The sequence below is a fragment of the Mytilus edulis genome, chromosome 13 (genome assembly GCF_963676685.1).
Source record: "Mytilus edulis chromosome 13, xbMytEdul2.2, whole genome shotgun sequence".
NCBI classification, from domain to species: Eukaryota; Metazoa; Mollusca; class Bivalvia; order Mytilida; family Mytilidae; genus Mytilus; species Mytilus edulis.
The window spans coordinates 28271081-28343169 of record NC_092356.1 but is presented as its reverse complement, the minus strand read 5'-3'; the positions used below and the strand labels follow the sequence as shown (position 1 = coordinate 28343169).

General features: G+C 31.8%; 3 protein-coding genes across 3 annotated transcripts; all 3 read right to left on the bottom strand.

The window, feature by feature from the left end:
- Nucleotides 1–21541: 21541 nt before the first annotated feature.
- On the bottom strand, nt 21542–21877 carry LOC139500227 (ankyrin repeat domain-containing protein 29-like). Its single transcript, XM_071288966.1, has one exon. The coding sequence runs from the start codon at nt 21875–21877 to the stop codon at nt 21542–21544; it is 336 nt and encodes a 111-aa protein (XP_071145067.1).
- A 208-nt stretch (nt 21878–22085) lies between these two features.
- LOC139500226 (ankyrin repeat domain-containing protein 50-like) lies at nt 22086–22580 on the bottom strand. The gene has a single exon (XM_071288965.1). It carries the CDS (start codon nt 22578–22580, stop codon nt 22086–22088), a length of 495 nt encoding a protein of 164 aa, XP_071145066.1.
- Nucleotides 22581–22585: 5 nt separating this feature from the next.
- Nucleotides 22586–22972, bottom strand: LOC139500224 (ankyrin repeat and protein kinase domain-containing protein 1-like). The gene has a single exon (XM_071288964.1). The coding sequence runs from the start codon at nt 22970–22972 to the stop codon at nt 22586–22588; it is 387 nt and encodes a 128-aa protein (XP_071145065.1).
- Between the last annotated feature and the right edge of the window lie 49117 nt (nt 22973–72089).

Here is a 72089-nt window from a genome sequence, read left to right as displayed (position 1 = left end):
CAGTAAAATAAACTTGTCTCATAACTTTCAAGGTACAGTTTTTCTTAAGCAGCAGTTTAGTTTCTGTATATTGCACTTGATATGCAATATAACTTTTTATGCAGTTCATATATAATCGTTCCAGTTTCCAGTTTTAAACGGAGGCAGAATTTTAATAGCGTTCTTGTTTTCTAAAGATTCTAAGTTTTGAGAATAAAGTTTGATAATGAATTTTAACTTTAAATAGGAAAGGTGCGTCAACTCGACAAAAGTTGCCGTTTGTTTCGAATAGTAGGGTGGCTGTTTATATATCTTTTTATAGTATAAAAAGAGAGTTACGAAAATAGGGGTTTATTTATTTGTGTACTGTAGTATTTTACATGTATTTATATGGAGAGTTGCTGATATAATCTGTGTTTCCTGAATGTTGATTTTATGGTATTATCTTATGTTCGTTTAATCTATACGGACTATTGTTAATTGTTGATTGTTGTTTTAAGAGATTTATTGCTGTTAATCCATGTTCCAGTTGTTTTTAATATTATTGTCTGGTGAATAAAAGTTATTATACACTTGAAACTATTTTGTGTTTCCATTCAGAACATCAAACTAAAGTCTGAGCTGATACTTGATTACATTACATGTAAAAATCTATCCGACTTACACACACACATATAAAAGACTGGGCGCCGACCTAGAAACTATATTTTGGTGATATGCCGTTGTGGTAGCAGTACTATAGTAATTAATTTATCTTGAGTGTTTATATTTCCTTTTGGTTCGTTGTTGGTGTCTGTCTGGTCTGGTGGTTAGTTTTGTCGGTTAGCTTGATAGGTTCTCACCGGTTTGCGAACACGTTACAATATTATTTAAAACAAAATGACCTGTTTGGTCGCTCGTATTTCGGTTGTCTATAAATATAGTTCCTGTCATTTTTATGAATGTAAACTATCAGTACTGTGTCTTTTAGGGGAACATCAATGGATTAAAATGATTAGTTATGCTATTTTTTTTATAGGGAAGATTATCATCATGTTTTAAACATTATGTTTTTTTTTTCCTTTTGAAAATAAAAATTCTATATATAATGGTGTCGACCTAAAGTTGTAAGACAAGTTTACTTTAACTTTGAAAAGTTTAATTTAGTATAGACTTATAAACAAAAGGTCACCACACTTAAACTGTGATGGACACAAAGACCTTAAAAAGCAGGTCCTATATATATAATTTTGTCCTCCCAACCCCTTTATACACTTCCGTTCCATGTACTGTTTTTTTTTATTCTTTACATAAAGTTGATTGATGTTTTCATCATACTTCGGGTTTAAAAGTATCTTTTGTTAGAGGTATTGAAGAAATAATTAATTTCCCTGAAACTGCTTCATGACCAGCGGCAAATATTACAGTCATAATGCAAAAGATATAGTAACAAGTTTGTGATGAAAAAGATTGCTCTAGTCAAATAACAATTCCAGTTGATAGATTCTTGTTTACCAAACCAATGATCGGTGCGAACACGTTTGAAATAAAACAATGATGGATTTATCGATTGTTAGTGTTTAATGCCTCTTTTATCAGTATGCAAACAGTGATTTTTATTATCGGAAAATACCAAAACATCGAGAGAAAAAAATAAATAATTGGTAGCATGAGCCAAGTGAATAGTTCATTCATACATATATTTTGTCGCTAGGATGCTGTCTCATTGTGGGAAACTCGCATCTCTTGTTAACGTCAAACTTTCACAAGTCTTTTGGTTATTTTTGTCGGTAGGATGCGGCTCATTGACGTTTACACCACACTTGTTTTTGATGGACATTGTAAATTTTCAAACATGCAGTTAAGGTGTTATTTCATATCTGATAAACGGTGAAGAGGATATAAAAGGACCGAATAGGAAAGAGAAGAAATGATATTATTTAAAACAAAATGACCTGTTTGGTCGCTCGTATTTCGGTTGTCTATAAATATAGTTCCTGTCATTTTTATGAATGTAAACTATCAGTACTGTGTCTTTTAGGGGAACATCAATGGATTAAAATGATTAGTTATGCCATTTTTTATAGGGAAGATTATCATCATGTTTTAAACATTATTTTTTTTTTTTCAGATGTCATTGTGGATTACAGTGTCAGATTTGTATGGATGGCAAATCTGTCTTTTTAACAAATGAAATTGAAATTCGCAGGTTAAAAATGCGACTTTTCCAATGTGTCTATTGACTCCATTTAAATATCTAAGCAGTTCAAATATGTTAACAGTCGAGTATATGTCAAGATGCTCAAGAGATTTTCAACTTTTTCTTCATTTAGTAACTGTATACCTCAAATGTGTGAAACCAAAAAATATGTCTTCACTGGGAACTCCAGAGCTGAAACATGAAGACTTCAGTTTAGCAGGGACTTAACTCTAATGCTAGTTTTTGGTCATTTTTGCCAAAGGAACTTTACAGAAACAGTTAGTGTAAAACTGTTTTGCTTCACGACGACATGTCTTCTTAACTACAGAATGATGCATTGAAATAGAGACTGCGCAATACATTCACAGAATTTTGGAAAATTTTCGACATATAAAACACCCTTTTCTTTTGAAAATAAAAATTCTATATATAATGGTGTCGACCTAAAATTGTAAGACAAGTTTACTTTAACTTTGAAAAGTTTAATTTAGTATAGACTTATAAACAAAAGGTCACCACACTTAAACTGTGATGGACACAAAGACCTTAAAAAGCAGGTCCTACCAATATTTTTTTGTCCTCCCAACCCCTTTATACACTTCCGTTCCATGTACTGTTTTTTTTATTCTTTACATAAAGTTGATTGATGTTTTCATCATACTTCGGGTTTAAAAGTATCTTTTGTTAGAGGTATTGAAGAAATAATTAATTTCCCTGAAACTGCTTCATGACCAGCGGCAAATATTACAGTCATAATGCAAAAGATATAGTAACAAGTTTGTGATGAAAAAGATTGCTCTAGTCAAATAACAATTCCAGTTGATAGATTCTTGTTTACCAAACCAATGATCGGTGACGAACACGTTTGAAATAAAACAATGATGGATTTATCGATTGTTAGTGTTTAATGCCTCTTTTATCAGTATGCAAACAGTGATTTTTATTATCGGAAAATACCAAAACATCGAGAGAAAAAAATAAATAATTGGTAGCATGAGCCAAGTGAATAGTTCATTCATACATATATTTTGTCGCTAGGATGCTGTCTCATTGAAGGAAACTCGCATCTCTTGTTAACGTCAAACTTTCACAAGTCTTTTGGTTATTTTTGTCGGTAGGATGCGGCTCATTGACGTTTACACCACACTTGTTTTTGATGGACATTGTAAATTTTCAAACATGCAGTTAAGGTGTTATTTCATATCTGATAAACGGTGAAGAGGATATAAAAGGACCTAATAGGAAAGAGAAGAAATGATAGTATTTAAAACAAAATGACCTGTTTGGTCGCTCGTATTTCGGTTGTCTATAAATATAGTTCCTGTCATTTTTATGAATGTAAACTATCAGTACTGTGTCTTTTAGGGGAACATCAATCGATTAAAATGATTAGTTATGCTATTTTTTTATAGGGAAGATTATCATCATGTTTTAAACATTATTTTTTTTTTCAGATGTCATTGTGGATTACAGTGTCAGATTTGTATGGATGGCAAATCTGTCCTTTTAACAAATGAAATTGAAATTCGCAGGTTAAAAATGCGACTTTTCCAATGTGTCTATTGACTCCATTTAAATATCTAAGCAGTTCAAATATGTTAACAGTCGAGTATATGTCAAGATGCTCAAGAGATTTTCAACTTTTTCTTCATTTAGTAACTGTATACCTCAAATGTGTGAAACCAAAAAATATGTCTTCACTGGGAACTCCAGAGCTGAAACATGAAGACTTCAGTTTAGGAGGGACTTAACTCTAATGCTAGTTTATGGTCATTTTTGCCAAAGGAACTTTACAGAAACAGTTAGTGTAAAACTGTTGAGCTTCACGACGACATGTCTTCTTAACTACAGAATGATGCATTGAAATAAAGACTGCGCAATACATTCACAGAATTTTGGAAAATTTTCGACATATAAAACACCCTTTCCTTTTGAAAATAAAAATTCTATATATAATGGTGTCGACCTAAAGTTGTAAGGCAAGTTTACTTTAACTTTGAAAAGTTTTATTTAGTGTAGACTTATAAACAAAAGGTCACCACACTTAAACTGTGGTGGACACAAAGACCTTAAAAAGCAGGTCCTACCTATATTTTTTTGTCCTCCCAACCCCTTTATACACTTCCGTTCAATGTACTGTTTTTTTTTCTTTACATAAAGTTGATTGATGTTTTCATCATGCTTCGGGTTTAAAAGTATCTTTTGTTAGAGGTATTGAAGAAATAATTAATTTCCCTGAAACTGCTTCATGACCAGCGGCAAATATTACAGTCATAATGCAAAAGATATAGTAACAAGTTTGTGATGAAAAAGATTGCTCTAGTCAAATAACAATTCCAGTTGATAGATTCTTGTTTACCAAACCAATGATCGGTGACGAACACGTTTGAAATAAAACAATGATGGATTTATCGATTGTTAGTGTTTAATGCCTCTTTTATCAGTATGCAAACAGTGATTTTTATTATCGGAAAATACCAAAACATCGAGAGAAAAAAATAAATAATTGGTAGCATGAGCCAAGTGAATAGTTCATTCATACATATATTTTGTCGCTAGGATGCTGTCTCATTGAAGGAAACTCGCATCTCTTGTTAACGTCAAACTTTCACAAGTCTTTTGGTTATTTTTGTCGGTAGGATGCGGCTCATTGACGTTTACACCACACTTGTTTTTGATGGACAGTGTATATTTTCTAACATGCAGTTAAGGTGTTATTTCATATCTGATAAACGATGAAGAGGATATAAAAGGACCTAATAGGAAAGAGAAGAAATGATAGTATTTAAAACAAAATGACCGGTTTGGTCGCTCGTATTTCGGTTGTCTATAAATATAGTTCCTGTCATTTTTATGAATGTAAACTATCAGTACTGTGTCTTTTAGGGGAACATCAATGGATTAAAATGATTAGTTATGCTAATTTTTTATAGGGAAGATTATCATCATGTTTTAAACATTATTTTTTTTTTAGATGTCATTGTGGATAACAGTGTCAGATTTGTATGGATGGCAAATCTGTCTTTTTAACAAATGAAATTGAAATTCGCAGGTTAAAAATGCGACTTTTCCAATGTGTCTATTGACTCCATTTAAATATCTAAGCAGTTCAAATATGTTAACAATCAAGTATATGTCAAGATGCTCAAGAGATTTTCAACTTTTTCTTCATCTAATAACTATATACCTCAAATGTGTGAAACCAAAAAATATGTCTTCACTGGGAACTCCAGAGCTGAAACATGAAGACTTCAGTTTAGCAGGGACTTAACTCTAATGCTAGTTTTTGGTCATTTTTGCCAAAGGAACTTTACAGAAACAGTTAGTGTAAAACTGTTGTGCTTCACGACGACATGTCTTCTTAACTACAGAATGATGCATTGAAATAGAGACCGCGCAATACATTCACAGAATTTTGGAAAAATTTCGACATATAAAACACCCTTTCCTTTTGAAAATAAAAATTCTATATATAATGGTGTCGACCTAAAGTTGTAAGACAAGTTTACTTTAACTTTTAATTTAGTATAGACTTATAAACAAAAGGTCACCACACTTAAACTGTGATGGACACAAAGACCTTAAAAAGCAGGTCTTACCTATATTTTTTTGTACTCCCAACCCCTTTATACACTTCCGTTCCATGTACTTTGTTTTTTTTCTTTACATAAAGCTGATTGATGTTTTCATCATACTTCGGGTTTAAAAGTATCTTTTGTTAGAGGTATTGAAGAAATAATTAATTTCCCTGAAACTGCTTCATGACCAGCGGCAAATATTACAGTCATAATGCAAAAGATATAGTAACAAGTTTGTGATGAAAAAGATTGCTCTAGTCAAATAACAATTCCAGTTGATAGATTCTTGTTTACCAAACCAATGATCGGTGACGAACACGTTTGAAATAAAACAATGATGGATTTATCGATTGTTAGTGTTTAATGCCTCTTTTATCAGTATGCAAACAGTGATTTTTATTATCGGAAAATACCAAAACATCGAGAGAAAAAAATAAATAATTGGTAGCATGAGCCAAGTGAATAGTTCATTCATACATATATTTTGTCGCTAGGATGCTGTCTCATTGAAGGAAACTCGCATCTCTTGTTAACGTCAAACTTTCACAAGTCTTTTGGTTATTTTTGTCGGTAGGATGCGGCTCATTGACGTTTACACCACACTTGTTTTTGATGGACAGTGTATATTTTCTAACATGCAGTTAAGGTGTTATTTCATATCTGATAAACGATGAAGAGGATATAAAAGGACCTAATAGGAAAGAGAAGAAATGATAGTATTTAAAACAAAATGACCGGTTTGGTCGCTCGTATTTCGGTTGTCTATAAATATAGTTCCTGTCATTTTTATGAATGTAAACTATCAGTACTGTGTCTTTTAGGGGAACATCAATGGATTAAAATGATTAGTTATGCTAATTTTTTATAGGGAAGATTATCATCATGTTTTAAACATTATTTTTTTTTTAGATGTCATTGTGGATAACAGTGTCAGATTTGTATGGATGGCAAATCTGTCTTTTTAACAAATGAAATTGAAATTCGCAGGTTAAAAATGCGATTTTTCCAATGTGTCTATTGACTCCATTTAAATATCTAAGCAGTTCAAATATGTTAACAGTCGAGTATATGTCAAGATGCTCAAGAGATTTTCAACTTTTTCTTCATTTAGTAACTGTATACCTCAAATGTGTGAAACCAAAAAATATGTCTTCACTGGGAACTCCAGAGCTGAAACATGAAGACTTCAGTTTAGCAGGGACTTAACTCTAATGCTAGTTTTTGGTCATTTTTGCACACAGAAACTTTACAGAAACAGTTAGTGTAAAACTGTTGTGCTTCACGACGACATGTTTTCTTAACTACAGAATGATGCATTGAAATAGAGACTGCGCAATACAATCACAGAATTTTGGAATATTTTCGACATATAAAACACCCTTTCCTTTTGAAAATAAAAATTCTATATATAATGGTGTCGACCTAAAGATGTTAGACAAGTTTACTTTAACTTTGAAAAGTTTAACTTAGTATAGACTTATAAACAAAAGGTCACCACACTTAAACTGTGATGGACACAAAGACCTTAAAAAGCAGGTCCTACCTATATTTTTTTGTCCTCCCAACCCTTCATACACTTCCTTTCCATGTACTGTTTTTTTTTCTTTACATAAAGTTGATTGATGTTTTCATCATACTTCGGATTTGCAAACGTTTTGTTGTGTATATATTTTAAAATGAACAAGTAAGTTATGTCTGTCCTACGTATAGAATACACAAGGAGCTGACATGTTTATTAAATGTCTAAAAACTGAATTTAGTTATTACTTAAAATAGCCCATGAAGTATATTTTTTTATTTCATATTTGACTAAGTAAAAAAATACCAGAACACAAGGTCAGGTTTGTGTATAATTTCTTACCATAATCAATTCTTCTAACGAAAATATTCAAATGATCTTGCAAACATTTTGTTGAGTATATATTTTATAATGAACAAGTAAGTTATGTCTGTCCTACGTATAGAATACACAAGGAGCTGACATGTTTATTAGATGTCTAAAAACTGAATCTAGTTATAATTACTTAAAATAGCACATGAAGTATATTTTTCTATTTCATATTTGACTAAGTAAAAAAATACTTGAACACAAGGTCAGGTTTGTATCTTATATCTTATCATTATCAATTCTTACATAAAACACCATTGTTCAGACTAGTGTCCAAATAAACCTTTATCTGTTATGCTATCAATTCTTTCTACTGCAGTGGTCTATTGTGGTTTTTTAAAGCATTTGAAAAAAGAAATTAAATGTTCACGGTATTGTCTTACCGTAAACGCATAGATCAATGGATCAAACAAAGGGTTAAGCAACACAAAGACATGATTGGCTATCCAAACAAAGTTAAGTGCAGACTCTGATCCTCCAACACTATATGAATAGAATACAGCAATACTTCGAGGTAAAGTTGCAATTAATGTGAGCCCGATAATTGCTCCAAGTGTAATAACGTTTTTATACATTCTAATGTTATTTTTACTTCTAATGTCTACCGATATTGAAACATTCTGAACTGGTTGGACTCCTATTGTTTTACGTTGTTTCATCATTCGGTACATGATAACTCCATAACATAAGACAACTAAAATAAGGATTGTTAATGCTGGAATATCATGTGAATATAAGAATGATGGAGTTGCAGTATACCTCTGATCACACGGAAATGTTCCATTCAATGTGTCTAATCCAAAACGCAATAAGGCAAAGCCATTTATCAAAACAAAGCAAAGTACAACGGACACATTGCTTGTCACAATATGTAAAATTGTTGGTTTATTGATAAATGTGGAACCTAATCTTTCCAAACATATCATTAAAGTATGAAATTGTGATGCAAGAACTGTTCCAGCTACAATATGGTTGACTGCCATACATTGATAGAGGTGTGCATTGCCATGTGAATTCAGCAACAATAAGATTGAGCCATATATAATTTCAATTCCCATTGCAAAATCGCACAGACTTAAAAAGAGTGATAAAACGGAGAACCGATTTTTTTGCAATTGTTTGTTTGACTTGATAGCCACATATATCGAGGATCCATGAAACGAAAGTAGCAGCGTTGCTATAAAAAGTCCTGTTATTCCGGCTGGTTTGCTCATTTTGAATGAGTTTATGATCATGCTTCAATAACAGTCTTGTTACTAAGCTGCTATACTTATTTATTATGATAGTTTGAATTTATTACCATGACAACAGTTAATTATATTTTATTGCAACCTTACTTACTTTATTATTTATTTTATGAGAATAACGTCAATCTATAGTCAACATTTTTCTTTTGTTAACGTTTCTCATTTTCCTGTGTTTTGTGATAAGTTGAATTTGATTACATACTAGTTACATGAAATAAGTCAGTTATTAATTGCTATAACTTTATTGAAAACTCGTTCGCAGTTTTATGTGATACAGCAGAAACATGACACTCTAACGGACAATGGGATGCCTGCGATGAATAAACACAAATGAATAGTATATTTAATAGTATACATCAAAAATAAGCTTTTAACAATGTGATGCAAAGTATATTTGAGAATTAGGCGAGGATGTAAGATTTTCCCCCGCAAATATAAACAAAGAATGAGATACCAGCATGCGAACACGTGGCTATTGAGAAATTTTCTAAATTGCAATGTAGTAACATTGATGAATGATCTATAAAATATATAACATAACATACTAATGATTATATTTTCATGCTCAATAAATTGAGGTTTTTTTTTATTATTTAAATAAAACAACCTTATCATGGATACCAGGATTGAAATATTACAGAGCGACAATCACATATGCAATGTAGGACTTGATAGCAAAGCAGTATAGTACGAAAGTATGACCTTTAAAATAGTCTTAAAACATTGAATTGACCTTAAAACAAATACTGATTAAAGCAAGAAATTGTATAGTCATATATCATGAAGAGATTTTGCCTAAGGCACATTGTAATATTTTAAGCTGTAAAGATTACTATTTTTTACAAAGCCTAGGTTAAGCGATTTCAAAAAAGAAAACTCTTATGCATTTTTATTCATCTCCCCTGTTTTTCGTCAACTTACATGTACAAAAGAGGGACGAAAGATACAAAGGGGCAGTCAAACTCATAAATCTAAAACAAACTGACAACGCCATGGCTAAAAGTGAAAAAGACAAACAAACAACAGCACACATGACACAACATAGAAAACTAAAGAATAAACAACACGACCCCCACCAAAAAACTAGGGGTGATTGCAGGTGCATCGGAAGGGTAAGCAGATCCTGCTCCACATGTGGCACCCGTCGTGTTGCTTATGTGATAACAAATCCGATTAATAGTCTAATTCATTAGGTCACATTCACGAAAAGGAAGGGGATTGTAGTTACGACGTAAGGAACATATCCGATATCATTTGTGAAACGGTTATTCCATAATGGTCAACCAAACATATTGGATTCAAACCATAGTGAATGGGACCATCCCTTGGTACAGTCATGTTATCAATTGACTGAGTCAATTCAGGTCAACGTTCATTTGTTACGTTTACAAAATACATTGTTCTTATGAAGATAAACGTTAAAACATACGGGGTCGCCAGAGCTTTCGAAACGCATTAAAGCAATTAATAAAATAAAATACAACCGTAGTACATTTTTGATAAACATTGAACACTTTGGCATTCTTTGATATATATAACAACTAGCTTTAAAAAAGTAATGCATTTAAGAATTGGTTGCTTCTTTTTGTAACTTCATCGGGGTATAAAAGCGTTGACCGAAGTACATTTTTCTAAAAATGTGCGCACGGTCAACGCTCTTACATTTTTTAGTTATGATCATGAACATGATGAAAACACGAATTTTATAATTGTTTTATTTAATTCATCTGTGCACTTTATTGTGGGACCACGTGTTATCATGAATGAAAAGTTTTATTGAGAAATGCAATTGCTTATGAAATAACACGTGATGTGCAGTTAGCCAATCAGAATAAATTATTATGATGAAACATACATCTAATGTAATTATTTGCTAGTAATTTCCTTTTCGAGCTTCCAGTAGGGATTAATGACATCCTCCCTGGAAAACATCTGACAGAGTGAATTTGCATAAAATTCTTGTGATTGATAGCCGATGATAAACAAGTTAAAAATTAATAAATTGGTATATTAATAAAGGAAGGCCAGTTTGTTTACAAGTCTTTCTTGTCGTTTGTAAAATTAACATAGCAACAGTACTAGTACTTCAACCAATCAGGGAATGTTTATTTGGGGCATTCGACCTATTTCAACTTAGATTTTGGCACATTTTAATCGAAATTATAGAAAAATGGAATATTGTCATTACATATAAAATAGAAAATGATCAATTCTTTTAGCTAAAGATGAATTGGATAGGGGTTCTGTGTATTCATATTATTTCTACAACTCTCCTTACTGATGCCATATTTTGGAATTTCCGTAACCTAAATGGACCCGTAACCTATTAATATATTTATATATATGATAGTAACACATACGGGTTACGATCATCCACACTGTTATGGTTTTGCCTCTTTTTTAGATTCGTTAGAACTAACTTCAAAATTATATTTGGCAAAATTTTATGAATAGATACGAAAAGTTCTTTATATCTTTTCATAGTTTATAAGTATATACTATATATCCAAAAGGGCAGTAATGATTTAAAACGACATAAATTCAAACCAAAATTGGTTTATTATAAATTTGTAACACCAAGATTGCCCTAGGAACACGACTGTACAGATTTCATTTCTTCATTCGATTTTCTAAATATCTGGACGTTAACTTAAAAACGCTGTCCCTTCGTTATATCCTAATAACAACCTGCTCACCATGAAATTCGTCCTTGTTTCAGATTAATGTAACATGAATATTTCTGGTCAAAATTTTGTCAGGTCGAATCAGATATATTGACATAATGGTTTCTACGCTAGACAGTAGACTTGCTAGAACAATGACTAGTCTTATAGGAGAAAACCAAACATGAATGGACGGAAAGACGTTAATATCTCGACGTAATGAGAATGATTTTTCGACGTGTTCTTGTAACGTGATTAACAAAAGTCATGGGTATGCTCCTTATGTCGACTCGCAAAAACTTCAGTGCTTTAAATGGTTACTAAACGTAACGAGAATGGTCTTTTTTAGCTTATTTATCTCAAATATTTGACATCAGGAATGTTTTTAAAATTTTCTGCAAGATCAAATCAATCAAAGACATTAGTATGTTCTAATTTTTGTAAGCAATGAATTTTAAAGAATAGTCAACAGATAGCTAACAACGATTGACCTAAATGTAGAGAAAATATTGCAAGAAATATTGAAGACTTTCAAATTGGAAACTGCTTATCATCAAGTTGAAACAGCGATAATTCAATACCTCTAGAACATATAAAAATAATATGGTGACTGACAGATGTAATCAATGTCTTCTGCTTCTGTTCTCTTGTTGATATACCTACACATGGGTTCAACTCAAGCTTTCAAAAACAATTATATAAATTTCCGAGTTCATGACTAAGTTTTTTTTCTCACCTCACCGATTGATATTTCATTAAGTTTGATATCAAGTTAATGACATCTATAATTAGCAATATGCGTCAGAGTTAAAATAATATAGGATTACAAATAGCAATGGACAACGAAAACAATGGCTCGTGTATTACATATTTTTCTATTTTGATGCATTTGTTGATTCAGTCTTTGATGTTTAATTATTTACAAGCTGAGGAAGAACAAAAGTTTAGAATGTCAATAAGGCAACCACAAAGAGAAGACAGTATAAACAATGATTTGAACATGAGTTGACTTACTGTTAGCTTTTGATTCCTCTTTTCAAGCAGTGTTTTTCCGTAAAACACATTTTAAGGTCATTGAAATTCATACATATGTATGGTTTTGTATGATAAAAACTTTTCCTTTCCATGATGGTTCAATTAAGTTTATTCAAGTTTATTATATAGTCAATTTTGAAAACCCCGGTCTTTCTCCTTATTTTCGCTCACTAGTTGTTGTCCATTCGTTTGATGTGTTTTCTCATTTGATTTTGCCATTTGATTAGGGACTTTCTGTTTTGAATATTCCTCGGAGTTCTGCGATTTTAACTATTTATCTTTTCATTCATATTAGAATACTGGTTCATATAGAGGTTAAAAGCTTAAACTTCATGATCTACGATACCGAAAAGGGAAAACCATAAACAAGCTCACCTAATAAAATAAAAATGTCTGTTTCTACTTTCTTTTCCAATCTATTGTTCATGGCGACTGGAGAGTTTTCTTATACATCCCGTCATTATTTGTGATTAATATTTTAACACTATTTTTGACATTTTTTCTATTATATCTATTTGTTTTGTTCACATATCGTTGTCAATATCACGAAACCTTGATGCGACTCTCATACAAATGAACGTTTTAGCTTTGTGAAAAATGCTGTACCAAGTCCGGAAAATAACAGTTGTTCACCATTCGATTGATGTGTTTTAGCTTTTGATTACGCCGTTTTAAATTAACCCTTGACGTTCGGTAATTTTGTGATTTTACTTTTTGGACAATCCAAATGGCAAAGCATCTAATAATACGACAAATTAAATTAAAAAAGGTGCTTCAGTATTATACATTAGAAACAATATGTATAGTTAAAAGAAACAACGTTGTCACATACTAACCTTTCCTACTTGATAATTAAAAGTGTATTGGCTATGCCTACTTCATTTATCCAAAATAAACTTGAAATTTAGGATACTACAGATACGGATTTTTATATTTTGACAATCTTCTAGAAATGCAAATGAGGGTCGGATAAAACAAGCTTTTACAACAGTAGACGGACTGAGAACTTTGTATGTCTGTGTTCCAACTTTCCAGATGCGCCTACAAATGGAGTAAAACCTCCTATGTTAATACTATGTTTCAGGGCTTGTGATTCATGTTTTTATTAATATGGTTTGTTGTATAAAAAGACGTTTTTACCCAAAAGATTCCTAAAGTTGCAGTCATTAACAGTTTAACTGACATACTGTTTGTAAAAGGTCTGTGATCCTATTTAAATTTGGTATGTGTACATAAGAAATTAAGAATTATAATCGGTATAAATCGATTGCTTATTAGAATAATTTCAAAGGATATATAGCGGTTCGAAAAACACTAATTTTGATCATTGAGCAGCTTAATATTTCCTCAACAATAGAACATGTTTAAATTGTTCAGCTGATTTTACAGAATTATATCCCTGTAGTGTTGTGTACCACATTTAGCTAGGTTCACACTGTCGATCAGATCAACTCGATGATCCCAATTGTCAAATTTTCCACGACCAAGCGTAACCAAATTGTTGACTCGGGCCTGTTTACGACTTCTACTCGACACCTATCCGACTATACACGACATTAACTCGACCATTGACGACTCCTCAATGACTCCTCAACGACTTCAATCCTACCACTAATCATATACATATTCGATTATTCCGACTAATTCACAATCTCTACACAATCTTTACTCGACTACCTGGACCAAATCAAATGTACTCGATATAAAACCGTACCCTACCATACCAGATCGACCTTATGGTATAGGGGTCGTAGGAATAGTCGGGAATTGGTCGGGTATGTTCAACTTAATTCAGTCAATGAAAATGTTTGATTTTTTTTTGTCACACTGCAGCATCAAGTGTTTCCTTTGTCTATTTGTCCGTACGTCCAAACAAGTAGTGTAAGCAAGTAAGTAAGTAATGACTTAATTTAAAGAGGGTGACTTAATAAGTATTCACAAATTCCGTTCTCTAACTTTTTTTGGCTCAACCAAAATGTACATACAACACAGATCAGGTGCGAGTTTTGGTAGCGTATACTTTACCGTTCTTGAGTAATGACCCTTTTTAACACTATATGTAAGCGGGGCATTATCTACATGTCCTATGGACACATTCTCTTTTTATTTGGTTAGATTCAAAAGTTTACAGAAGGTCTGATTAAAATCATACATTTAAGATATCTACATGGAAATAAAGCACCTGGATTTTGTTAGAACTCCAGAGAGGCAGGTTTATAACTGCGACGGAGCTTGAAGAGAGCGTAAAAGGCGAAAAAAGGCGTATACAGCAACAGGCACCAATAAATATAGGTTAGGCAATGGTTGACGCGTCGACAACTGTATGTGCAGAATTGGAGTTTGGGTGCAATCAGCAGTTTTTTTCTATGACGTCATATTTTGAGGGACCATGTATAATTGAACCTTAGTGGTGTTAATGTTAATAAAGATACTTGTATAAAACTAGATATCATTAGAATCAAAATTTTCTCTAGTTTATAATGAAATAAAAAACAATTGTACTTTAAATAGTATCAAAAAGTTATATCCAGAGAAAATGGTGGAAACATTGCCTAATCTATGCATAAAAAACCTGAAATCAGGTCATGTGCACACCCATTACATGATACATGCAAATCTTGCATAATCAAAACTGTATGAATTTCATAGGTTTTTACCTGGTCTTTCAAAAAAATCATGCTTCAGGGTACGTTTGCCTGCTGGAAAAGAGCTACAGAGGCTGCAAAAAAGTTTTCAATTTTCACTGCCAAAAAAAACAGGATGTTCACAGTGTTGTCTCCCCTCAAAATATGTATATCTAATCTATTTTTTAAATTATTTTAACCATTCAACCTGTTTAAATTGAAGATAATTAATTTATTTTTACAATCAAATACAAAAAACATGATACTTTTTCACCAATTATGTTGATAAAAAGGGATTTTCCTTAATGTCTATTTTTAGTCGGGGAATAACCCTTAGTTTTTTATACGAAACTGTTTATAGCACCCTTGCAGGAGCTCAGCATAGAGAACCAGTTACTCAGAGAGGATGCTAAAATGTTAAGGGAGTTTTCACTGCTCTTTTCTTGAAAATGACAACACCAAACGCGATTTGTCACCGCATTGGAATGTTATACACCAATATACATAAATTTTACAATCCCTTTACCCTGCTTTCTTACAAATAAAGCTTACTGTTTATGCATATGTATGTTATCAGTATTTTCCATAGATTTGATATCAGAAGTTAATAGGTTAAAGATAAACAAAATTTGGGTGTATCCATGGCAGCAACCTGCATGTATTGTCTAAAACATATTTCAAAAAGAGGGATAACAGATGATGAAATGATCAAATACAAATCATTCTTTCGTCTCATTTTTTTTTTAAATTAGGTCAAAAATTTAGTGTAAAAAAGTATTTGTTAACATTTGGCTGTACGGTGATCTATAGTTGTTAATTTCTGTATCATTTAGTGCCTTGAGGAGAGGAGTGTCCAGAGGCGGGTCTGGGGGGTGACCACCCCCCTCTTTTCGCTGAAAAAAATTGGTTGATTATATAGGGAATCAAAGAAGCATGACTGGAGCGCCTACCCCCCCTCTTTCCCCCCTTATAATAAATTCTGGATCCATCACTGGTATAATTGTCAGGTATGCCACATCTTTTTTATTGATATTGCAAAATGTCTGGAGCTACGGATTATACGGACAGTCAAACAGAAATAGCCCTAACAACAGGTAGAAAAAATCTTGATGTTCTTATAAACTCACTTTGAAGGCTAAATTAGTCATCAGCTTTTTAAAAAAAATAATAATCATATTGTACAAATACTTTGTATATTTGAAAAATCCTCTGGGACCAAAAAGTCAAATCTACTTCCCTTCCGGCGCACCTGAGATAATCCCAGTTTTTGGGTTTCGTGTTGCTATGTTTTTAGTTTGCTATATTTATGTTGCTTTATTTGAGTGTTGTTTATCTTCTCGTCGGTTTTTGTGTTTTGCCACAGTTGATTCGCTTTGACCTTTGAGTTTGATTATTCCTTTGGTATCATTTGCTTCTCTTTTAAAATTTAAACATTCTTGCAAAAAGTACAGGCAAGTTGTACACGTAGGACTTTTTTCGGAGTTAATCTTTTTTTACAGTTAAAAATAAACAATGACAATATATTTTTGCGGCAGCAAAGTTATGAGAGTAAATCAGATCAGCCCCCCGTTTTAGAGAATAGTCAAGAAGTCATGTGTTCTCGTATATGTCCGAGTAGAGATCGAAGAGTTTTCGAATGTGGTCACATAGACGTCAGGTATACTGTCGAGTTGGTGTGGGATAAAACAAATAATAGACGTCGCATGATCTGGACTCTATTGAGCATTGGTAAAGTTAATCTTGACCACAGATCAAACAGATTGTTTTTGATCGAGAAAGGATCGGCTATTAGTCAAGCAAAGGTCGAGATGATCGAGTACTGATCGTTCAAATATTTTTATTTCGACCAAACTTGATCTCCACACGATCCTCTCTCGATCAATTCGATTGCTACTCGACTTATCCCGATATTTCTTCGAGTGACTGGCTTCTCGATCCTTACTCGAATGTTTTGACATGTCAAAACTCTCGGGTAGAAAGTCAGATCGATGGCGAGCAAGGTAGACCACCCCAAACATTCTTGTCGAAGAGACCAGTATCCCGATGTCTTAATCTGTCTTGCTCGGGATTGGTCGAGTTGGTCTGATCGTCAGTGTGAACCAAGCTTAAATTAAGCAGCGATGGTTACTAAATGTAAAATATGATAACAAATATAGGACACACGCTACGTATAAGCGAATCATTACATGTTAAAGATATGAATTTCTCTCAATAATCACCAAGGCACATACCGCAACGTCTAAATAAAATAAATTAGCGTAAATGATTTCAGACCACATGGCATGGTTGAATTGCATATCGGTATTCAACATAGTGTTTAGAACTTAAAAAACGATTTTTCTATCAGCACCACATCATAGATTTGTTAATATGGTAATAACCGTGTCTCTTATCTATACCGTTTGAATCGGACTCACAACCCTACAAGTGTTGATATTGTTCAAGGATTACTATTTTCTCAAATACATTTTTGTTGTGAAAAATTCCCAAAGAGACCTTGTTGCTACCCTGTCTATATGCAACGTCATGGCGTTGTCAGTTTACTTTCGATTTATGAGTTTGACTTTTCCTCCTGTATCTTTCGTCCCCCTTCAAAAATTTACACATTGTAGATAATAATATAATCCATGGCAAACTTATATAGGTAATACATGTAGGCGCAATGTCATATGAACCCTGCCATATGTCGATGTTCACATTATAAACATTCCTATCTAAAAATAAAGTTCAACTGTTTAAAAAAAAGAAATTCACCAGAACACGAAATTCAATATTGGCAGTAGAACAATGAAAATGAGATCGAGTCATATAAGCCCCTCACAGTTACACCTGGCAATCATTCATTACACTATAAAATGCGGTAAACGGCAGGTGAATCCTGTCTTATGGAAATGATAAAATGATATAAGAAATGTCTCCTAATATTTTCACCAAACACAGTTCTCCTTTTACATTACTGATAATTACTGAAAAAAATTGACTAAAACTTTTATTTCTTTTGCAGTAACGGAATCATGAACATCTCAAATACAACAAACATATGAAAGACAAAATTAGACTTATGTATACAAATTAAGAGGTACGCTGAAGGTGATCTACCTTTTTAAAAATAAAGCTTTATGCAGAAAGCTTATGCCACCGCTATCGTATAAACATCCCCATATTTCACTTATTTCGATATTCTTGAAGACTATAAAAAAATGATATGTTACAGTAGTAAAGATCAATATGGGTTCAACTCCAATCTATTGACTAGGAAAACCAGTTATTCTGCAGAGGGCTGGACTACTCTACTGACACTGCAGCTTCATTTACCAATAAAAATTAGCCGCAGCGAAAAGGCTAATAATGCTATAAATGGCGTTAAAAGACAAAAAATACTCACTGAAATAACAGCACTTTTGCAAGACTCTAGTTAGTAAAACTTCTCAAAACAAAATGGAACTAATAGTTTTGATGTTCTAATAATATGATTACCACATTAAGAAATATATACAGTATGCCTTTTATCTCATCGTCAAATGGTCGACAAATGTGATGATCTATACAAACAAGCTTATAAAAAAGAAGCTTATTGTTACAATGCCTAACAGTGAAAACATAGAGCGACAGCTTGTCAGAATTCTTAGCAATGAATACTTATTGTAAAACACTTGAATAATCAGAACAGACTTCTCCCTAGGATCGTACGCTTTCTGTGTAAAACAGGGACGAAAGATACAAAAGGGACAATCAAACTCATAAATCGAAAATAAATTGCACATGTTGTACTGTTATACCAAGTGAAAAAATCTATGGTAAAAAAGCGTCAAATTATAATTGAACAACAATGTATTGAAATTGTCAACTGTAAGCATTTACTATAACTATGGTAAAAAAATAAGAATCAAATCATCAGTAAATTATTCTACGGTAAACAATAGATAAAATATTTCGTAAATAATTCTTTTGAAAACAAAAGTCTAATTATATGGAATCAATTTAGTGGTAAACAATTTTAAGACAATAAAAAAACAACTCTTTGGTAACCAATTGTCAAGTATGATTATATAAGCATGTTGTAAACAAATCGCCGTTTCAGAATCTAATGCATTCTACGTAATATTTTCAAAAGCGTACACCAAAGCGTCGTGATTGGTTAAAAATGTCAGAAACAATGGAAATTCAACCAATGACGTCACGTTATTTTCATTTTGGGGTAAGAACAATGTAATTACCCATGATTTCTTAGATTCTGAAACGGTCAATTGTAATATTATAAAGTTAACATTTCTGTAGTGAAAAATTATAAGATCATGACTAAGTAACCATGTGATATAATTATAGAATGATGAGTTAAACAACTCAATGGTAAACAATATTCAAATTATAAGTAATAATTATAACTGTGTCGTAACAGTTGTCAAATTGTAAGGAAACAACTATAAGTAAACAATCATCAAATTATAAAAAAAAATACTGGATACCAAATGGTAAGATAACAAGACGACAATTCTGAGGTAAACAATTATCCCATTATAACCCTATGCAAATATGTCGTAAATAATTATCCAATGATAATACTATGACATTCTGTGAAACACAATTGTTATATTATAACAAGTAAACAAATCTGTAGTAAACAATTGAGAGACTAAATGTAAATAACTTTGTGGTAAATATTCACCAAACTACAATTATATAATTAGTGGTACATAATTGCATGATTATGAGTAAACAACTCTGTGGTGGATCATAAGGGAATATTCTTTTTGCCTATTCCCGAACTTGACCCTGTAATTAGAGATCCTTTTTTGTTGTCTCCCTTATGCGGGAGATAACTTTTTATCGACAATGGAGATCTAGGGGAAAGCGAATATTACCTGTGCGTAATGTGAGTAACCTATAAGTTTTTCAAAACTTTTAATTACATTACTTTGTTGTTTAGCTAAATAGGTTTGTCACCAGAAGTTATTCTTCGTGAAAAAGGTAAACACCCGATACCTCACTTTCAACTTTGATTTGCATTGGCATAAGCCAATTTTGTCCGATATGGAACAGTCTACGATTGACAAAGGGAAGTAATTTGTATAAAAAGTCCGTAATAACGGAATCAAATCGGTAATTGGCAAATGGACTATTACAATGTGATAAACAAACATTACCAGTACTTTGTTTGTATATAACACTGGGGTATCGAGTGTCAAAATATAACAATATCAATCATAATATGAACATGGATAAACAGATGAGTAAATAGTGGAACTAATGTAATAACAATGTACTGAAATATGTATTTACATAACTCCTAACCATCTTGCATACAAGTATTCAAGCCTCTTTACACATAAACTAAATGGAACAAACAAATACAACTGTGAGCTATTGCTCCCGAACGTTACCTCTGTTTTAAGTTTCGGTAATTAGACTGTTAAAAAGAAATGAATCTGAAATCGCATTTCACAGCAAACCATGTTCACACGAAGCCCAATAGCCAATGCCAGGGAGCTCTTATTGCAACTTCCTTCGAAAAACTCAACACAAAATTATCATGATCATTAAAAAAAATGTCTCACAGATGAAGCTTTTTTAAAAGAAAAATCTATGAATTCGAAATTTGACGTTTGATGATTTAAAGATATATTTTAGAACATTTGTCGCAAAACTAAAAGTGCTTTGCTCACAAATGTTTAAGTTGTATGCAATATTTTAATTAAAATATGGTATAGCCTATTTACTTTGAATTGACTTTCAAGGCATACATGGTTTCAGTCATTTTGGTATCTTTGAAGTTTTTCCACCGCTCATCATTTTGCTATTTACAATTTCTACCTTTCAATTATAGTTTCCAAGGTAATTTGCATAATAATAAAATTAGTCAAACTTTCCTCACCCTTAACAGCAGTATACAGACTTCACACGTGTATTGAGTAAACGTTTCTTTACTTATATGATATTCCAGAACATGCTGGTGTTAAATAATGTCTTGTTCTCAACTAATAAAGTTCATTATTAAATAATACAACGACATTTTAAGATTTATGTATGCAGAGTTACGGTTTATCTAGTGACGAATCTTCTATTTGAAATACCTGCGAAAAAAAGATAAAAATAAGATGTAATATGATTGCCAATGAGACTACTCTCCACAAGAAACCAAATGACGTAGAGGGTTAAAGTTAATTTTTAAACGTTAAATCTAACTTTTAAACTTCAAACTTCAAATCTTGCATAGATATAGAAAGATGTGGTTAGGGGCCAATCAGACAACTCGCCATCCAAGTAACAATCTATAAAAGTAAACCATGATAGGTCAAGAAGCCTTGGCACACACCGTAGAGCAAGTTATAAAGGTTCATCTTAATAGTGTTATGTACAAGTCTCTTTCCTCGAATGTTCATGTAGTATACTAACTATATCACTATGAACTCTTTCTGACGCAATCATTAAAGCTGACTGGCCTTTATTGTTACATGTATTATAATCTGCTCCTTTGTTTAATAACATCCTTATTATTTCTATATGTCCATTTCTACAAGCACACATTACAGGTGACCTATTATCATTGTCACATTTATTATAATTTGCTCCTTTGTCTAATAACATTCTTACTATTTCGATATGTCCAAACTTACAAGCATATATTACAGATGACAAACCATTTTTATCACATTTATCATAATTTGCTCCGTTGTCTAACAACATCCTTACTATTTCTACATGTCAAATTTCTACAAGAAAACGTTACAGGTGACCTACCATCATTGTCACATGTATTACAATCTGCTCCATTGTGTAACAACATCCTTACTATTTCTCTATGTCCCTCTCTACAAGCAATTATAACAGGTGACGAAAAATCTTTGTTAAATCTATTAGAAGTTGCTCCTAAGTCTAACAACATCCTAAATATTTATGTACGTCCAATTCTACAAGCAATAGTAATAGGTGACCAACCACCATTGCTACATGTAGTATATTCCGCGCCTTTGTCCAACAACATCCTAACTATCTCTGTAGATTCTGCATGTTCGTCGATACAAGCAAGAATAACAGGTGACAATTCATTACTGTTACGTTTATTATAATCTGCTCCTTTGTCTAACAACATCCTTACTATTTCTCTATGTCCATAACTACAAGCAATCATTACAGGTGACCAAACATCATTGTTACATATATCATAATCTGCTCCTTTATCTAACAACATCCTAACGATTTCTTTATGTCCATATATACAAGCACTAAATACAGGTGACCATCCATCATTATTACATGTATCACAATCTTCTCCTTTATCTAACAACATCTGTACTATTTCTGTGTGTCCATATCTACAAGCAGTAAGTACAGGTGACCAACCAGTATCGTTACATGTGTCATAAGCTGCCCCTTTGTCTAACAACATCCCTATTACTTCCGTATGTCCATATCTACAAGCACTATAAGAACAGGTGACCAACCATTATTATCACGTTTATTATAATTTGCTCCTATGTCTAACAACATTCGGCCATATCTACAAGCACACATAACTGATGACACCCCATTATTTTCACATGCATTATAATCTGCTCCTTCGTCTAACAACATCCTTACTATTTCTGTTCGTCCATTTTGACAAGCACTTATAACAGGTGACCAACCATCATTGTTACATTTATCATAATCCACTTCTCTTTTCAACAACATCCTTACTATTTCAGTCAAACCTTCCTGCGCCGCTAGTTTCAGTGGTGTTGTCTTATTACTCCTACACTGATTTATATTACCATTATTGTTTATACACCAACGAATCATATTACTGTCGCCTATAAACCATGACAGTAGCAGGGCAGTATCATTGCTATGTTCATCACATGTGAGTGCTTATTGTGTCTGGTAAGTTACATCCAGTTTTTTCAAACAACTGATAAACTTGTTTCTGAACTGCGACACATTCATATTTATGTTACTAAACACATCATCGACTCTACCCTTTGACCAGTCATCAATCATTCTTTGTATGTACATTTCTTGCTTGTCAGGTAACACAACTGCTTTAAACCGATCCATATTGTCTTGTTTTTCTAACAAAAATCTCTCCTTGATTAAACTACTATGTGCATATTTTATCATGCAGGTAATTTTTTTTGTCCAAAGAAATACACCAGAACGTCGAACATTTTTTCATGCATAGTTTTGTATATGTTTTGCTCCTTTTTGAGGAATGTGTGTATAAATGAGTTCAGTTCATCCTGCAAATTAAGCCTAGATGTCCCTCTATGCAATTTACATGCCTCACATGTGTTCTCAATAATGGTTCTGATTTCTTCATTCATCCCTTCTGTTAATACATCTTCCTTCAAATTGTTGTTAAACATGACACATAAAGCCAAAGCACAGTACTTAATAGAAAATCCTTTTTTCTGTAGTTTGTCGATATCTGCTTCATAAACTGTAAAGGGATACTGAAAAAAACTACGATATTATGTGCAGGATTTTCATAATATAATTTGCATTATAGTGGAAAACAATCATATAAATTATAAAAATCGCTAATCTCAGGTGCTTTTGCCTTAAGATATAATCTAGCTATTGACTCTTTTTGAGCTTTTGACAAGCACATGCTATCTGATAAAAGGTTACAGACACATGATTTGAAAACTGATAAAGATTTTATCCGAATTTGAAGCGTACAGGTAACGTAATAACCTCCAGTTTGTAAGTTTTCATTTGTATGACGTCATGTTTACCTATGATATCTTTGCGCCAAAATCATTCATGAAGTTTCGCGGTTTTTTTTTTTTATTTGTCAAATTTAGACATTTTTCCAAGTTTTATCGTATTATTTCTTTTTGAAATGCATTAGAATCGAAATAACAGTACTGTAGTTGAAGAGTTGCCACCGTCAAGTTTGATTTGACGGTGGCAACTCTTCAACTACAGTACTGTTATTCCTCAAATCTAAATCCACCATAAAAATTACTTTCATTTTATATGAAAAAAAAAGACATTTAAGACCATATAACATACACTTCACATAAAACCAAAGACTGAGTAATACGAGCTCCAACCAAATGTACGACTTGCTGAATTAAATAACATACATCGTATTATAACTTACTTTTCCTAATTAGAAAACTAAAGCTCCAAAATCTTTATTGTCCATCCTTATTTATCAGCAAAATCAATATGTTTTTTGAGCCGTTAATGATAAATGTACTTTTCAACTGATTATGATTAATTTATTTATCGTGTCGATTCAACAAGTCTCGTGCCTTTCTGAGCTCGTTTAATTCCATCAGTTTGTTAGTTACATTAGTTGTCTGTTCCTAATGGTCGGTTGACGATTTTAACAGTTACCTACATTATGAAGATGATAGAATATAACAAGCAGAAAAAGGCTAAGTTTTTTGATTGAGTTAAGCCTTCCAATTGATATGTTATCGTGTGTTTTTCTATGTTGTGATGTTATACTAGTGTTTCAGGAAAAAGGGAGAAGGTTTTGTACCATTAAAACGTTTAATCCCGCTGCAAATGTTTGCACTTAGTCAGGAATCTGATGTACAATAATTGTCGTTTGTTTATGTAATTTTTACGTGTTTCTCGTTTCTCGTTTTTTATATAGATTAAACCGTTGATTTTCCAGTTTGAATGGTTTAACACTATTAAATTTGGGGCCCTTATAGCTTGTTGTTAGATATGAGCCAAGGCTCCGTGTTGAAGGCCGTACATTGACCAATAATGGTCTACATTTATAAAGTGTTATTTGGATGAAGAGTTGTCTCATTGGCACTCACACCACATCTGCTTATATATTTGCAAGACCGTGTCATTCCTATTCAAAATAAATAACCGGGAATGATCGCACTTAATTGAACAGTCACTGTGGTTTATTTCGTAATTGCTCATACCACATCTTCCTATATCCAAAGAAAAAACGGATTCAATTTGAAATACATAATTAAATGATAATATGAAAACAAATTTCAACAAAACGCTTCACACAAAAACAAAAGACTAAGCAATTTAAGCCCCAAAAAAACTCTACAGCGCCTTAATTCACTACACATGACATATTAATTGTGTTAGTAAGAAAATTAATAATTATGTGGTTATTTTTTTATTTGTTTGCAAAATTGTCATTTTGTTCTGATCTTAGCAGAAAATAATAATGTGCGAAGCTTTAATTTATATTTTATAGGATTCAATCAATACAGCTAGGTTCAAAAGGACACGAACTATTTAAACGATAATAGCTACCTTTGCTCATTTTTTTGTCGTATTATTTGACCGTTGGTGAATAGTTATCTTCTTATGTCTATGTGTCCTGTTATTCGATTTGCTGTTGAATAGTTATCTTCGTATTTTTATATGTGTGCGGTTATTAGACTGCTCTTGAAAAGTTATCTTTTTATTTTTATGTGTTTGAATAGTTATCTTCGTATTTTGATGTGTCCTGTTATTTGACCGATAATGACTAGTTATCTTTGTATTTTTATGTGTCCGGTTATATAACCGCTGTTGAATAGTTATCTTTCTATTTTAATGTATCCGGTTATTTGACCGCTGTTAAATAATTATATTCGTATTTTTATGTGTCCATTTTTTTTATTTGCTGTTGAATCGTTATCTTCGTATGTTTATGTATACTGTTTTTTTATTTGCTGTTGTATAGTTATCTTCGTATTTTGATGTGTCCGGTAATATAACCGCTGTTTAATAGCTACCTTTGTATTTTAATGTGTCCGGTTATTTGACCGCTGTTGACTAGTTATATTTGTAATTGATGTGTCCGGTTACACGGTGGGTATGGTTGTCCTGCGAGAGAACGTACTGTGCTGGTGATTTGGTCCTGACGGGTGCTGGTGATCAATGAAAAAATGTAAACAAAGACGAAAATGATGATTTTTGACGTTTTCACTCATAAAAAATGGAAGAAAACAGTTGAGATTTTTCAATTTTGTTTCTTATGGGTTCATATGTAAACCATAGAAAAGTTTATCCTCTAAACTGTTTCAGTAAGCGTAACACAAAAATGCTCATTTTCAGAAAATCTCGAACTGAAAAAATAAAACGAAAATGCTCATAGAACCCACTTTCTATACTGCAATCCACACGACAAAACTATTTTGTAAAAAAACATTGCAATTTATTAAAATTTAGCATTTTTTCAATTTACTCATGTCCTGATACTGTGCTGGTGGGTCCTGTCATTGTGCTGGTGGGTCCTGATACGGTGCTGGTGATTTTGGATAAGAAGTTGGTCATATTTGAAACAAATGTTACAAAATCAATAAAATTGGGCAGATAATTGTTGTCAATAGGATTTATTACTCCTATTTTAGCTCTTGTGCATCCATTTGGCTGTTTAATATGTGTTTTCAAATGATCGTAACTTGTATAACATAATTACATAAAAGGGCAACATCTTTCGTCCAATATCAGAGAACAGTATATAGTATCTAAATTTCTAAAATAAGAATAGTTTATTAAGATATTAAATGCCCCTTACATTGATGCTTCAATAATGATCAAAGCCCATGCCGCATAGACATGTTTGTCAGCGCTCCGCATACCCCTCCCCACTTCCACCCAACCAACCCTCCTCATTTCCTCCTTCATTGTTACAGTGCTGTACCAACACAACAATTTATCACATTAAATAATAACACAAAGACACATTTTATTGAACAACGAATGCTCGCAGGTACTGAAAGCTATTTCAAAGCCGCATTTTCAACTAATAGATAAACCATGTTCTCATATACAAAAATCTCAATCGCGTCGATTAAAAAAGTCTCAAAACTTAAGTTCACATATTAATGTTTGATGAAGCAGAATTTTAAAAGTGTGCAGTGAATCTTGTGCTCACAACAGTTATTGTCATAATAATGTTTACATAAGACTTATAAAGGAATTACGAAGGTACCAAGAAATGTTTTACAGTTCAATTTAATTATCATGAATGGAAGGTGAATGGAAACTGTGAGGGTTAAAATCTTAAATTGCTTATAAATGTTGCTGGACCCAGTTTCGTTATCTGATCTGAATGTTCTGAAATGTGCAAGGTAGATAGACATTTTGATTTTTTTTACTCGGAAAGTTTTGCCCTAATTGCTTGAATTTTTGCAATATTAAAGCCGGTTTCAATAAGTGTGAAGACAAAGGGGGTATCTTTGGTTATATTGCTTGATGAACAAAAAAGTCATTGTTAGGTTTTGTAAAATACACTACTTTAAGAGTATACTAGTCCGACAAATGACACATCTTTCTGTATGTAGGACCAGGCTACTTCGAAAGGAGGGTACGGTTTCGCTCACAAGTAAGCTAACCAAAGAAATTATGTTTGCCTACATACTCAATGGAATCGGCTGTAACTAAAAACTCGAATACATTTTAACAGACAGTGGTCATGTTTGTTGATGAATATTGTTTTTCCTAGATTCACTCTTGAAAAATCATGTGGTAACATTTGGTCAAGTTATTTCAGAAAAGATCGTTTTGTAATTGCGGACACCAAAACAATACATGAACCTCACACGACCCCTCGACACAGGTGAGCTTATATGATCTTATAGCGATTCAGGTTGATAACCATTTGAAATTAAGCCAGTTTGTGTGTGTGTGTAGATTTGTATTGTTTTAAACTGTTATGACCTTTTAAAGTTAAATGTAGGTGTTTAATCTAAGAATTCTTTTTTAAACTTATATACTTGTTTTAAACTCAATTGGTAGTATGAAGCTATTTATTGATTGATTGTTGGTTGCTTTACGTCCAGTGGCAAATATTTCATGCATATTCAGGACGAAAACAAGTTCACAATAAATACAATAGGTAGTTCTTGTCATAAAAGAGGCCAATGGTCGTGGAATTTTGGACTGTCACTGGAAAATGAGGATGTATTGGATAGGAACAGAAATTTTGCCTTGCAGCAGCCCACCTACGGACCCCTCAAGGAGTTGCTGCAAGGGTTCTTAACGTGCGATTTAACGTCTCTATTCTGACCGGACGCGACTGCGAACTTGATACATCCCGCACAGCCAAACGGACGCCCCACTTCGGCAAGCGTTTTACTGCCGGTCGGGAGAAGACCAAGTGACTATATTTATATTTCCCAGAAACCCTTGGGGAATTTTGAAATGCACAATTAACAAAGCAAACGTTAGTTTCAAATACTTTTAAATAGATTTTTAAGGATAATGTACCCTTGCGTTGATCCCATGCTAAGCATAACAAAAATCTCTGTACAAAGGTTTGTGAATTTTCTACAAAAATAGTGATTTTATTTTCACCAAATTCTCTTTTTCTACTAAATACAATAATGAACTATAAATAATAATGCTTTGCAAGAAGTTTCCCCTTGATATATGTACAAAAGTATGTCTCTATTATTCATTGTCTGTGCTGTTTTGATACTTTTGCAGTTTGCACATTTCGTAATTGACAGGCCACAGATGGGGTCATAAACCATACACGAAAAGATAAAATATTGATCTAAGTACTTAATTTGCATCTCTTTGTTTTTTAGGAGGGTGTCTAAAAATGGTCGATTACAGACAGCCGAGTAAGCATTTTACTTTCCAGCCGCGTTTACGTTGATTGTTACTGTCCTGAAAACGGATAGATGGAAACAAAAATGCTTGATATGTTTGGCTTTAGATTCAGTTTTTTTAAATATAAATTAAGGCTACATTTTAATATAATAATACTAAGAATTCACAATATAACAAAATGCAGAAAAAAATGGATGAAGTGAAATATCTTAGTAAGGAGTCATTACTACAGAGATGGTGTGTTTGACACACAAAACTTAAAAGCTTAGTGATATTACCAATATTAAAATAAAAGTGTATTTTAGTTAGGTATTTGTTTTTTATTTACTCATTTTCAATTATAATTAAGGCACATTTGATTTTTATTCATAAAAATATTTAAATATAGTAAAGTAGGACACATTGTTCACTTCCTCCCCCGTAATTCTTTATTTATTTTGGAATTTTGAAATGAAAAAGCTAAGAAATCTTAGTTTTGTTAGTGTTCTCTATGTTATCTCTTCTTCATTCTCTGACATATTCTAGTCTGCCCTTTCATAAAATAGTTATTTTTTTAGTGTTCTATCGAACTTTCGAAAAAAAAACCTGATAACCGTTCAGACAAAAAAGTTATGTTGAAAAAATCTTACAGATACAGCAAGTGATTCTTAATAGCTATAAAATTCATTTTTCTTTTAAAATACAACTTTTTAATCTTACGGGAAACCATTCCAAGCTTAAAACATTCACTGTAACCTCGCTCTTTCTTATCCCCACCCCCCTCCAAAAAAAACCCCAAACAAACAAACCCGCAATACTATTGTCATTCTTATAGTCAGCACTCAAGTGTTTTAAGCTACTAAAGACATATGATTCAAACGCTCAGAAAGTCCTTTGTTCTATATTTTTGCTCTCCATTTTTATGCAAAACCTTTTACATTTTTATGTAATGGGTTATTGTTGAAGGTATTACGAAGACGTATGGTTATTAACACATACTTCCTTTGGTTTCTTATGGAAATTTGTCCATTGACAACAAACATACCACATCATCTACTTTATATAAGTATTGTATAAATTACAACGTATTTTGGTGATCTTGCAAAATAATCGTAATCCCGAAAATCGTTAACATATTGTCTTTATCTTAAAAGGGGGCAAGAAGGGTTCAATTAACAGACCAATGAATAAGATTACAGTTAATTTAAAAAAAAATAAAAAAAATAGGAGTATTTTTTCTTGCATAATAACAGTAAACGGATTCACAACAATGTCAATTTAAAAAAAGCAGGCATCAGTTAATTAGTCATTACAGTACAGCATCAATGATCTTGAATATATGCCACTTTTAACTAAAATATAAAGGCACAGAACCAGGACATAGGAGCACAGAACCAGGACCGTTTTTCTTATCACCAGCACCGCGTCAGGACAATTCCGTTTAACGTACTTGCACGACTTTTGCAATATGATATTGTTGTAATATACTTTGCATGGTATTTATGACGCATCAGAGAAAAATTAAGCAACAAAACAGTCGTTTTATTGCCGTTCTGATACAATGTAAACAAACCCACCAGCACAGAATCAGGACCCACCAGCACCCGTCAGGACCGAATCACCAGCACAGTACATTCTCTCGCAGGACAACCATACCCACCGTGGGTTATATAACCGCTGTTTAATAGCTACCTTTTTATTTTTATGTGTCCGGTTATTTGACCGCTGTTTAATAGTTACCTTTGTATTTTTATGTGGGCGGCTATTTGACCGCTGTTGAATAGTTATCTTCGTATTTTTATGTGTCCTGGTATTTGATTTCCTGTAGAATATATAGTTATCTTCGCATTTTTATTTATCTGGTTATATGACTGCTGTTGAATAGTTATCTTTGTATTTTTATGTGTGCGGTTATTTGACCGATGTTATATAGTTATATCAGTATTTTTATGTTTTCAGTTATTTGACCGCTAATAACTTGTTATCTTTGTATTTCATGTGTCCTGTTATTTGATTTGCTGTTGAGTATATAGTTATCTTCGTATTTTTATGTGTCCGGTTATTTGACCGCTGTTAAATAGTTATATTCGTATTTTTATGTGTCCATTTTTTTTTTTTTTGCTGTTGAATCGTTATCTTCGTATGTTTATGTGTCCTGTTATTTGATTTCCTGTTCTATAGTTATCTTCGTATTTTGATGTGTCCGGTTATATAACCGCTGTTTAATAGCTGCTTTTGTATTTTTATGTATGCGTTTATTTGACCGATGTTGAATAGTTATCTCCGTCTTTTTGTATTTGTTGTGTTATTTGACTGCTGTTGATTAGTAATCTTTATATTCTTATGTGTCCGGTTATGTGACCGCTGTTGAATAGTTACCTGTGTATTTTTATGTGTCCAGTTATTTGACCGCTGTTGAATAGTTATTTTTGTATTTGTATGTTTCCGGTTATTTGACCACTGTTGTTTAGTTACCTTCGTTTTTTTATGTGTCCGGTTAAATAACCGCTGTTTAATAGTTAACTCTGTATTTTTATGTGTCCGGTTATTTGACCACTGTTAAATAGTTACCTTTGTATTCTTACGTGTCATATCATTTGACCGCTGCTGACTAGGTACCTTCGTATTTTGATGTGTCCGGTTATATAACCGCTGTTTAATAGCTGCTTTTGTATTTTTATGTATGCGTTTATTTGACCGATGTTGAATAGTTATCTTCGTATCTTTGGATGTGTTGTGTTATTTGACTGCTGTTGATTAGTAATCTTCGTATTCTTATGTGTCCGGTTATTTGACCGCTGTTGAAAAGTTACTTTTATATTTTTATGTATCCGGTTATTTGACCGCTGTTGAAAAGTTACTTTTGTATTTTCATGTGTCCGGTTATTTGACCGCTGATGAATAGTTATCTTTGTATTTTAATGTGTCCGGTTTTTTTACCGCTGTTGAATAGTGATCTTCATATTTTCATGTGTCTGGTTATTTGACCGCTGTTTAAAATTTACCTTCGTATTTTTATGTGTCTGGTTATTTGACCGCTGTTGAATAGTTACATTTGTATTTTGATGTGTCCGGTTATATAACCGCTGTTGAATAGCTATCTTCGTATTCTTATGTATCCGGTTATTTAACCCCTGTTCAAAAGTTATTTTCGTGTTTTTACGTATCCGGTTTTTTGACCGCTGTTGACTAGTTACCTTCGTTTTTTTTATGTGTCCGGTTATATAACCGCTGTTTAATAGTTACCTTTGTATTTTTATGTGTCCGGGTATTTGACCGCTGTTGGATAGTCACCTTTGTATTCTGATGTGTCATATCATTTGACCGCTGTTGACTAGTTACCTTCGTATTTTGATGTGTCCGGTTATGTAACAGCTGTTAAAAAGTTTTGTATCTTTATGTGTTGTGTTATTTGACCGCTGCTGACTAGTTATCTTTGCATTTTGATGTATCCGCCTATTTGACCGCTGTTGAATAATTATCTTCGTATTTTTATGTGTCCGGTTATTTGACCTCGGTTGAATAGTTATCTTTGTATTTTCATGTGTCCGGTTATTTGACCTCTGTTGAATAATTATCTTCTTATTTTTATGTATCCGGTTATTTGACCTCGGTTGAATATTCATCTTTGTATTTTCATATGTCCGGTTACTTGACCCCTGTTGAATAATTATCTTTGTATTTTTATGTGTCCGGTTATTTGACCTCTGTTGAATAATTATCTTCTTATTTTTATGTATCAGGTTATTTCACCCCTGCTGAAAAGTTATCTTCGTTTTTTTATGCATCCGGTCATTTGAATGCTGTTTAATAGTTATCTTCGTATTTTTATGCATACGGTTATTTGACCCCTGTTGAATAGATATCTTTGTATTTTCGTGTGTCCGGTTATTTGACCGCTCTTTAATAGTTACATTCGTATTTTTATGTATTCTGTTATTTGACTGCTGTTGAATAGTTACGTTTTTATTTTTATGTATTCTGTTTATTGACCGTTGTTGAATAGTTATCTGCGTATTTTATGTGTCCTTTTTTTTTACCGCTAATTAATAGTTACATTCGTATTTTTATGTGTTGTGTTATTTGACCCCTGTTGAATAGTTATCTTTGTATTTTCATGTGTCCTGTTTTTTGACCGCTGTTTAATAGTTACCTTCGTATTTTCATGTGTCCTGTTATTTGACCGCTGTTGAATGGTTATCTTCGTATTTTTATATATCCGGTAATATGACTGCTGTTGAATAGTTATCTTTGTATTTTTATGTGTCCGGTTATTTGACTGCTGTTGAATATTTATCTGTGTATTTTTATGTGCAGTTGCGTAGCTTGCATGTATGCTCAGATGCTCAAGCATCCACATCATTTTGACAAAAGAAAAAAATAGCAGCAGTTTATATCCAAATATAACAAGGCTGAGGATATGAGCAGTCATTTTCGTAGGAGTATGCCTGGTCTTTCATTAAGAATAATTTCGTTTTAATATGTAAACAAGATAGTTGAATCGCAGAATAGTGTTTCAAGTTAACTTTTGGTCGTAAAAAAAGTCTACGCCATCGGCTTAGTCAAGCGCAGAGGACTGATACGCAGACCCGTGGACATGTTTCATCTGAAATTGAACCTAGTGGAGTGATGACTTCTCATTTGACTATAGCAACTAACAACTAAAACACCATATCCTGATATCGTAACGTTTCTTGCGACATGGTAAACGACGTGATGAAAAAATCAATTTGTAATAGATCGAAGGCTAATGAATTCCCGTTTCTATCTAGGTTCAAATACTAATTTTAATTTCAATCAGTAAAGAACAAAGATCCAATGTTCCCCGCCAAGCACATTTCGTGTCATATTTTATCTATTAAAGGATAAGGAACAAGGAAATAACTAAAAAAACACTTTTTTCTGTTTCTTTTTTTCTTTTCAATATCTTAAGAAATAAAAGCTTCACAGCAAATGAAATGGGATTTCCATTACAACTTATATTTCAAATGGTCATAACTGGTTAAAAATATTTGATCACGACTTATTTTCCAAATTGTCAAAGACATTGCTTATGATATGAGTTTCACTTAATCTGACAAGAATTGTAAACACAAGAGTGCAAACAAGACCGGACGATCGGACGCACGGTATTTCTATGTCTCCTGCAACGCGTTTAGCTCAGTAATAAAGAAATCTAAAACCCAAGGTTGTAGACTCAAATTCCTAGAAAGAGAAGTCACGTCAGTTTCTATATGTCAAATATAAGATTGGGTGGGAAACTTTACATCAAATATTTATGAATTGAATGATGGTAGTTTCGAGGAAACAATAAAATTTGGTTAAAAATATAAATATATGTATTGGTGGGAATTTTGAAATCTAACGAGTGTCGGATTCTGGGGGAGTACATGTGCTTAAATAAAAAATAATTTTCTGCATAAAAAGGTAAAAAAATCAAAAAAAGACATCCAGATCACTCCAACCCTGGCTACGCCACTGATGTGTCCGGTTATTTGACCACTGTTGAATAGTGACCTTTTTATTTTTATGTTTCCTGTTATTTGACCGCTGTTGAATGGTTATCTTCGTATTTTTATGTGTCCAGTATTTTGACCGCTGTTGAATAGTTATTTACTTATTTCTATGTGTCCTGTTATTTGACCGCTGTTGAAAAGTTATCTTCGTATTTTTATGTATCCGGTTATTTGACCCCTGTTGAATATTTATCTTTGTATTTTTATGTATCCGGTTAATTGACCCCTGTTGAATAGTCACCTTTGTATTTTTACGTATCCGATTATTTGACCCCTGTTGAATAGCTATCTTTGTATTTTTATGTATCCGGTTATTTAACGCTGTTGAATAGTTATCTTCATATTTTTATGTGTTGTGTTATTTGACCGTTGTTGGATAGTTGTATTCGTATTTTTATTTGTCCAGTTATTTGACCGCTGTTGAATAGTTATTTTGGTAATTATACGTATCCAGTATTTGACACATTGTGAATAGTTGAAATGTGAAACTATTTATAAAAAAATTTGCACTAAAACGCCATTTGCAATAATATAATACTCAGGTAAATGAAAATAATTTTTTGTAAAGTTGAGATCTCAAAAAATAGTTTGACCGCTGCCGCAGTTTTGCGCATGCCCAAAGTCGTGACTTTGTTAGTCGTGTATGAGTTTTAATTGTAGTCTCTTATGTATAATTCAGAGTAAGTATGACGTCCATTGTCACTCAACTAATATATATATTTATTTAGGTGCCAACCGAAGGACTCCTCCAGTGGGTGCTGGAATTTATCGTTGCGTGAAGACCCATTGGTGGCCTTCGGATGTTGTCTGCTATTTTGTCAGCTGGTTGTGTCTTTGACACATTTCCCATTTCCAGTCTCAGATTTATGGTCAGTTCAAATGGAGAAAGGACATAATTTTGCAAAACGAATAATTTTGATGTGCATAGTACGAAGAAGTGAAAATTTAGGTCAAACTTATCACCATGGTTCAAACATTATAACGTAGCTTATAAAGTCCTGTTTAAGTTATTTAGGTCGGGACTACGTATTTGATGATATGCAATCTTATCAACAGCTGAGTAGAGTGATAAAGTCAGTTGGACGACCGATGAAAACTATTATAAATTACTGCACAGTCTACAAAAAGGAGAAACAGTATAACCGACTAAATCTTGACGAATTGGGAAACAATTTTGGGACGTTCTTATTTTTTTACTTTTCACTCATATGTTATGCAATGTATAAATGATAATGAACAGAAGATAAACAAAGATATGTTTTGTTAACTAAACTATTATTTTATAATATCATGACTTTCAAATGTTACCAACCAAATAAGAAACAATAGAGTCATTTAAGATCTTCTTGTCTTAAGCAAGTATAGGTGTTTCGGTTACGGTGTTGACATGCATATCAGTAATGTGGTCATATTTATAAATTCCCTGTTTTCAAATGTTCGATTTTTTCGAAAAACTAGGGATTTTCTTTTCCCAGGCATATTTTACCTTAGCCGTATTTGGCACAACTTTTTTGAATTTTGGATCCTCAATGCTCTTCAACTTTGTACTTGTTTGGCTTTATGGATATTTGATATGAGCGTCACTTATAAGTTATATGTAGACGAAACGCGTACCTAATTATAAATATGAATCAATTGCTTTAAAAAAGCAATTGTAGGGGGTCTTTCCCCCTGTAAAATTAATTGAATTGGGGGGTGTTTGTTTGTTTGTTTGTTTGTTTGTTTCTGTATGGGGTCTATATTATTGTTACCGGAGAAGTTTCATGTTTAGTTTGGAAAGTTTTTCTTTTATTTTAGGTACAGCGCGCGCGCCACATCACGTGACACGGGTTTATAATAACGAAAAGATAGTCTTTTTATTTCTTTTTAGGTGGGGACGTTTAACAGACAACATCTATAGAGATGGAATGTACAAAAATGTAATTTCTTTTGTCATTGTAGGAAATTGACATTTTGATGACAGTTCACAAGTAGTGCATGTTTTAGATTTAATTGATCCGGTGTAACTTTAAAACACATTTATTGATTATTTTCTGATAATGTACATTTTTCAGCACCTGTTTGTAACACAGATTAGTATTTCAAACTCGGAGCGGACATTTTATTGTAGGTTTTTACTGAGATTTACGGACCTAGCAAGCTATTTTTACGGCATTGCCATTTCTTTTCTCTAGGAAAAGCTTTGAGAGATATCTGCACCAAGTTTTTTTATAAACGTTTAGTACATGTATGCCCTGCTGACTGCAAATTTTGAGGTCGATTGTACTTGTAGTTTCAGAGAACATGTGGATTTTTTTTTCAGAAGTGACGTAAGAACAATATTAAATTTCAATTTTTCTTGAATAATTGAGAGTTTGTTCCTTCAATAAACTGTCATGATTAAACAGTCATACAGATTGATTGATTGATTGATTGATTGATTGATTGATTGATAAGTTGGTTAGTTGGTTGGTTGGTTGGTTGATTGGTTGGTTGGTTTAACACGTTGGATAGGGTCAATTGAAACACGGAAAAAGAAACAAAGAAGATCTTGGACCCTATATTAAACACATGAGACGGAAACATGATTGATTGATCATGATCATGATTGATTGATTAGTTGATTGATTGATTAATTGATTAGTTGGTTGGTTGGTTGGTTAAACACGTTGGATAGGGTCAATTGAAACACGGAAAAAGAAACAAAGAAGATCTTGGACCCTATATTAAACACATGAGACGGAAACATGATTGATTGATCATGATCATGATTGATTGATTGGTTGATTGATTGATTGATTAATTGATTAGTTGGTTGGTTGGTTGGTTGGTTGGTTAAACACGTTGGATAGGGTCAATTGAAACACGGAAAAAGAAACAAAGAAGATCTTGGACCCTATATTAAACACATGAGACGGAAACATGATTGATTGATCATGATCATGATTGATTGATTGATTGATTGATTGATTGATTGATTGATTGATCGATTGATTGATTGATTGATTAATTGGTTGGTTGGTTGGTTGGTTGGTTAAACACATTGGATAGGGTCAATTGAAACACGGAAAAAGACACAAAGAAGATCTTGGACCCTATATTAAACACATGAGACGGAAACATGATTGGTTGATCATGATCATGATTGATTGATTGATTGGTTGATTGGTTGGTTGGTTGGTTGGTTGGTTGGTTGGTTGAACCCTATAAGAAACACATGAGACGGAAACATGATTGATTGATTGATCATGATCATTATTGGTTGATTGATTGATTGATTGATTGATTGATTGATTGATTGATTGGTTGGTATGTTGGTTGGTTGGTTGAAATTCAAACACACATAAAACTGTTTAAATAGTGCCAAAACCACATAATTTGATGACCTTGACCTTTGACCTTGTAACCTTCGTCAAGGTCATTGCTCCACAAGGTCATTGCAAAAGACCCTATGGGTCAAGGACCTTTTGTTTAAGAGTTTTGCCTAAAAATGGCCTTTTAAAAACTATCGATGGGAGTTATGTCCCTTACATGATGGTAAAATCAATATAGTCATAATGTAAAAAAAGTTGCCCCTTGAAGTACCAAGCATTTTTCACTGCTTAATTTTTTTGTATCTATAACCGTTCAAGAGTTATAGGGAAATCAAAGACATATGAAAATCTAAAATCTGACCTTGACCTTTGACCTTGACCTAATTTTCTAAGTTAGGAATCAGGGGACTCAAATAAAAACATTCCAGGGTTATACGGTTAACGGTTTATGAGTTAAAAAAACATACCGACAAATTTATTCCGAAAAGATAGATAACTCCTATAAAATTTCTTCGAATCGCTTCGATCCAAATACGCCAAAAATTACTGAGGATGTAACGAACAATTTTGTAAAATAAATTTGTCATAATCTTTAACGGTTGCGAAGGAGATGCCATAACAAGGAAAACAGTGTTTGGGGAGATAACTCCTACAAAGAAAAGTATTCGTTTACGCAGGGTAAATTTCAAAAGCGCATAAACTGTTCGATATCATATACAAAATATCTAAGCGACATATTGCGAAACAAATGTTTATCGCAAGAACTAAATTAGGCGGAAGAAAAAAAAAATAATCAGAAGAAAAACAATAGGTCTTTCCACAGAAAAGTGGAAAGACCTAATTATGGTACATTTGATAATTAACTAATTATGTTATCATAATAACATTTAACAACATTATTTGATATAATTAAACAAATATCACAACCTGTTAAATCGTTTAACTCGATTATGATTGACAGTTTTAGCAAGAACATCATAAAAATTGCAATGCAGACTTCATTGCGAACAATAAACAATTACTAAACTGGCGATAATAAAGTCTGACCTAAATTACTAAAAGTAGATTTGGAAACATGGTTTAAAGAAGTGTAAAACACAGGCGAAAGATACCTGAGGGACAGTCAAATTCGAAGATAGATGATACACTGACAGCACCATGGCTTAATAAGAAAAAGACAAACAGACATTCCTTTCTCAATTTTATAAATCATAGTACACAACACACAACATACAAAACTAAAAAGGAATAGTTTGACCTGACCAATCCATTTAAAAGATTGATAAATATGTAAAACATCATGATATGATATCATAATATCAACATGATCAATGTGCAATAGACAGGGGAAATATCTAGCAAATATCACTTCCTCAGTTCCGTCTATTAGAATTGAAAAAAACAAATGAATGGTACCTAAGTAGCAGACGTTATTTTGGTTCCGTTTGGTTAGAATATGTTACAAAACATCTCTAGTGTGTAATTGGCTAACAACTCATCAATTCAACTTGATTTGAATCCGTTTCATGCGACATTTGATTTTACCTGTTGCAATTAAGATGACAATGTGCACAGCATGTGTAGTCATTGAAATGAATGTCCACTGCAAAAGTAAAAAATAGGGAAGCATATGATGTATAACATTTTAATATTGCTCATTGACATTAAATGACTCATTCGTTTATGGTTCCGTAGTACTATTGTTTATAATGCTCAGTTTTGGATTCTCTGTAGATTATTTTGCGGACTATTGTTTTTCTGTTTTCTGTTTTGTTTTGTGTTTTGTGTTTTTTTGCGGCCATGTATTTGTTTAATGTACTCTGCCTCATGGATTATTCTCTCCTTTTTTGCGTATACCTACACCATCTGTATGTATGACAGTTTACTATTGGTAGATCTCTCCTTTTTACTCGCATATAACTGCACACTCTATTTCTGACAGTTCTCTCTTTTTTAAAACTTCTCTTTTTTGCATATAACTAAACGATCTGTATTTCTGACACACAACTATTTATTGATCTCTTCTTTCAGTTTGTAAGAAATATGCAGGTAGATTGTTGTAATAATAACAAGACAAAGCAACAGTTTTTGGTGCAATATGATTTATTTATAAACTGATATATGCAAATATGTAAAATGTATAACATATTCACATAAACTTTTCGCAAACATAATTTGTTTATTCAGCTTAAATGAATCAAACCATGTCGCTCCTTTTTAGATGCAAACTATTTATTGGTTTTCAAGTTATTTGTGTCACCCTATTTGATTTGCAAATGCTTTTGAAACTCGATTTAAGATGTTTACGGTACTTCTTTAATCTTAAGATATATATAAAAGGGTCGATTAGGGGGTTCAACAACAAGAAAATATTATTAGCAGCCCATAAATAGTTCATTGCTTTGTCTGATCCGCCAACAATGTAAGAATACAAAACTAAAACAGACCTTGGTAAGTTTGATATAAATGTAAGTCCAATGATTACGCCAAGCGTTGTCATATTTTGACGCATTTTAAATGCGAGATTCCTTTTTATTTCAGTTTGGTTGCCTGTTACTCCTGTTACTTGAACGGCGATTGTTTTTTGTTGTTTTGTTATCCGGAAAATGACAACTCCATAGGATAGTGCTATCAAACAGCAAATGAAAATTGCTGGTATATCATGTAAATATAGAAATCCTAGTGTTGCTGTGTATTTGACGCCACACGGAAATGTTCCAATTAGAGTATCCAGTCCAAACCGTACCAAAGCAATAACATGAGGTAGAATGAGACATATTGCAATTGAAATATTGCTTGTAAGACCCGTCAAAATCCTTTGTTTTACGATGAATGTAGCATTTATACGTTCGGCGCATATTATCAACGTTTGTAAAAGTGATGCTATAACAGTTCCGCCTATAAATTGTCTTATCACCATACATTGGTACCTGTGTCCTGTATCGTTTAATTGTAATACATTTAAAAACGATCCATACAGAAATTCTAATCCAATTAGAGAATCGCTTATGCTTAAACAGAGCGCTAACACTAAAAAGCGTTTCATCTTTAACTCTTTTGACGACCTTATTGTATGCATGGCAAATCCATTGAAAGACAAAAGTAAAATTGATATAATCAAACCAATAACTCCTGCAGTTTGTTGTCTCATTTTGAGAGAAATGTAGTCTCTTATTTTATTCTTTCTATCGAAAGCTATATAAAAAAAGGGCAGTCTTTTAATTTCGCATTCAGTTTATATACTGTTTCATTCTGATTTGCATAATCATCTATGAAACAGCACGACAAATTGTTGTCAGATATACAATTTCTTCCATTTCAAGGAGGGGAATCTACGTCATCACGCAGGGTGTCGGCGATTGAAATTGGACCACCATCTTGCCGCTTCAAGGTAAGAATTTTACTTATTATGCCAGTTATATGAGATTTATGATTATACAAAATAGTCCACCAAAGACTATATAAAGTAGGAAAATTAATGAGCCATTGCTCAATATTATTGGTTATCTCAATTTTGTAAACACTTCGATACAAGTTTTTGGATTTAGGTCAAACATGCAGGATATCGGCAAAATTTTTCATAATAACATCTTGATTATCAAGAACCGCCTACTTTATCAACAAATGAACATGTCCGAGTTCTTTATTGTACTCGGGAAAATACTTGTATCTCACGAATATCCGTCATTATGGTCGAAAAACGTCTTCTTTTTAAAAAATGGAAAAAGGATCTTGGCAACACATAGAATATCGAAGGATGTCGGGGACACATCATATACTATTTTTAACGCATATATTATTCAAAATGTAACAAGATCTAACATCTTATTTTTTCAGATAAAACTAATGGTCATGACAAGACGCAAATCAAAATGTTTGACTGTCCCTTTGGTATCTTTCGTCCCTCTCTTTTAAACTTGTGCAGGTGAAAACGATCGCGAATACAACCTGATGTTGACCAGCCGATCAGATCGCCCACTAAATCGCGATCCGTAAAAAAATCAAAACCATGCAAATCCTCATTTGTCATCAAAATAAAAACACCTGGCAAAAAAATAAGTTTCATCCAATGTCAGTAACTGAAGAAATTGCAACAAAACAACCAGTAGACTTGAGCAAAGGTCACGATAAAGGACCAACAGGGCCATGCATACGATTGTTTGCAGATCAACTTCAAAACGACATGTTACATGAAATGGAACATGAAATAAAGGATTCCCCAAAATATGACAAACTGAAAGAATTGATAGCACTTGCTCCTGCAGTTCTTAATCAAAACAATTGTGCTGATTCCATCGTTAAGTTCTTCAAGGTTGTATCAGACGTAAAATTTCCCCTTGACAATATTGCGTTTCTCTTATGAATAAGTTAAATTTTTCAGCACTTCAAACACTTGTGAAATGCGTTACATGGACAGTACAAAAAAGTTTTTTAAACTTGGATGGATATTATTTGGCAGCAAGTTTGTTCGATTCAATTCACCATTTTTTTTCTTAAAATGTCCTGTACCAAGTCAGGAAAATCGCCATTGTTATATAATAGTTCGTGTCTGTGTTTATTACATTTATGAATGTTGTATTTCTGTTGTGTCGTAGTTTTCCTCTTATATTTGATGCGTTTCCCTCAGTTTTAGTTTGTAACTCGGATTTGTTTTTATTTCTCGATTTATGATTTTCAAACAGCGGTATACTACTGTTGCCTTTATTAAACACCCGGTAGATGAAGGGCCAGATGAAATGTCATATACATATGACATATATATATCAGTATAGTATATATATATAGTATCAAAAAGACTTCGTCCAATAATTGACCTCTGTGGAACCCCTGGTTTAACTGAAACGAAATCTGATTTTCACCTTCTAAAACTTTTTTTTCTCGAATATTTACAAAAATTGAAACCTGTTTTTTTTTAATCGTATCTTTATAATGGTTGATAAAAATGGACATTTACATTGTTAATATATTAGTGTGTCCCCGACATCCTTCGATATTCGATGTGTTGCCGACATCCTTTTTCCATTTTTTAAAAATAAGAAGTTTTCCGACCATAATGACGGATATTTGTGAGTTACAAGTATTTTCCCGAGTACAATAAAAAATTCGGACATGTTTATTTGTTGTTAAAGTAGGCGGTTCTTGATAATCAAGATGTTGTTAGGAAAAATTTTGCCGATATCCTGCATGTTTGACCTAATTCCTAAAACTGGTATCGAAGTGTTTGCAAAATTGAGATAACCAATAATATTGAGCGATGGCTCATTAATTTTCCTACTTTATATAGTCTTTGGTGGACTATTTTGTATAATCATAACCCTCATATAACTGGAATAATAAGTAAAATTCTTACCTTGAAGCGACAAGATGGGGGTCCAATTTTAATCGCCGACACCCTGCGTGATGACGTAGATTTCCCCCCTTGCATTTGAATTATGATTATTGTCTACAAAAGAAATATAATTATAGGCACCATGATTAAAGTATCATCCGTTGTTAAGAATTCCAACATCATCAGCTATTTCAATATCCTAAGGATCTCCTCTCTTCTCAATAAGAATAAGGACAGGCCTCAATCCAAATTATATGAAATAACATTAAATTAATGAAAGATTTTTTTTTTTTAATTTGCTACAAAATATGTGCTCTCATTTTTGCAATGTTTGATGAGAGTACGCATATTATTACTACGTTTGATGAGAGTACGCATATTATTACTACGTTTGATTAGAGTACGCATATTATTACTACGTTTGATTAGAGTACGCATATTATTAGTACGTTTGAACCCGGTTATTTCCTTCGATTACATTTTATATACCGAATGTAGAAATATTTGATGCAAGCTATACTTTATTGTAGTTTGAACATGGGTAGGCGTTATATTGATTTCGTGATTATTTTTGCCCGAGCGATAGTCAAATATGTCAATTTCGAATTGCAACACATGGCAGCCATAATAAATGAATTAGTAACAACATGTGCACCATTTCAAAGTTTGGAAAAATTTTAAGTTAATGAAATATATTAAATGCATGCCAATTTGATAAAATTTATTATTCTGCAGTAGTCAACATACGCATGTTCAAACAAAGTTGTTTTGTATTTTGAGCATGGGTTTATTCACAAAGCGAAAGAAGCACGTCATTTTAGAATGTTAAATAGGGCATCTTTGTAACATTTCATCAATTGATAAAATATATTTGTATTGACTTCATCGTTCAAAACCTTCAACCACCTTAGCGTTACTTAGTCTTTAGTTTTTATGTTGTGTCTTGTTAAGTATATTTTTCTGTTTGCCTTTTTTCTTTTTAAGCCATGGCGTTGTCAGTTTGTTTTCGATCTATTGATTTGAACGTCCCTCTGGTATATTTCGCCAATCTTTTGTACTGGTAGCATGTAATCTTCTATCATTTGTATAAAAGAGGGACGAAAGATACCAGAGGGACAGTCAAACTCATAAATCAAAAACAAACTGACAACGTCATGGCTAAAAACAAAAATAAAAACAGACAAACAATACTACACATGACACAACATAGAAAACTAAAGAATAAGCAACACGAACTCCACCAAAAACTAGGGGTGATCTCAGGTGCTCAGGAAGGGTAAGCAGATCCTGCTCCACATGTGGCACCCGTCGTGTTGCTTATGTGATGACAAATCGGGTACATAGTCTAATTCGGTAGGTAAAATGGATGAAATGGAAGGGGATTGTAGTTACGACGTAAGGAGCATATTCGATATCATTGTGAAACGGTTATTCCATAACTGTAAAAAAAAACTCGTAATGGCGTCCGTAAATTTACGAAGGGATGATTTCAACTTCACCATTTGGAACTCTTGGTTTTGTAGCTTCCTTGTGACAATCAACCCCTCTATCAAGAAAATCATAATAGGAAATGCAAGCACGGGAATATCGTATCAATTGGTAGATATTTACCCCGTATGCAGGTGATGCTGGAATGTTGCTACTTAGAAATGGAAAGTTCACAATTGGAAAGCTAAAATCACCTCTTTTGTTGTAAAGTTTTGTTTTCAACCGACACTCATTGTCGATTTCTAGATGTAAGTCAAGATATGAGGCTGACTTAACTATATCTGTAGTATCCTTTATCTGTAGTCCTATGGGATAGATGCGTTCAACATAGTCACCAAATTTTGAATTATTTAGTGAAAGAACATTATCTATATAGCGGAAAGTTGATTTAAAGGATACTTCTTACTTCTTATCTTTCTTCCTAAGAAGTTCCTACATAAACTGCGATATAAACTAGACAATAATAAAATTTCAAAGAAGACGGCAGTTAAGAAGTTACAACAATTACTGCATAGAAATCATTCCCAATAAACAGTACAAAGTTGGAATTCCAAATGAGTGACTACTGTACAGTGTACATAAACATTGATGTAAGATTAACGTTAAACCGTTGTATAAAAATCGACATTTTATCGATGAGATAGAGTCGACATATTTTATATTTTGCTACCTTTATAATTGGCTAAATTCATTTTTAAGAAATAGAATTCCTCTGTGTTCAAATGATCAATCTACTGAAAAATATTATTTCGAATATTTCAACATTTGGCAAACAGTAAATTTACATAAAAGCATATATCAATGAAACTCAAAACTAAAGTTGCTGAAACAGCCTAGTTTAAAAGAATTGTGCAAGTACGCAGTCACGTTCAATTATTTTATCTTTGTCAATATGTGTTATTATTATATTTTAATCATCATCAAACTGCTATTTATTTCAGACGTTTAGATACGCAGCTTCTGCTGTACCCATATTCTCAGTGCTTGATATAATCTTGCATCCAGTTCATGTTAACTTATGGGCATAGAAAACTCTGGAGGAGAGAACCAAATACATGATAATATCAGTACGTTTCAGAAACCAAATTGTGGACTACTATGCACAATGGTATTCATAAGAGCTCACTAGATATAGTGCGGAGGTGTGTCCTAAATTACTACTCTGGAGATAAAAAATGAGGCATTATAACCAACACTATTGTCATCTGAGATCTATAAACTAATTGTAATGAAATAGCAAGCACAAACATACGAATCCACTTGACCTAATTGACCTTTATCTGATTTTTTCAATTCGGGGCATTTTATTGTCGACTCTACGTAGTGTTTTGTCATTGTTGAAGGCCGAACGGTTGTTTTAAATGGCTTGCATTTATTTGAGCTTTGGTGGATTTTATTCTCATTATCAAACATAATTTTTGCATTATATACCATGTCAATTCACCCGGTCTCGTTCCTTTTAGAGTTCATTTGACTTCTGCTTTTTTTCATGATTTATTTCTTCCTAATTTGTTCACCAGATCTGCAGAAAAAATAGTACCATTCATGTTATTGATCGTCGATAAACTAATGTTGCCTTATTTTACATAATCAGTTGAAGAAGCAGATCATAGAAAATCTTAATCTACCATACAATTATCTTAATTTTAAATGAATAAAAGACATTTAAGACCATTTAACATACACTTCACATAAAACCAAAGACTGAGTTATACGAGCTCCACCCAAAAGCACAACTTGCTGAATTTGATGACATATCATATCTTACTTTTGTTAATTAGAAAACCAAAGCTCATGCGCTTGTTAGTCCATCCTGATTTATCAGCAAAATTAATATGTTTGGTGTTTTAAACCGTATATGATAATGTACTTTTCAATTTGTAAAATGATCATATGAATCCGATAATACAACTAGGTTCAAAAGGACACGCACTTTTTTTCATTTTTTAAGTACATAATAGCTACTTTTACATTTACTAGTTTCCTGATACTTGACATCTGTTTCTAGAATGTAATTATCAATGTGCGTCAAAGTTCACAAACCTTTAATATGTAAAGGCTTCCTGCTGTATTCAATTGTATAGTCAATTTTCATTTTATAATGAATTATTTTATCTGAACTGTTTTGTTTGTCTTAGTCTTTTTACGAATATGGAAGAGGGTGTTGTTTTGGTGCCAGGTCTATGATATTTTATCATAGATACTGATGTTAAGAGATAAAACAAAATTTAATTTCAATTGAGAAAACATTAGAACAAGCTTAATTAACATTAGAACAAGCTTGATTAAAAACAAAACGCTAAAAGAAATTCAGGAATTGTTTGTGCTTTGTATAGAATATTACCATAAAAGACAGAATACTTTAACGTATAAGATATCTGTACAATGAATTGTAATAGGGCACCATTTTTTGTGCCGATAATAACATTCAGGAAAAGTCTTGAAAAGTTAATGATAATTAAACGCTGGTGTAATAATTTTTCGGAATAACAGAGATTTCTTTCGATAAAAATCAAATACATTATAATAAACATGCAAATCAAATAAGTTGAGATATTTAGACGTCATAAAATGAGGCTAAGAAAACCTTTTAGGAAACTTATGACAACAGATAAATTCCACTTAAAAAGTTGGTTGTATTATCAAAACTAAATATTTTTCGATTCAGATTAAAACATTTTTTGTGATCGTTGCTTTTTGTTGAAAACCCTATGTGGCATTTTTAATCTTTACATTTTGTTCTTTATAAAAAAAGAACGAATATAACAAGCTGACAAAGAAAAAAAAACCATTTCAATGAAAAATACTCAATTAACATGATTAATATGAAAACAAAGAAAAGATAAACATCTTTCTACAATACAGTTCACATAAAAACAAAAGACTAAGTAATTTTAGCTACACCAAACTTCACACCTCCTTAATTGTCTTACATATGACATATTAAATGTGTAACTTAGAGAATTAAGCGTCCATGAATTTTAAAATTCTGCATTTTTTTCTAGATTTGTTCGCAAAATTATGATGTTGTTCTTATCTAAGAAGAAAATAATAATGTGCGTAGCTTCAATTTATCTTCTATGGGATTCAATCAATACAGCTAGGCTCAAAAGGACTCGAACGTGTTTTTTTCTTTTTTTTTTTTTTATCTATAAAGATATAACACTTACCTTCGTATTTGTATGTGTCCGGTTATTTGACTGCTGTTGAATAGTTACCTTCGTATTTTTATGTGTCTAGTTATTTGACCGCTGTTGAATAGTTACCTTCGTATTTAATGTGTCCGGTTATTTGACCGCTGTTGAATAGTTACCTTCGTATTTAATGTGTCCGGTTATTTGACCGCTGTTGAAGAGTTACCTTCGTATTTAATGTGTCCGAATATTTGACCGCTGTTGAAAAGTTACCTTCGTACTTTTATGTGTCTGGTTATTTGACCGCTGTTGAATAGTTACCTTCGTATTTAACTTGTCCGGTTATTTGACCGCTGTTGAAAAGTTATCTTCGTATTTTTATGTGTCCTGTTATTAGACCGTTGTTGAATAGTTACCTTCTTATTTTTATGTGTCCGGTTATTTGACCGCTGTTGAAAAGTTACCTTCGTACTTTTATGTGTCCTGTTATTAGACCGTTTTTGAATAGTTACCTTCGTATTTAATGTGTCCGGTTATTTGACCGCTGTTGAATAGTTACCTTCGTATTTAATGTGTCCGGTTATTTGACCGCTGTTGAAGAGTTACCTTCGTATTTAATGTGTCCGAATATTTGACCGCTGTTGAAAAGTTTCCTTCGTACTTTTATGTGTCTGGTTATTTGACCGCTGTTGAATAGTTACCTTCGTATTTAACTTGTCCGGTTATTTGACCGCTGTTGAAAAGTTATCTTCGTATTTTTATGTGTCCTGTTATTAGACCGTTGTTGAATAGTTACCTTCGTATTTTTATGTGTCCGGTTATTTGACCGCTGTTGAAAAGTTACCTTCGTAGTTTTATGTGTCCTGTTATTAGACCGTTTTTGAATAGTTACCTTCATATTTAATGTGTCCGGTTATTTGACCGCTGTTGAAAAGTTACCTTCGTATTTAATGTGTCCGGTTATTTGACCGCTGTTGAAAAGTTACCTTCGTATTTTTATGTGTCCTGTTATTAGACCGTTGTTGAATAGTTACCTTCGTATTTAATTTGTCCGGTTATTTGACCGCTGTTGAATAGTTACCTTCGTATTTAATGTGTCTGGTTATTTGACCGCTGTTGAATATTTTACCTTCGTATTATCTACGTAAGAGTTCTAACAAACCTTTAAGTTATGAATAATTTTTGCTGTATTGACTAGAGATGTGGTTTTTAAATCAGTTTTTAATTTTATAATGAATTATTTTGATCTGAATGTTGTATGTTTTAGGTTTTTCCGTCATAGGGATTAAGATGTGGTTCTGTTGACAGGTCTGTTATATTCTATGTTCAAAACAGCTGATGTTCTCTCACTAAAAGTTATACGCATCTGTCCCATTTAGCGCAGCTAAGATCAGAACAACTTATACATAGAAAATAATATTGGGATCGGTTAAGACAAAAAATAATTTGACGGCAAAAGAAAATATGAACTCTCCCTTACTTAATAGCAACATTCAAGCAGCGCCTGTATATGGAATATATCTCCAAGTTGATTCAATATTCCACAGCTTGAACTTCCGATCATGATCCTTAATAGAGGGTTGCTGCTTACATAGAAGCAATTAAACAATGACATGTGGTCTCAAATCATTTAAGCTATTCTCTTTCATTCCAAAAAGTCATATTTTCTCAGCGGGAAGAACTTATTATTCAAAATCGATATAATGGGTTTTATTGAGATTGAAACGGTCAAATAAAACAAAGTAATATTTAATAGGTTAAGAAACTAAAATAAGCTATAATTAGTATTAATTTAATTTTCAATTTTAGAATCGGGTTAAATATAGAAATTCAGGATTTTTAACATGTAATGATTTTAGAAATAATTCATGACAGCCGTAGATTTGTTTTCATTTAACCATGGTTTTGGCATTTATATCCGATTTTTTTACCATGAGCATTAGCGAGGGGTAAAATACGAATATAAATGCCCAATCCATTGGTAAATGAAATTAAATCTATGGCTTCCATGAATTATTTCGAATCTAATGGGACAAATTCGGTAATTCTGTTAACCGTAAAAGCCCTATACATACAATACTGTTTAGTCTGTTCCATTTTACCCAATTTGAATAATATAAGAAATATTACATAATTCAATGATTTTTTTTAATCGCATTTTTTCACTTATATTTTTTCTTGCAATGTAATTTTATTCGTTCTAAGTCGTTCAAGAAAATTTAAAACGCCCGGCTTTTACAGTTGACTCTTTTATACGGAAACATACTTGTAACGTCATCTTGTTTCGTTGCCAAAACAATAACATAAATTTGATGGAATTTTTTTTATAGAGATAAATATATTGTATCTAAATGTTGGTCTACGTAAACTGGGGAGGGGGGGTTGACGTCGAATATTGACAATATATGGTAGTATAATTAAGTTGGTCGCAACTCCGAACAGCCGTTTTTGTGTATTTCTTCGTTTGCACTAAAGGTAGATATATTGTGATTATACTGGTTGACGATAATAGGTCTTCATATTAGAATGCCTTTTAATTCACATGTGTCATAAAATTCTCATCGCATCCTATAAAATGAATTATCAAAAGTTTATTTGTCCATTTGAAAAATCATTTTCCTTTTCTTAATTTATTTCAAGAGTACGCCACTACTTGGACTCTTGGTACATGGATACAGGATAGTATGTTTAAGCACTTTCTCTTTTTTTCATAGCCCGTTATTATTTTGTTTTCTGTTATATTCAATTGATATCGCATTTCTGTATCCTATAAACGTACGTATCTATATTATAAATAAAGTATATTTGCTATTAACTATTAATTCTAATAAACTCATCATAGATACCAGGACCAACATTTTATATACACGCCATACGCGCGTTTCGTCCAGGAAAGACTAAACAGTGACGCTCAAATCAAAAAAGTTTAAATGGCCAAATAGAGTTTAAAGTCGAAGAGCATTGAGGACCAAAAATTCCGAAATAATTTGCCAAATATATCTAAGGTAATCTATTCCTGAGGTGGAAAAGCCTTGGTTTTTTTTAAACATTCAAAGTTTTGTTAACAGTTAATTTATAATTATGAACATATCAATGACAACTCAAGTCAACACAGAAGTTTCTTCTCTATGGCGATCATACATGCATTGCTATAGAGTCCCTTTATATTATAGTAGTATATTAATCATAGCATACGTGCAGATAAAGAAGAAATTAGTTGTCCTGTCCCTGTCCGTGTACTTATGAAAATTATTTGTAAGTTAAAACCGAGGTAGAATAGTAGTGATTCTTACGATCGAAAAACCACAATATTGACCACGCTCTGATTGGCTTTTTTATTTTTCATTTTTGTTATCTATCATACGATTGGTTCTCAATGTTAAAACCGGAAGTCATGTCGGACCTTAATGTTGGTCTGATGACGGAAACAATATCCAAACGCCTTTATTCTCGTTTTTCTTCCAAAATAACACAAACTGAATAATCATTAGAATGGATGACAAATGCGACTATGCATTGTACCTATATGACACAGAGGCATGATGATTAGTTTATTGTGGAAGGAAGAGAAGCGACACACAAAATGAGATCATCTCGTTTAAAAGTATAGATGAACAAATAATTTAGATGTACAGGTAGGTAGAATGATATATTTAAGTTAAAAAATCACCTTAACTAAATGCCTTTACCAAGTCAGGAATATGACACGTGTTATCCATTCGTTTTATGTGTTTGAGCTTTGATTTCAACATTTGCAAAATTTGCTCAAAGACTTTCTGTTATTGTTATATGTTGTGTCTTGTGTTCTTTTATTTCTCTGTTTGTCTTTTTTTTCTTTTTTAGCCATGCCGTTGTCACTTTATTTTCGAATTATGAGATTGACTCCTTTTGGTATCTTTCGTCCTCTTCTAAAACAATGTAATATAGAAATAAGAATATGTGGTATTATTGGTTATAGGAAAAGCATTAAACTTAAGTAGATGTAAACAATAATATGTAACCGCACGGTCATCAACAATTTGAAAACCCCATACCGTATTTTGTGCTATAGAAGGCCGCGACATGGAAATTATGAAACAATTCAATGGTACATACTAACGACTTAATTTTTAGCAGAACAGTTTTCGTATAACGTCCATTTTCACTGAACTAGTATAAGTTTTTGTTTAGGGGTCGGCATGATATTCATACATATTAGTGAAAACAGCATTTTCATATCCAACAAATACAATGCGACAAAAGAAAAAGTAAAATCATTTTATATTAAAGGCTCCTGGCTTTGCACAGGCATATACAGAGTATGGGGTTATTAAAACTGGTTACTTATAACACGTAGCACTAATCCTCTATACTAAATCTGGAACACTGATGTTCAGTACGAAATAAGAACAAACTTTAAAAAATCAGTTGAAATGAAAAAATGAAATGAATGTTGAAAAATGAAATATATCAGGTAACTTATAATTGTTAATATAAATATTAAGGTGGTATGGGAGTCTAAAATTAAAATGATAGAATTTGCTCATACTTTGCCAAAAATATTAAACTCAAAAGGAAAGTACCTAATCAAATTGACAGTGTAATTATCTACTAATATATTATTATTAATAAAGCAAAGTATGGTATGTGTTGGATTACACTAATAGAAAAGAGCGAGAACAAATGATCACGCCGTGAAAGTGCCGTTTGGGCAGCTTTGGGGAATATAAAGTGCCCTCTTCTTGTTTTATTTGCTTAACTCGTGTCATTTGAATATGGAGTCGTTGACGATTGAGATCTTATTTAAATTGATGATTCGGTGAAAAATAGCTTACGCAATAGGTCATGGTTTTTTTTCAAACTATTCAAGATGTCTTCATAATAATGTGTTCTCATTGATATATAAGTTAAAGACAGGTGATTATGTCTCTTTTTTTGTCTTTTTTTTTAAATATCATATAACTACGAGTATTCTAAGATCTGAACTTCTGTACTGTGTCTTTTGTGTTTGTGTAAGTGTTCTTTTCAACATTATTTCATTTGTTCAACATTCATTTCATTTTTTTATTTCAACTGATTTTTTAAAGTTTGTACTTATTTCGTACTGTACAGTGTTCCAGTGTTAGTATAGAGGATTAGTGCTACGTGTTATAAGTAACCAGTTTTAATAACCCCATACTCTGTATATGCCTGTGCAAAGCCAGGAGCCTGTAATTTTGTGGTTGATTTTTGTTGTGTATATCTTATTTGGTTTTAGTTTATTGCTTTGTACATAAATCCTGCCTTTAGATTTTTCGTTTTTATTATTTTATATTTGTCATATCGAGGCCTTTTGTAGATTTCTTTGCAGCAAAAAATTCGAACGGTGACTTATAATTTGTTAACTTCTATGTCATGTGCTCTCTGATGATGATTTGTCTCATTGTTCGTCAAACTACATCTTATTATGTGTATTTGCATGGAAAATTAAAGAAATATCTTCGGGATGAAAAAACTTATAATTTGTCCTTAAGTTGGTATGGGAGTCTTAAATTAAAATGATAGAATTTGCTCATACTTTGCAAAAACATAGTATCTATTGATATATGTTCAAAAATATACTAAACATGATAGGTCACCGCGCATTTTCTGAAGATACAGGTTGTGAAAAAAATGACACATTTTGTATGGATTATACAGGAATAAACACAATTTTATAATAAGAAAAAAAATGATAGAATTGTAAAACATATTAAAAAAATATAGCTTTCAGACAATGCTTTGAGAATATCAAAAGAAAAGATAAGGTCACCGTACGTTTTTTCCACTTAAATTACAAAATAGGAACATTCCATGTAGATTCCTTCAGAAAATTCACTGTTTTAGAGTTATCTCCCCTTAAAATGCCCATTTAAAAAACGTTTGAAAGCAACCAAAACTAATCTACACTTGTAAAACTATTAATATTTATAAGTTATATTCTTATAAATTGGTTCTTTTAAATGAAAATTCACATAAGATATATGTTTCATTCCTGCATCAAATTTCGCAAACTTGATAGAAAATCTGGACCTTAGTTTCTCTATTTTTTGCTATACAAGATGGTGGAAGACACCCAATACCACCTTTTGCTAAACATATTTATGTCCCTTCTTATTTGTATTTTATTTGTTTTCATTTTAATTCTTTATTTTTATCAAACATTTGAATTATTTGGGACAAACAAGACACATAACTTTCTATAGAACTATTAAGGTAATAAAATAGACAGGTAAAATGAGAAAAGACAATATATCTATCCTATATATTTAATTCTTTATTTTATCAATTCTAACATAAACACCATTGTACAGGCTAGTGTCCAAATTAACCTTTATCTTTCATGCTTTGAATTAATACTACTGCAGTAATCTATTGAGGTTTTTGAAAGCATTTGGAAAAGGTTCTGAAATGTTCACGATATTGTCTTACCGTAAACGTATAAATCAAGGGATCAAAAAGAGGGTTGAGCAACAGAAAGACATCATTGGCAATCCAAACAAAGTTTAATGCAGACTCCGATCCTCCAACAATGTATGTATAGAATACAGCAATACTTCGAGGTAAAGTTGCAATTAATGTGAGCCCGATAATTGCTCCTAGTGTAATGACGTTTTTCAACATTCTAATGTTTTTTTACATCTGTTTTCTACCTATATTGAAACGTTCCGAACTGGTTGGACTCCTATTGTTTTACGTTGTTTCATTATGCGGTACATGATAACTCCATAACATAAGACAACTAAAATAAGGATGATAACTGCTGGAATATCATGTGAAAATAAGAATGTTGGTGTTGCAGTGTACCTCTGATCACAAGGAAATGTTCCATTCAATGTCTCTAATCCAAAACGCAGTAGGGCAAAGCCATTTATCAAAACAAAACAAAGTACAACGGCGATATTGCTTGTCACAATATGTAATATTCTTGGTTTATTGATAAATGTGGAACCTTACCTTTCCAAACATCTCATTAAAGTATGAAATTGTGACGTAAGAACAGTTTCAGCTACAATATGGTTTATTGCCATACATTGATAGAGGTATGTTTTGTCATGCGAATTCAGCAACAATAAGATGGACGCATATATTATTTCAATTCCAATGGCGAAATCGCTCAGACTTAAGAAGAGTGACAAAACCACGAACCGATTCTTTTGCAATTGCTTGTTTGACTATTTGGCCACATATATCGAGGATCCATGAAACGAAAGTTGCAGCGCTGCTATAAATAATCCTGTTATTCCTCCTGGTTTACTCATTTCGAATGAGTCTATTATCAGGGTTCACTTGCAGTTGTTACTGTGTTGCTATTCTTATGCATCATAATAGATTGAATGTAATACCATAACAACAGTTTTTATATTTTAGTACAACCTAGTACTTCCTTATTATTATTTTTTTATGAGAGTAAGAACAAACTAGTCAACATTTTCCATTTGTTAAAGTTTCTAATTTTCCTGTGTTTTATGATAGGTTGAATTTGATACCATACTAATGACATGAAGTAAGTCAGTTATTAATTGCTATACCTTTATTGAAAACTCGATCGCAGTTTTATGTGATACTGCAAAAACATTACACTCAAACGGACAATGGGATGCCTGCGATGAATGAACGCAAGTGAATATTATATATTTGCTAGTATACATACATTTTTGTTAGATATTAACAATATGATGCAAACTGTATTGGACAATGAGGCGAGGATTTACGACTTTCCTCGCAAAAATAAGCAAGGACATTAACACCACCATGTGAACACATAGATATTGGGACATATCAAAAATTGCTGCATCATATCCTTCCTTTTAACTGCTTTTTCAATGGAAGATAAAAGAAGACAGTAAATGCGACTTCTGTAATGTAACAGAAGATTATTAACATTTTTTTCTGGAATGTCAATACTTCAAAACTTTTTAAGAAAAGATCAAAATACTATTAAATAAAGTTCAAATTGGTCATCATATTCTTAAGGGCATACGATACAGTTTTGATCCTGTATTTACAGTTTGATGAAAATTTCCATATAGGCTAGTTTTTTGCCTGCTTAAATCAAATATGTAATAAAAAATATACCTTCATGTGCTACTTTTTGAGTTAAATGAGGTCGAAATTTTGTATATTTGCTCAAAATTCGGATTTGTGGCCGTATTTTCCCTTTAGAAAGAAAGCCATAACTTTTTTGTTTTAAAAGATAAACACAAATTGTTTTTTGTTAGATAATTTGTAATTTTTGTATTTTATAAGTATACCAAAAAATTATGCACTTTTTATTCAGAAATAACTCATATTTATCAAATAATCATGAATTAAGAAAAAATCGTATTTTTTTGCAGTATATTTATCAAAATTAAAAAAAATCCCCTATTTACAGTTTTATAAAATTTGGTCCACATGATCTCACTGCAAAATGAAACAAAATGTCGTTTTAAAAAATAGGGGTCCATGCACTCGTTTTCAAATTATATCAGTTTGAATAATAAAAAATAGTCGAAAAATGCATCTTTTCCCGATATGTCATAGTTTGACGTCGCGAAAATAACATTTTACGTTAGCAACGTCATTACCTCCCCTGTAACTGTATCGTATGCCCTTAACTACAGATATCTCATGATAGCATATAAAATCTGTGATATCAATTATTATGATATAAATCTTTTAGTGACACTCATTACATTTTCTCTCCACAAGTGCACTCACAGTTCAATTTATAAAACTACACATTTTGATTATATATGCCGTGTTCAAAAAAGACTTTTTGAACTATTTGAATATTTCGACACTTTCAGGTGGTAAACATGGTAGAATTTTGAAAGAAATAATCTTGTACATATAATTACTATTCTATGCATATATGTTTTATTTATTCAGCAATACATGTGGTTCACCATTATTTAATCTTGAAACCACGTGTTGTGGACTTCGTCATGATCATGATCAATGATAAAAGATTCAACTCCAATAAGCCTTGAATCAAACTTCATTTAATAAATCACATATTCACAAATAGCTAAACTGATATAAATACTTCAATTCGCAACCAAGAATGTATACCTACATAATTAATAAATACAAACTGCTTCGCCAGTTAACTTGCCTCCGTCGTGTGATCGTTGATCAATAGGTCATGACCAGGTCAACTAGCATATACGTGTCAAGGCGGTTCACGAATGTATTTTTTTACGTAAATTAATTTCTGTAGTAATCTGTAGAATATTGATACATAGAATGTAAATCTAACCATGTATTATTATTATTTATTTACTGAACAATCTCCCTGTTTATTCAGTAAAACTAACACTATAGGGGTGCCCTGTCAAATATGTAGACATGGTATTCGTTATAACAGCAATAGTGCAATGAATCAGATTTCAGATTAAAAAAAAAATTTAAAAAAAATCAAGTCTCAACAGGAAGTAAAGTCTTTTAAATATAATCTTATTATATTTCTCAATCTTTCTTTTTTACAATAAAAAAAATCTCAAATTGTATAGTTAGATGATATGATTTAGATAACGTTTATATCATATAAAATGCTGCAAAAAAGTATTCAAGAAACAAAAAAAAGCCAAGTTTTTTTTTCTCGTTAATTAGTTATTTTTTGTTTTAAAAATTATTGTAATAACTCAATAGTTCTTTTAAATGTCAAATGAAGTATGGAATAAAAACAAATTCTAAATGTAGCTTTTAAGAATTTTAACATCATTTCATTTAATAAAATTAATTATTTATCCAATTTGAGATGAGTATGGAGTGATAACTTTAAAAATAATGACACAAATATTACGTTTCAAAATTATTATATTCATCTTCCAATACATTTAGTACCTACAATTTTTAAGGAACAAATGTAATTGATTTTTATTAAGATTCAAATGATAAATAACTTAAAGTCTTAATTAAATCACAAGGTTTCATCTATTTATATCTTTCTATCTTTAGGATATTTAGAAGAAATAATATTTTAATAGAGGATAGAAAAGTAATATTTCAAACAATTATGAACGGTATCAGGATAATAATTTAATACACCAGACGCGCGTTTCGTCTACATAAGACACATCACTTGCGCTCAGATCAAAATAGCTATGAAGCCAAACAAATAAAAAGTTGAAGAGCATCGAGGACCCAAAATTTAAAAAAAAAGTTGTGCCAAACACGGCCAAGGTAATTTATTCCTGGTTCAAGAAATTCCTTAGCTTTTCGAAAAAAAAGAAGTTTTGTTACAGGAAAATTATAACAATTTGTAATACATTGTTATTTCGGGGCTTTTTATAGACGACTATGCGGTATGGGCTTTGCTCATTGTTGAAGATCGTACGGTTACCTATAATTGTTAATTTCTGTGTGATTCTGCTTTCATGTGGAGAGTTGTCTCATTGGCAAATATACCACATCTTCTTTTTTATATTTGGACCTGTACAATGAAGCAGACATTTCAAAATAAATTTACAAATTATTATAAAATTTGTTAAAGTTTTATAGCCATAATAAAAAATCTAAAATTACTAAAGTTAGTAATAAAGTATTAAAAAAGCATTTAATGTATTAAATTCATCTTAAATTGGTCTAAAAACCATAGTTTTTCGTAGCAGTAAATTATGTTATATTAAAGCATTATTTTACCGTTCGAAAATGGTGAACCAAAAAAAAAAAAGGGAAAAAGTGGATTTTCCCCCTTAGAAAATAAATTATTTCAATACAATTACCGTAATTTTAAACGAATACAAGACAGGAAAATTATAAAAATGACCATACAATTGATATTCATGTCTTGTATATATAATTTTGAAAATTACTTCTTTAAGTAATGCCCCTTACTTATACTACTATGTTTTTTATATAGAATAGCAAACTTAGTTTTTTTTTATAGAAAACTATCGCTACCTTAGGTAATTCATTATTGGAAGGCTGATGTATGGGGTAGTATTATTATTATTTTCCCTCTAGTACGGCTCTCTCATCAATTTTGCGGATTTGGCTTTGTTCTAAATGAATAATTACAAAGCATGAGTTAAGTTTTGTCCTGGCCTATGATTTTTTTCCCTTTAAATCCGAAGGACTTTTATATGTTTGTGAGTGACTTGGTATAGTTTATACACCAATTAATTCCTTTAAAAAGGGCTTTAATCCTAATAAATCTTAAAAATTGCAGATAAGGAATAAAGTTTTTAACACTCGTAGCCTCTATCACACGTAAATAGTATATTTGTATCGTTGAATAGGCAATGCGCATGAATGTGTTGGTTAGTTAACGCAAAAATTTGCTTTCTGATAAAAAATAAACTACACAAACTCTTATTACCATCCAAACGAGTGTTCTTGATTCAGCGATTTACATGCAGCGAAAATAAATATTGTTGATGTCGGTGTTATTGTCGCCGCCATCTTGTTTACATTGGTTACGAAAAGAAGTCCGGTGAACGTCGTCTATCGAAAAATAGACTACGTCAAGATTTACTACCGGAAGTCCTATCGACCAATCATGACAACGTATTCTCTAATACGAAAATCATATAAAAATTATTTATTGATATTGAACATCGATTAAAGTCGACTAAACCCAATTGGACGTAGTTTTAACAATACATTACGTCACATTGGACGTCGATTAGAGGGTCAAAATATTGGACGTCGATTTGATAATGTGACGTCAGATTTAACCCGATTTTTTTTTCTGTCGATTTATGAATTTTGAACAGCGGTATACTATTGTTGCCTTTATTTGGACGTCTATTTGAGAAACGGATATCGATTTGAGGAACGGCTGTCGACGTCAATCTGAGTCTAACATATTTATTTTATTGAAATAAAAATGATTACCAAAAGCATAGATTATACTATATTATTTTCTTTTAGGATCATTGTTCATGTATTTTTTGATAGACGAATACTTGCATTTAAAGTTAATTTCTACCTCAAAATATAAAAAGGCCACTAGGGTCATGGCTAATTTATGCTTTTAAACGGTACTGGTTTATCAGTTTTTAAGAATAGAACGTGATATCTTTCATTTTTTTTTACTTGCCTCGTGATTCGAGGTTGTGGTATCAACGATGTTTGCGCTACACATGTTTATGTTTATGTTCATTCGCATTTGATTTGTTCATCGTTGTAAATATAAGGGAATTTTAGGCGACTTTGAGAGACAGCACTCGCGTTTAGTGTATGTGGCTCTTTTCACAAAAAATCTTAAGTGTAAAATTACTCTTACGATAAAGATATTAAGTTTATTTTTTAAGGAATATTTTAGACTTACGATAAACATTGATAAATTTTACACTAATTTTTTTTTGTGAAAGGGTTACTGGTAGCTATGCTTAGTTTATTTATCGTGTCGATTCAACAGGTCTGATGCCTTTTTGAGATCATGCAATTTCGTCAACTTCTGTTGGTTATCTTGGTTGTCTCTTCCTTATCTGATTACGAGATTCGATCATCGGTTAACAACTTTAACAGTCACATAATTTACATAAATTATGAAATATAACTAGCAGACAAGGATGTCCTCTCATAATAGAATAAAAAAACACGCATTTATCCTGTCGAACTAAGCTTAGTTCAATCCGCCTCATATTTTGAGATGCATTAAAAAATTAATATTTGAAAGAAAAAAAATTTATGGCAAAAGAGATGACTTCAGTTTTTTAAATCTCTATTGTTTTTAAATCAACATTTGTGCACCGCATGTATATTGAATATATGTCTAATTTTTATAAATTTCATGTTTACAAAACTTTGAACTTTTAAAAACACTAAGGATTTTCTTATTCCAGACATAGATTACCTTAGATGTATTTGGCACAACTTTTTGAAATTTTGGATCCTCAATGCTCTTCTTTTTGTTTGGCTTAAACCTATTTCAATATGAGCGTCAATCATGAGTCTGATGTAGATGAAACGCGCGTCTGGCGTACTAAATCATAATCCTGGTACCTCTGATAACTAATTATGCTTACTATTTAGAATGCACCATTCATTGAAGTTTCGTCTTACACATTTTGAATATCGATAGCGGGTTTTTAAGACCCGAAGTTCGGAAGGTTAAAATTTTAAACTTTCAAGAGCACACAATCGAAAACGATACTAACAGAATAGTCAAACACAGAGGGGGGCTTATTTATAACATTTACTTTAAGAGCATATCTTTTGTTTTGCCGTATTTGAAGCAAATAAATGTACATTTAACAAATCCATATTCAAACTGAAAGTATAAACTATGGGCATATAATTAAATTTACGCTTTTAATGTCCCCTCCCCAATGTAATCATATATTCATCGAAAGCAAAAGATGAAACGTTTAAAGTGACTTCACTATATGTTTATAAATATTATTAGCTACTAACGAGTGTGTCGAATATTATAAGTAATTTTAACTCAGCTATTAATACTCAGAAATAAATCTAAAATTTGAAAACTTATTTTACTTATTTTCCCCTTTTTTCAAATGGTACTGCACCACTTGTGGACTGTTGGATCGTGGTAAAACATTATTTTTATATATTTCATAAAACATTGATGAACAATAATATAAAGTTAGATGTACAGGTAGAGTGGTATACTAAGGTTGAAACCCACCTTCATCAAGTGACTGTACCAAGTCAGGAGTATGACAGTTGTTATTCATTCGTTTGTTGTGTTTGAGTTTTAGTTCTTGCCATTTGCTCAAGGATGTTCCGTTAAGAATTTTCCTCGAAGTTCGATATTTTTTAATTTTACTTTTCACTTCACTTGCCAATCAACTAAAACAATGTCATATAAAAATAAGAACTTATGGTATCATTGCCAATAAGACAACATTTAACAAAAGTTAAAATGAAGGTGGTGTGAGCAGTCTGTAACAATTAGAAAACCCAAAACGATTTAGTCGGATATAAAATGCCATGACATGAAAAATATGAAATAATTCAATGGAGTAAACTAACGACTTAGTTTATTGCAAAATAGTTTACAATGAACAAATATGACGTGGTATTCATAGACAATAACAATCAAAACCAAGGAGTAAACAAAGACTAAAATAAAACAAAGGACATTTACATCAACAGTTATAAATAAGAAATAAGAAACAACACGAACTCCACTAAAAACTGGGAGTGAAATCAGGTGCTCCGGAAGGGTAAGCATTTCCTGCACCGTATATATACGGATATATAGATATTAGTAAAAACAGCATTTCGTTTACATCAAATGCAAATGCAACAAAAGTAATTGACAGAGTAATTATCTACTGATATATATTTATTAAAAAAACGATTATGTTGTTTGCTTAATGACACAAATACAAAAAAAACAAAAACAATGGGTCACGGTTTTTTTTTTCTTGTTGAACATAACCGTTTGGTCAGCATATTGGGAATATAAAATGTTTCTTCTTATTCTATTTGCTTTACGTGTATTATGAGGCTACGATTTCGTAGATGTTTAAAAGCATACGAAACATTTAAAGAGAGATAATGGCGTCGCTAGCGTAAACTGTTTTTTTTTATTCGTAACGTCAAACTAAGGCATATCAAACAAAGGTGGATTATCAAACTGAATTTCATCATTGGCTTGAAAAATAAAGGCACCAGTAGTATACCGATGTTCAAAATTCATAAATCGATAGAGAAAAAACAAATCCGGGTTACAAACTAAAACTGAGGGAAAACGAGAAGATTATTTGTACCATTTTTTTAAGAAAAACTGCAAATCAATATTCTCTTAAATTCAATAAATATTCAGCAACACATGTCATTTTTCCCCTAAAATCATTAAAATTTTATAAAATGAATTTATTTTAAATTTAATAACGCAAATTAAGAGCATACATAAAACGAAAACATTCAAATGTTTTTGCAAACGTTTTGTTGTGTATATATTTTATAATGAACAAGTAAGTTATGTCTGTCCTACGTATAGAAATACACAAGGAGCTGAGCTGGTTATTAAATGTCTAAAAACTGAATCCATTTTTTTCTTAATATAACACATGAAGTATATTTTTCTATTTCAATATTTGCCTGAGTAAACAAATACCTGAACATAAGGTCAGGTTTCTATCTTATATCTTATCATTATCAATTTTTACATTAAACGCCATTGTTCAGACTAGTGTCAAAATAAACTTTTTAATGTATGCTTTGTATTATTACTACTGCAGTAGTCTATTGTGGTTTTTTAAAGCATTTGGAAAAAGAAATTAAATGTTCACGGTATTGTCTTACCGTAAACACATAGAGCAACGGATCAAACAAAGGGTTAAGCAACACAAAGACATGATTTGCAATCCAAACAAAGTTTAGTGCAGACTCTGATCCTCCGACACTGAGTGAATAGAATACAGCAATACTACGAGGTAAAGTTGCAATTAATGTGAGCACGATAATTGTTCCAAGTGTAATAACGTTTTTATACATTCTAATATTATTTTTACTTCTGTTGTCTACCGATATCGAAACATTCCGAACTGGTTTGACTCCTATTGTTTTACGTTGTTTCATCATTCGATACATGGTAACTCCATAACATAAGACAACTAAAATAAGGATGATTACTGCTGGAATATCATGTGAAAATAAGAATGATGGAGTTGCAGTATACCTTTGATCACACGGAAATGTTCCATTCAACGTGTCTAATCCAAAACGTAGTAAAGCTAAGCCATTTATCATAACAAAACAAAGTACAACGGAAATATTGCTTGTCACAATATGTAATATTCTTGGTTTATTGATAAATGTGGAACTTAATCTTTCCAAACATATCATTAAAATATGAAATTGTGACGCAAGAACTGTTCCAGCTACAATATGGTTTACTGCCATACATTGATAGAGGTATGCATTGCCATGTGAATTTAACAAAAATAAGATGGAGCCATATATAATTTCAATTCCCATTGCAAAATCGCTCAGACTTAAGAAGAGTGATAAAACGGAGAACCGATTTTTTTGCAATTGTTTGTTTGACTTGATAGCCACATATATCGAGGGTCCATGAAACGAAAGTATCAGCGTTGCTATAAATAGTCCTGTTATTCCGGCTGGTTTGCTCATTTTGAATGAGTTTATGATTATGCTTCACTAACAGTCTTGTTACTGAGTTGCTATACTTATTTATCATGTTTATCCTGATAGATTGAATTTAATACCATGACAACAGTTAACTTTATTTTAGTACAACTTTTTGTCCTTATTATTTTTGTTTATGAGAGTAAGAACCAACTAGTCAACATCAACCTTTTGTTAATGTTTCTAATTTTCCTGTGTTTTGTGATAGGTTGAATTTCATACTAATTACATGAAGTAAGTCAGTTATTAATTGCTATAACTTTATAAAAAACTCGATCGCAGTTTTATGTGATAATGCAGAAACATTACACTCAATTCAAACAATGGAATACCTGCGTTGAATGAACACTAATGAATATTATATCTTTGCTGGTATACATCCATTTTTTTTAGATATTAACAATATGATGCCAACTATATTGAACAATAAGACGAGGATTTAAGACTTTCCCTGCAAATATAAGCAAGGACATTAACACCAGCATGCGAACACGTTGTTATTGAGAACTATTCTAAATTGCAATGTAGTTACATTGATGAATGATCAATAAAAAAATATAACATAAAATAATAATGGTTATATTTTCATTCTCAATAAATTGATTTTTTTTTTAATAAAACAATCTTATCACTGATACAAGGATTAAAATATTACAGAGCGACAATCGCATATACAATGTAGGATTTGATAGAAAAGTAGTAAAATAAGAATGTATGAACTTTCAAAGAATTCAAATCATTGCCGTGCCCTTGAAAAAAATACTTGATTAAAGCAAGGAATTGTATAGTCATATATCATGAAAAGATTTTGCCTAAGACACATTCCAATATTTTAAGCTTGTTAAGATTATCATTTTCTTACATAGCCTAGGTTAAGCGGTTTCAGAAATAAAAACAAAACTCGCATGTGAAATTTTACCATGGCAACTAATCATATTAGTAGAATATTTTGTATTCTTTATTCATCTCCCCTGTTTTGCGTCAACTTACATGTACAATATATATATTGGATTCAAACCATAGTGAATCGGACCATCACTTGGAACAGTCATGTTATCAATTCACCGTTTCAGAATCTGATGCATTCTGGGTAATATTTTCAAAAGTGTACACCAAAACGTCGTGATTGGTTGAAAACGTCCAAAACAATGGAAATTCAACCAATGTCGTGACGTTAATTTCATTTTGGGGTACGAACAATGAAATTACCCATAGTCCTTTAGATTCTGAAACGGCCAATTGACTGAGTCAATTTAGGTAAACGTCCATTTGTTGCGTTTACTAAATACATTGTTCTTATGAACATTATGAAGATGAACGTTAAAACGTACGGATTCGCCAAAGCTTTCGAAACGCATTAAAGCAATTGATAAAAAAAATACCACCGTAGTATACTTTTGATTATCATTGAACACTTTGGCATTCTTCGATATATATAATAACTAGCTTCAAAAGAATCAATGCATTTGCTAGTAATTTCCTTTTCGTACTTCCAATTGATATTGCAATTGTGGTTTTCACAAAAAAAAAATATGTTCGTGCTCTTTCGTATCTTTCAACTCATATTAAGTCTAAAATTTCAGTTTTAGAACTAATGCACGAGACACTTCAAATCGTTGTGCACTTATTAGATTGGAGAGAAAAATACTTTCGTACGTTTTTATTCGCACTTTTTCTTACTTTTAAGATATTGTACAGTTAATAGCTGTTTGAACTAAGTAAAATATAGTTTAGATTCACTTTATAAAATACTGACTGACCCAGCTATTGGACTAGGACTTGGAAATTATTAAGGATAATACTTTGATTATGGGAAACTGAAATTTTTCTGCTAACTTATTTTCTTAATAAGAACATATACTTGGCAGTAGAATCGTAATCCTGAATTTCATGATTAATCATTGTTTGAAGTTTTGTTGAAGGGAAGTTGTATCTTATGTATCGAAATATGAAATTAGGGATTAATGACATCCCCACTGGAAAGCATCTGACAGAGTGTATTTGCGTAAAATCCTTGTTATCGATATCCGATGATAAACAAGTTAAAAATTAATAAATTGATTTAATTAACAAAATACGGGTTACGATCATCCACACTGTTATGGTTTTGCCTCTACCTTAGATTCGTTATTACTAACTTCATTAAAAATTTGAATTTTCTAAAAAATAGATTTTATGTCAATTTTTGTCTGATTTTGAAGTCACAATATCCATCGTTGACTACTTCCTATATTCTATCAAAAGATAAATAGTTAACCTGAACTGTTTCTGTTCCAGGATTTTTTTACATATTGGATAATCACCGCATTTGTGCGTTTCTTTACACAAACAAAGTTATGTCTTTGATGTCTACAAAAATAGTTATAGAAATAATGTCAAACATTTACTCTTTATTTTTAACTGGTAAACTATTCTTTATTAAAACGACCGAAAATACCGCTGGATGAGGTGGTATTTGACCATTCCTGTTAATGTCATTTTAAAGTTGTGCTGTTCTTTAACCGTTTAACTATTTTTATAATCAAACATTTTGTTACCAAGCGTAAATGTTGTATAAGAAAACAATTCCAGTGCACAGTGAAAGGTTTTATGATTATAATTAACTGATGTAACTAATTTTGTATTTTTCTAGAAGGCTATATGTTATTGAATTACGGAAATCGGGGGAACAATTTTATGACCTTAGTTCATGACGCTAACAAGAAAAAGCCCTGTCGTTTCATTGTAATCTTATAAGAATCGTTCTCATCGTGTGATCCATCCTTGTTCGAGATTAATGTTACATAATTATTTCTGGTCTAGGATGTCATAAGAAAATCTTCTGCTTGATCGAATCACAGAGGTTGACATAAGTGTTTCTGCATTAGACAATAGACTTTTTTCAAAATCAGGAATATGACAGTTGTTATCCATTCGTTTGATGTGTTTGAGCTTTTGAATTTGAATAAGGACTTTCCGTTTTTAATTTTCCTCGGAGTTCAATATTTTTTTTTAATTTTACTTTCTCCATGATAGGACAATGGCTATTCTCTAAGGGGGAAAACATCAATGGAGGGGAAGACGTTAATACCCCGACGTAATGAAAATAATCTTCTAACGTGTTCTTGTAACGTGATTTACAAAAGTCTTTGAAGTCATGGATTTGGTCCTCATGCCGACTCGCAGGAGCTTTAATGCATGGACTGGTTCCTAAATAAAGACAGCAGTAGTATACCGCTGTTCGAAAGTCATAAATCGATTGATAGAAAACAAATCCTGGTTACAATTCAAAAACAAGGGAAACACATCAATTATAAGAGGAAAACAAAACAACGAAACAACAGAAACACATTAATGTAACGAGAACGGTTTTTTTTTGGAGCTTAATTATCTCAAACCTTATACATCAAGAATTTTTTTACTATTTTCTGCAAGATCGAAACAATTAAAGGCACAAGTATTTGCTAACCTTTTCAAGCAATCAATTTTAAAGATAAATCAACAGCTAGAAAACGCAGATTGACATACATGTACAGGTAAGATGACAAAAATATTGAACACTTTAACATTGAAAACTGTTTATCATCAAGTTGAAATCCCGACTATTCGATACCTCTAGAACATATACAAAAAAAACTAAGGTTACTGACAGATGTTATCAATGTCTTCTGTTTTTGTACACTTGCTGATATGTAATTAAATAACTACACATGGGTTCAACTCCAGCTTTCAAAACTTAAAAAACAATTATATAAATTTCTGAGTTCATGACTGGGATTTTTTTTTCTCACCTAACCGAATTATATTTCAATAAGTTTGAGATCACGATAATGACATCTGTTATTACATATAAGCATCAGAGTGAAATAATATAGGATTACAAATAGCAATGGACAACGAAAACAATGGCTTGTGTATAACATATTTTCCTGTGTTGATGCATATGTTGATTCAGTCTTTGAAGTTTAATTTTTTACAAACTGAGAAAGCAAGAACTATAGAAAATATATAAAATTTCAATGAGACAATCACAAAGAGAAGACAGTATGAACAATGATTTGAACATGAGTTGCCTTACTGGTAGATTTTGATTCCTCATCTCAAGCAGTGTTTGTCCATAAAACACTTTTTAAGTTCATTGAAATTCATACATAAGTATTGTTTTGTTAGATAAAGACTCTTCTTTTCCATGATTGATCAATTAAGTTTATTCCAATTAATTATTAAGTCATTTTGAAAAACCCCGGTCTTTCCTCTAATTTTCTCTCACTAGTTGTTGTCCATTCGTTTGATGTGTTTTATCATTTGATTTTGTCATTTGATAAGGAATTTTCCATTTTGAATATTCATAGGAGTTTTTTTGTGATTTCACTTTTTTATCTAATAATTCATAATAGGATACAGGGAAAAGTTTAAAGCTTAAGTATAAGGTCTGTTAAACTATTCAAAATTTGGTGTGTGTACATAAGAAATTAAGAATCATACGCAGTATAAATCGATTGCATATTAGAATAATTTCATAGGATATATAGCGGTTCGGAAAACACTAATATTGATCATTGAGCAGCTTAATATTTCCTCAACAATAAAACATGTTTAAAACGTTCAGCTGATTTTAAAGAATTATCTCCCTGTATTGTTGGGTACCACCTTTAGCTAGGTTCACACTGCCGATAAGATCAAATCGATGATCCCGATTATCAAATTTTCCACGACCCAGCGTAACCAAACTCACTAGAATAAACAGTTTTTTTCTGCAGAGGGCTTGGTTTCTCCCCTGACATTGCGGCTTCATTTACCAATAAAAACTGACCGCAACAAAAAAGGCAATAATGCTAAAAATTGCGTTAAAAGACAAAATATCAATCAAAAATAATTGGGGAAAGTACTCACTGAAATAACAGTAATGTTGAAAGACTGTAGTAAGTAAAATTTGTCAAAACAAAATGGAACTAATATTTCCGATGTTCTAATGAATAAACATAATATGATTACCAACTTCAAAAATGGCTAAGCATGTCTTTTATCTCGTCGACAAATGTGATGATCCATAAAATCACAAGCTTAGTTTATTGTTACAATGCCTATAAACAGTGTAAACATTGAAAGACAGCTTGTTATAATTCTTAACAATGAATACTTTATTGTCAAACACTTGAAAAATCAGGACAGATTTCTCCCTAGGATTGTAGGCTATCTGTGTAAAACAGGGACGAAAGATACCAGAGGGACAACCAAACTCATACATCGAAAATGAATTACACATGTTGTACTGTTATATCACTGTCCCAGGTTAGGGGAGGGTTGGGATCCCGCTAACAATGTTTAACCCCGCCACACTATTTATGTATATGCCTGTCCCAAGTCAGGAGCCTGTAATTCAGTGCTTGTTGTTTGTTTATGTGTTACATATTTGTTTTTCGTTCATTTTTTTATATAAATGAGGCCGTTAGTTTTCTCGTTTGAATTGTTTTACATAGTCATATCGGGGTCTTTTATAGCTGACTATACACTATGGGTTTTGCTTATTGTTGAAGGCCGTACGGTGGATGACCTATAGTTGTTTATGTCTGTGTCATTTTGGTCTCTTGTGGACATTTGTCTCATTGGCAATCATACCACATCTTCTTTTTTACATATATGCAACATAGAGAAATTCCTTTATCAATGAAGAGATTCAATTTTAGAAATAAATTAAAATTTATGAACAAATAAGTAGTGAATATTTCTTTTGTTTTATTAAGAGCAAAGTACATAATTAAAAATTATAAATCATCATATAAAAGTTAGTTATTACAAACATAAATTAGTGAAACATTATTAAAATTCAATGTATTTAATTTCAACAAATCTTTTTATATTGCAATTTGGAATGAACAATAGCTTTGTGGTCAACACCTACCAGTCAATTACGCTATGGTACGTAAATGTAAGATAATAAAAATACAATTAAGTGGAAACTATGGTCAAATAATAAGATAATATCTCAATGACAAATAACAGTCAAATTATTAGAAAATAATTATTCAATTTTAAGTACATCATTATTTTACAACAATGGAATACCGCTGTTCAAATGTCATAAATCGATTGAGAGAAATCAAATCCTGGATAAAAAAAAAAGAACGAGTGAAACACATCATCTATCAGAGGAAATCAACGAAACAACAAAAACACTAAGTGCAACCAAAACAAACGCCAACATTCATAGACACGGACTATTTGATGACAACTGACATATTCCTGACTTGGAACAGGACATTTTAAGAAAATATGGAGATTGAACCTGGTTTATTGCTAGCTAAAACCGCCGCTTTTATATCTGGTAATGTTAAAAAAAATCGATAAAATGCCAACACTACGTGACAGGAATACAGTACAAACAAACAGGACACACGCAAAAACATTCAGCACAGATATAAACACACGCATAAATAAATAATATAATAGTACATTAGTAACATGTCAACCTTAAAACGATAACGAACATCTTCCATTAACAACAGCTCAGGACACCATATACAATAAAGTATTATGTGGTAAACAGTGGACAAATATCAAGAAACCAACCTAGTGGTAAAAGGAAAAGAATAAGATAAAAGTTCTGAGGTAAGCTATTGAAAAAGCATAAGGTAAAAGCTATGTGGTAAAAACAAATTAAAAAGTATAAGATAACAGTTATGAGGTAAACAAATAAAACGTATAAGATAACAATTCTGAGGTAAACAAATGAAAATTATAAGGTGAAACTCTGTGGAAAACAAATGAAAGTATAAGATAACAGTTATGAGGTAAGCAATTAAAAAAATATTAGATAAAAGCTATGTGGTAAAAACAAATAAAAAAGTATAAGATAACAGTTCTTAGGTAAACAAATAAAAAAGTATAATTTAACAGTTTTGAGGTAAACAAATGAAAAAGTATCAGATAACAGTTCTGAGACAAACAATCAAATCATCAGTTAATAAACAATAGTTTAAATATTCCGTAAATAATTCTTAAGAAAACAAAAGTCAAATTATACGGGAACAATTATTGCGAACCCAATTGAACCTTTCCATAGATTCACCTGATAACTACCTGTCCGTTTAAACTTTTGGCAGTTCTATTGTCCCATTGAACAAATATAACAGGTATTGTTCTCTGTATAGTTTATTCACTCAGACCTTTAAATTTCTTCTAAGAGAAATCTATCACTCATTGATTAATTTACCAGAGTAAAAAGTTTATCTGTTAAATTGATGGAAATTACATGTTTCACATTAAAACAATGCCTGTGATTTGATGTTTATAAAAATAAATTAAATATTTTTTTCAATCTGTTAAAAATAAATAATAATTTAATCATAAAAAGTTTGTTTTTAAAAAAAAAAGTAGTGTTTGTATGAAAATTTGCATCTTTTAGTTATAGAATACTTTTAAGAAGGCCTTAATTTATACACATCAACATTTTTAGGTTTTTTTATCAATTTTTTTTTTCCGAAATGGGAATAATGTTGATTTTTTTTCAGAAATCAACTTTTATTAATGTTTGAATCAGTGTTTACATTCAACAGATTGAAAATATAATACATTCAAACTCATATACAGTTTTTTTATAAATAGTAAACATGTTATTTCCATCTAATTTAGCAGTTAATTTTTTACTCAGGTAGATTAATCAATGAGTGATAGATTTCTCTTAGAAGATATTTAAAGGTCTGAGTGAATAAACTATACAGAGAACAATACCTGTTGTATTTGTTAGATGGGACAATAGAACTGCCAAAAGTTTAAATGGACAGGTAACTATCAGGTGAATCTATGGAAAGGTTCAATTAGGTTCGCAATAAGTGGTAAACAATTGCAAGACAATAAATAAACAACTCTGTGGTAATCAATTGTCAAGTATGATTATATAAGCATGTTGCAAATAGACTCATCATATATACAAGGATTAAAAATTTATATTTACGCCAGACGTGCGATTCGTCTACAAAAGACTCACCAGTGACGCTCGAATCAAAGGATGTGTAAAAGGCCAAATAAATACGAAGGTGAACATGTAAACAATTGTAATATTGTTAAGTAAACATTTCTGTGATGAAAAGCTATAGGATCATGATTAAGTAACCATGTGGTAAGTAATTATAGAATGATAATTAAACAGCTATAAGTAAACAATCGTCAAATTATAAGTAAAAAAATGCTTGGATACTAAATGGTAAGACAACAAGACAATTCTGAGGTAAATAATTATCCAATTATAATACTATGACATTCTGTGAAACACAATTGTTAAACAAATCTGTGGTAAACAATTGAGAGACTACATGTAAATAACTTTGTGGTAAATAATCATCAAACTACAATTATATGATTAGTGGTAAACAATTGCATGGTTATGAGTAAGCAACTCTGTGGTAGATCATTGTTAGATCATGAGAGAATAGTCTATTTGCCAATTCCTGGACTTGACCCTGTAATTAGGGATCTCTTTTTCATTGACTCCCTAATGCGGGACATAACTTTTTTTCTACAATGAAGAGCTAGAGGAAAGAGCAATATTACCTGTGCGTAATATGAGTTACCTACAAGTTTTTCAAATCTTTCAACTACATCAATGTG

Bases quoted from the DNA above. Each gene is read 5' to 3' on its own strand.
- LOC139500226 (XM_071288965.1), bottom strand. From the start codon at position 22,580: ATGTTGTTAGACAAAGGGGCAGCTTATGACACATGTAACGATACTGGT.
- LOC139500227 (XM_071288966.1), bottom strand. From the start codon at position 21,877: ATGTTGTTAGACAACGGAGCAAATTATGATAAATGTGATAAAAATGGT.
- LOC139500224 (XM_071288964.1), bottom strand. From the start codon at position 22,972: ATGATTCGTTGGTGTATAAACAATAATGGTAATATAAATCAGTGTAGG.